Source organism: Triticum aestivum, chromosome 5D (assembly GCF_018294505.1).
Source record: "Triticum aestivum cultivar Chinese Spring chromosome 5D, IWGSC CS RefSeq v2.1, whole genome shotgun sequence".
Classification (NCBI taxonomy): Eukaryota; Viridiplantae; Streptophyta; class Magnoliopsida; order Poales; family Poaceae; genus Triticum; species Triticum aestivum.
In genome coordinates this window covers 88,506,228-88,578,316 of record NC_057808.1, presented here as the reverse complement: position 1 = coordinate 88,578,316, position 72,089 = coordinate 88,506,228, and the positions used below count along the sequence as shown (strand labels likewise).

Genomic DNA, 72,089 nt, shown 5'->3' with positions numbered 1-72,089 from the left:
ATTACAACGGGGAGGACGATGCATCCCGTTGTTTGCGCAAGGGTCCAGACAATTTTCCTGCCTGGCCACCGTCTTAGCTGACCTTTACAAAGGGGAGAAAGAAGACTTCACTCGCTTGAAATGTCGGGAAGGTTTTTCCATGTATAACCCCATCGACTGGGCGAGTTTCTTGATTATTGGCCTCACTCAATCTTTTTCCTGAGTTATGCTAGTCGAATTTAATCCGGCTACTTTTAACAGGAATGGAGAAAGGTCGCCGAGGGGGTCTACAGCCCCGCTCCACAGCCAAAGGACCATGTTCGAGACCTGGATCCCAGATTTGAAGAAGACCCGGATATATTTATAGAACTTAAGGAGGGGGTCTTTTATCAGGCGAGCTACGACGTCACGCAAGTGGCCATTATAGCCGATTACCTCGGTCTTCTCCCCTCCTCCCATGTAAGTACCCAGGAGACGTCTCCTCCAAAAGAGTTTTCCCATTGCGCCTCACCCACCGCACTGTCTCATGCTCCGAAGGGGCGGCGTTCGTCTCGCCGAGCTGTACCAAAGGCGCCCTCTAAGAAGGCGACGCCCGCGCAGGGCGAGTCTTTAAAAAGAAAGACAAACGGTGATGCTACCGGGCCCCCACCTTCACCAAAGAGGTATAGTTTTTAACATGCCCTCGGCGGATAGACCGGATTATGACGTTTTCTGCTGTGCCATATTTCAGGAAGAGCATACATCGGACAATATCCGGGGACCTCGTCGGCCAGGCATCGACCAATCCGGCCCCGGGCCCTACCACGAGGACTAGGGTTGATACGGGCGTAACGCCGGATTGTCATCTCCAGGAGGATTCGGATAATGTATCCGTCACCAATTCCAAAGTGGAGAGCGCAATGAATCATCGGCAGCGGAAAGAGGCCATGCACGACCCAAGTTTCACCGAAGAGGCATTCAACGCCCTCAGCTCTGCGGACGCATATATCCGAGCTGCTCGGGATGGACTTGCCGGAGCCACACACCAGCTTTCAAAGGATACGCGGGTAAAAACTTTGTGCAGATTCAGTAATCATGTGCCAGTAGCCCCTGAGACTTGAAGCAGTTGGTCCAACTGATTTAAGGGTCATTATATCATCAGGTACTCACGGAGAAAAACAACACGTTGTCCAAGGAGCTTGAAGAATATCAGACCAAGCTAACTGATGTCACCACCGAACTAGAAAATTTGAAGAAATCCAGGAAGGCATCTGATGGTAAGCACAACAGTGTTCGAAAATTACGATTCTGCGCCAACAATGATTTTTAAATATGCCTTGTTTTGTTTATAGCGGCAGGATCGGTAGATCAGTTGAAAGAGAGGCCGAAGGTTGCTCAGGCGGACAAACAACATGCCAAAGGGCAAGAAGCCGCTGGTCAATGTGTATTAACACGAACCATTAATGAGAAGAACAAACTACAGGATACAAACATCAAGCAAGCCGAAGAGCTAAAGGACGTAAGAGCCCAACTGTCGGATGCCTTGAAGGATAACAGAAAGCTGAAAGGCGGCATATTCAGTATGTCCTTTAACCTAACTTTCATATGATTCCCCTAATGGAAATTTTTACGAGATTGTTCCTGTAGGTTTGTTGACTGGGCGGCCCGAGGGAGAAGTGTCCGGGTTTCAAGGAGACTTGCTGCAAGAGCTATCCAACGTGCACGAGCGAGCTCGTAAAGCCATGAGGAGCATGGCTAAGGCTTTATGGCCATCTGATTCTCCTCCAGAAATTATGGGGGAGCTCGTGAATTTATTCAAGGGAGCTCGGCGCCGCTTTGAACTATGGAAGACATCAGCATGTCGAGAAGGTGCGCGAGAAGCTTGGGCCATGGTGAAAACGCGGTATACCGGACTCGATTCGAATCATATGGCCCGGATTGGACCACGGGGACCAGACGAACAAGAAATTCCAGTGAGCTTGGTGTACGACCAAGTAAAGACAGCCGCCAAATTTTCACAACAGGACTGTAAACTAGACAGCCTGATGGATGATGTAGATGAGGAGTAGGTGTTTGATTCCATGTTAGCAATGTACTTTATCATCAAACTTATCTCTGTCCGAACTGGAAAAGATTTTTCATGGCAGACCATCCGCTTCAACCTCCAAAACCCAAGGGTTGGAGTGTTTCCGAATACTATACCTGTGGAAAACACCAAGTATGTTCGGAAACCAGGCAATCCAGTCATAGTGCTTGAACAGACAAACTGTATTCGGGGAGTTATGTTATATTACTGTTGAACGTAAGAAACATCTTCCAGAGAGAATAGTTCCGTTAAGGGTTCCTCTCCCTGGGTCAGTATGCAGTATTGATGCATGCCTCAACTGTGATGCTAAAAAATCATAGGGAGTTTATACTGCAACGAAGGCAGTTCGTCGTTTGTCCGCCGACCAATTATTCTCTTAAGAACGCTAGCTTTCGGCTTCACCCGTCTGAGGTACATGTCCGGATGACTTTGTTGTAACAATCGCAGAGATGCTCCCTTTATGCCCTAGCCGAACAAGCGGGAACGTAGGGCATAAGCACAGGAGCTAGGCAACCCAGCTTGGCAAAAACTTAAGTCATAGAGGTGCATATAATGGCGAAGAAAGGACGTATATGAGCAGTCGACACATATATATGGTGAGCTTTATGCTCAAAATAATAATAAGCTTTCATGTAGAGAAGCCCCCAATTATGGTGGGGTATGTACATTTAAGGATGTATGCCCCTCAAGTGTGCGGCTTACCCGAACACACGCTAGAAAACGAATAAAAATGATAAAAAAGAAAAATTGAAAAGGAGAAAAAGCATCGAATCAAAGGTATATGTCCGGACTTAGGCGTAGAATCTTCGGAGCCGAGCAGTGTTCCATGGGTTTGGCTCTAAGCGGTTATCCGATGCATTGCAAAGGTGATAGGCTCCTCCAGTGAGAACTTCATCTATAATGAAGGGACCCTTCCATTTGGGTTTGAGCTTGTCCTTTTTCTTCTCTGGTAGGCGTAGAACGAGTTCACCGACATTATATGTCTTTGCCCGCACTTCTCTGCTCTGGTATCTCCGAGCCTGTTGTTGGTAAAATGCGGAACATGCTTTTGCGATATCGCGCTCCTCCTCTAGGCCGTCTAGATCATCCTGCCGATCGAGCTCGGCTTCTCTCTCTTCATACATGCGCACTCGAGGTGAGTCATGAATAATGTCACAGGGCAAGACAACCTCTGCGCCGTACACCATAAAGAAGGGTGTGTATCTGGTCGTGCGATTGGGCGTGGTCCGCAGCCCCCAGAGTACGAAATCAAGTTTCTCAACCTAGTGCTTATCTGATTCATGTAAGGATCACACTAGTCTAGGTTTGATGCCGCTCATTATCAGGCCGTTAGCCCGTTCGACCTGACCGTTTGTTTGAGGGTGATATACAGAGGCGTAGTGATACGTCTCCAACGTATCTATAATTTTTGATTGTTCCATGCTATTATATATTCTGTTCTGGATGTTTAATGGGCTTTATTATACACTTATATATTATTTTTGGGACTAACCTACTAACCCAAGGCCCAGTGCAAATTGCTGTTTTTTTGCCTATTTCAGTGTTTCGCAGAAAAGGAATATCAAACGGAATCCAAACGGAATGAAACCTTCGGGAGAGTTATTTTTGGAACAAACATGATCCGGAGGACTTGCAGTGGACGTCAAGAAACGAACGAGGAGGCGCCTGCCCCCCTAGGCACGCCCCACCCTCGTGGCTCCCCTGACCTACTTCCTTCGCCTATATATACTCATATACCCCGAAAACATTTGAGAGCACCACGAAACCCTATTTCCACCGCCGCAACTCTCTGTACCCGTGAGATCCCATCTTGGGGCCTTTTCAGGCACTCCGCCGGAGGGGCAATCGATCACGGAGGGCTTCTACATCAACACCATAGCCTCTCCGATGATGTGTGAGTAGTTTACCTCAGACCTTCGGGTCCATAGTTATTAGCTAGATGGCTTCTTCTCTCTCTTTGGATCTCAATACAAAGTTCTCCTCGATCTTCGTGGAGATCTATTCGAAGTAACTCTTTTTGCGGTGTGTTTGTCGAGATCCGATGAATTGTGGGTTTATGATCAAGATTATCTATGAACAATATTTGAATCTCCTCTGAATTCTTTTATGTATGATTTGATATCTTTGCAAGTCTCTTCGAATTATCAGTTTGGTTTGGCCTACTAGATTGATCTTTCTTGCAATGGGAGAAGTGCTTAGCTTTGGGTTCAATCATGTGGTGCTCAATCCCAGTGACAGAAGGGGAAACGACAGATATTGTATTGTTGCCATCGAGGATAAAAAGATGGGGTTTATATCATATTGCTTGAGTTTATCCCTCTACATCATGTCATCTTGTCTAATGCGTTACTCTGTTCTTATGAACTTAATACTCTAGATGCATGCTGGATAGCGGTCGATGTGTGGAGTAATAGTAGTAGATGGAGAATCATTTCGGTCTACTTGTCGCGGACGTGATGCCTATATACATGATCATGCCTAGATATTCTCATAACTATGCACAATTCTATCAATTGCTCGACAGTAATTTGTTCACCCACTGTAATACTTATGCTATCTTGAGAGAAGCCACTAGTGAAACCTATGGCCCCCGAGTCAATTCTCTATCATATAAGTTTCCAATCTATTTTATCTTGCATTCTTTACTTTCAACCATTATCATAAATATACCAAAATTATTATCTTATCATCTCTATCAGATCTCACTTTTGCAAGTGGCCGTGAAGGGATTGACAACCCCTTTACCGCGTTGGTTGCAAGGTTCTTATTTGTTTGTGTAGGTACGAGGGACTTGCTTGTGGCCTCCTACTGGATTGATACCTTGGTTCTCAAAAACTGAGGGAAATACTTACGCTACTTTGCTGCATCACCCTTTCCTCTTCAAGGGAAAACCAACGCTGTGCTCAAGAGGTAGCACGTAGTCGAGCTTAATGCCCAGATTAGCACACCAAGTTTTCACCTCGTCGGCCATAAAGTTAGAGCCGTTGTCAGTAATAATGCTGTGTGGGACACCATAACGGTGTACGACACCGAATATAAAGTCTATCATCGGTCCGGCTTCAGCCGTTTTTACTAGTTTGGCCTCTATCCACTTAGTGAATTTATCCACCATAACCAGCAAATATTTCTTCTTATGGCTTCCCCCTTTAAGGGGTCCGACCATCTCCAGCCCCCAGACCGCGAAAGGCCAAGTAATGGGGATTGTTCGTAGGGTAGTGGGCGGCATATGGCTTTGATTGACAAAAAACTGGCATCCAACACAACACTGAACGAGGTCCTGCGCATCTGCTCGGGCCGTGGGCCAATAGAAACCTGTACGGAAGGCCTTACTTACAAGGGCCCGAGCTGTAGCATGATGGCCGCCGAGACCAGCGTGTATTTCGGCCAAGAGCTGGCCCCTCCTCTTCAGAGATACATCTTTGAAGGACTCCGGTGGTACTTTTCTTATAGAGTTCTCCTGCATGAACTTTGTAGGCTTTCGAACGTCGAACAATACGACGGGCCTCATTCTGGCCATCAGGGAGCTCCCGCCTATTAAGGTAGGCCAGTAAAGTTTCGGTCCACGGAGCGATGACAGCCATGATCTCATGTGCGGAAGGTGTCATTTGGGTGCTTGAGCCCCCGATGATATCGGAATTGTGTTCGGCATCTGGGGGTATGACTGGCTCCGGGATAGTGTTGGCGCTCTCGTCCTGCCATACTACGGATGGCTTGAAGAGTCTTTCCACAAAGGTGTTGGGCGGGACGGGGTCGCGTTTAGTGCCCATTCGAGCAAGGATGTCCACCGCTTGATTACTGTCTCGAGCCGCGTGATGGAACTCAAGCCCTTCAAACCGAGCTGATATCTTGAGTACGGTGTTGCGGTAAGCCGCCATTTTTGGGTCTTTTGCATCGAATTCTCCATTTATTTGGGATATTGCGAGGTTTGAATCCCCATGCACCTTGAGGCGTTGTATTCCCATAGAAACAGCCATTCAGAGACCGTGCAATAGTGCTTCATATTCGGCTGTGTTGTTGGAGTCCGTATACATGATTTGTAACATGTATCGGACTGTGTCCCCCGTAGGGGATGTTAGGATGACGCCGGCCCCTAATCCGGCTAACATTTTAGAGCTGTCGAAGTACATCACCAGTTGGAGTATGTGCTGTACTCTTTAGGGAGCTCGGCTTCTGTCCATTCGGCGATGAAGTCGGCCAACACCTGAGATTTAATAGCTCTGCATGGCTTGTATGTTATTTAAAATGGTAAGAGCTCGATGGCCCATTTGGCAATGCGGCCAGTGGCGTCTCGATTGTTTATGATGTCATTGAGTGGTACTTCGGAAGCCACCGTAATCGAACACTCTTGAAAGTAGTGTCACAGCTTCCGGGATGCCATAAAGACCACATACGCTATCTTTTGATAGTGTGGGTATCGATATTTGCATGGTGTGAGGACCGCCGAGACATAGTACACTGGTTTTTGGAGTGGGAATTTGTGTCCCTCTTCTTCTCGTTCGACGACGAGTACCGCACTCACCACCTGGTGAGTTGCCGATATGTAGAGAAACATGGGTTCACTGACAGTTGGTGTGGCAAGGATTGGGTTGCTTGCTAACAAAGCCTTTATTTCTTCCAATCTGGCTGTTGCCGCATCCGTCCGCTCGAACTGATCGGTGTGTCGGAGCAGGCGATAGAGTGGCAGTGCCTTTTCTCCCAACCTGGAGATAAAACGGCTCAATGCTGCCATGCACCCAACTAGTTTTTGGACCTGCTTTAGGTCTGTTGGCGTTGCCAACTGTGACAAGGCTCGGATTTTGGCTGGGTTTGCTTCGATTCCTCTATTGGAAACAATGAACCCAAGCAGCTTTCCGGTCGGAAAGCCGAAAATGCATTTTTCCGGATTGAGCCATATGTCATATGTTCAGAGGTTGTCGAATGTGAGGCGTAAATCGTCCACCAATGATTCAACGTGTTTAGTCTTAATGACTACATCATCTACATATGCCTCAATCGTCTTGCCAATTTGCTTTTCCAGGCATGTTTGAATCATGCGTTGGTAAGTAGCGCCGGTGTTTTTGAGTCCGAAAGGCATAGTGTTGAAGCAGAAAGGCCCATACGGGGTGATAAATGTCGTTGTGGCCTGGTCGGATTCCTTCATCTTAATTTGATGATATTCGGAGTATGCATCGAGAAAACACAGTGAATCGTGTCCAGCAGTTGCGTCAATGATTTGGTCAATGCGGGGCAACGGGAAGGGGTCTTTAGGGCAGGCCTTATTGAGGTCTTTAAAATCGACACAAATGTGCCAGGATTTGTCCTTCTTCGGCACCATGACCAGGTTTGCTAGCCAGTCCGGGTGTTTGATCTCTCTGATGAATCCGGCTTCGAGTAGTTTAGCCAGCTCCTCCCCCATAGCTTGTCGTTTGGGTTCGGAGAATCGCCGCAACGTTTGCTTGACTAGTTTGAACCCCTTTATTATATTGAGGCTATGTTCGGCCAGTCGTCGTGGGATTCCTGGCATATCCGAAGGATGCCAGGCAAAGATGTCCCAATTCTCCCGCAGGAACTCGCGTCAGACAGAGTGAACCATCAGATCCAGGCTGTCTTGTTGGGATCCATCGGGTGAACTTGAAATTTGATTATTTCGTCTGCTGGCTTGAAAGAGACTTCGGCCTCTTATCGAGGATTACGTCATCTCTGTTCACTGTGGAACGCAGAGTGGTTAGCTCCTCGGCCGCCAGGGCCTCGGATAATGCCTCGAGGGCCAAAGATGCAGTTTTATATTCGGCGCGGAGTGCTATGTCCAGATCACTGGTGATAGTGATAACTCCGTTGGGCCCGGGCATTTTGAGCTTCATGTACCCGTAATGGGGATGGCTTGAAAGTGTGTGAATGCGTCTCGCCCCAACAGGGCGTGATAACCGTTATTGAAAGGTGCCATGTGGAAGATCAACTCTTCGGGCATGTAGTTCTCCCGCGTGCCGAATACCACGTCAAGTTTAATTTCCCCCGAGCATCGCGCTTCTCGACTGGGGATAATGCCTCGGAAGGTTGTACTGCTTTGCTCGATGCGGCTCCTGTCCATTTGCATTTTATTCAGCGTGTCCTCATAGATGAGGTTCAGTCCGCTGCCACCGTCCATGATCACTTTGGTGAGCCGAAAGCTGTCCACAATTGGGTTTAGGACCAAAGCGGCTGGTGCTCGGACTGATCGGGCCCTTGGTTCGTCGTTGGCGTTGAAAGTTATCGCCGTATCGTTCCAAGGATTTATTGCGGCTACTTGGTTGACTTCGGCGAGGTCGCGGAGCGCCCTTTTGCGCCGATTATTTGAAGAAAAGGTCTCGAAGACCGTAAATACGTTGAGATCGTCATCCTCTGAAGAGTACTTCTCTGGGGTATTGTTGGTGAGGATGGCCTCACCGCTCTTAGCCACCTGCCGGAGTATCCAACATGCCCGAAGGCTATGTGTTGGTTCGGTATTCAGTGTTGTGTGTATCTGATAGGGCTTGTCGAGCCATCCCTCAAGGACGGTTCTGTGTCCTGTTAAGGGCTTGATTTTTTTGTCCATGGGGTGATGATCAGGTGCTCCGTGAGGGTGCATCCTTTTTGCCCGTCTGGGGGATGGCTTAAAGGCAGGCAGTTCCCACCGGGCTATCTCGGCTTTCCAGGCGCTTTCCATTGCGCAATACTTCTATACTATGTGTGCCAAATCTGCAAAGTGCAGTATGGGATGGTGGTTGAGGGCATTGAGGATCCCCTCATCCGAACAGTTGTGGCAAAATACTGAGATCGCATCGTCGTTGCAACAATCTTTGATATTGCTTTTAACAAGGAGGAATCTGGCCCAGAAGTGATACACTGTTTCCTGAGGCTGCTGCCGCACATACATTAGGTCACATATGTCCGGAGGACCGGAATTGCTTGGGGAATATTGCTTGTGGTGGGTGGGCGGGTTTAAATCCGAACCCTGACCCGTTGTGGGATCCAGAATTGGAAGAATTTCCGGGGTCACTAGTCCAGAATCCGGAGTGCCCTGGGAGTTTTTAGGTTCAATGCCTGGCTCTATGTTCAGAGGACAGAGTGTCTCTTCCCGAAGATGGGTGTTCGGCTCGCAGGGCTCGGAAATCCGAACATAGCTTGTTCTCAGCGTGGGGGAAGAGGTATTCTTGGTTTGTTACTCCACAATTGCTACCAGATGGGTGATAGGCGGGGACTTGATTTCCCTCTGATCGGGTTTAAGCCCAATCTGACCGTAATCTGTTGCGACCCCCAGGGCGGCGATGCGATCTAGCAGTTCATTCAAAGACGAGACATCCGCCAGATCCATCTTATCGGAGCGTTCAAGGCCGATACGGGGATGATGCTCGGAGATGTGGGGGACCGCCTTTGGCTTAACGGCCGAGCGGGCACCCATGGTAGAGCTGCCGAGCTGGAGGATCTGCCCAGGAACCAGGGCCTTTCCAGAGGTGATTTTGTCATTGATGACAAGGCGAGCCATCTATCCTTCTATTGACGACACAGAGGATCTCTCAATGAAAGCACCAATGTTGGTGTCAGAACCGGCCGATCTCGGGTAGGGGGTCCCGAACTGTGCGTCTGAGGATCGAAGGTAACGTGAGGCAGGGGACACGATGTTTACCCAGGTTCGGGCCCTCTTAATGGAGGTAATACCCTACTTCCTGCTTGATTGACTTTGATGAGTATAGGGGCTACAAGAGTTGATCTACCTCGAGATCGTAATGGATAAACCCTAGATGTCTAGCCTGTATGATTTGTGATGACCTCTACGGACTAAACCCTCCGGTTTATATAGACACTGGAGGGGGCTGGGGTTGTACAAAGTCGGTTTACAGAGGAAGGAAATTATACTTCTGGACGCCAAGCTTGCCACGCAAAGGAGAGTCCCATCCGGACACGGGGGGAAGGCCTTCTATCTTGTATCTTCGCAACCCATCAGTCCGGCCCATGTCACACAGCCCGGCCCTCCGAGGACCCCCTCAGCTATCACTGTAAAGAAAAAATTTCCAATGCCCATCATTGAAGATTTATTGGATGAGATGCATGGAGCAAGAATTTTTTCCAAGCTGGATCTGAGATCAGGGTACCATCAAATTAGAATGGCCCCTGAAGATATACATAAGACAACATTTAGAACTCACATGGGCCATTATGAGTATACATTAGTCCCATTTGGTCTGTCATGTGGCCCAGGGACTTTCCAGAGTCTGATGAACAAATTGACTGAAGAAGTAAACGAAACAGAAAAACCCATGTTTCTGTTAGTTTTGTTTGATGATATGTTGATCTTCAGCAAATCAATGGAAGATCACATCAGACTTGTGGAGAAGACCCTCACAGCTCTAAGGAGACATCAACTATATGCCAAGCTATCTAAATGCACTTTTGCTACTTATCAGGTGGCATCTCTAGGGCACATTATACCAGCTGAAGGAGTAGCAACAGACCCTGGAAAATACAAGCAGTAATGGATTGGGAGGAACCTAAAAATGTGTCCCAGTTAAGAGGATTTTTGGGTTTAACTAGGTACTACAGAAGGTTTGGCAAGAACTATGGCCAAATCTGCAGACCACTTCATGATATGCTGAAAAAGATGCTTTTCACTGGGGCCCTACACAAAGCCAAGCTTTCCAACTGTTGAAACAAACAATGACAAGTTGCCCAGTGTTAGCAATGCCAGATTTTTCTCTACCATTCACCATTGAAGCTGATGCATGTGCAACATGGATTGGAGCAGTCCTCATGCAGAGAGGAAGGCCACTTGCTTTTCTTAGTAAAAGTTTAGGGCCCAAATCTGCTGCACAATCTGTATATGAAAAAGAAGCCATGGCCATTCTAGAAGCTCTGAGAAAGTGGAGGCACTATGTCTGGGGAAATTCCCTCATCATCAAGACATATCAACACTCTCTTAAGTATATGACAACATAGAGGTTGAGAGAAGGAGTTCAACACAAGTTGTTACTCAAATTGCTAGAATATGATTATACCATAGAGTATAAGAAAGGAAAAGAGAATGTAGTAGCTGATGCTCTATCAAGAAAAGGCAACCCTAGCAGCTCTTGTTGCAACAACATGACTGTAGTAGTTCCAACATGGACTGAAGATGTTAAAAAGAGCTATCAAGGAGATCAGGACAGTGCAAACCTATTAAAGAAAGTAGCTGCTGATACATGACCAACTCCCAAATTTGCTGCTCATAATGGCTTGATTAAGTATAACAACAGAATTTATGTGGGAGTTAGCACCAATTTCAGACAACAGTTCCTATAGACATTCAATACTTCTGCATTAGGAGGCCATTATGGAACTAAAGCCACTTATTACAGAATCAAAAGAGTGTTCTATTGGCCCAACATGAGGAAAGATATTGAACAATATGTATCTCACTGTCCTGTGTGTCAACTGAACAAAGTAGATCATATTCATCCACCTGGTCTGCTGCAACCACTTCCTGTACCAGACATGGCTGGGCTCACGTAACTATGGATTTTATCACTGCTCTACCAAAATCACAAGGGAAAGAAGTGATACTAGTGGTGGTCGATAGATTCACCAAGTACTCTCATTTTATTCCTCTAGCCCATCCATTCACAGTCCAGATTGTGTTTGAGGCACTCATGGATAATGTGGTGAAGTTACATGGCCTTCCTATCTGCATCATCTCTGACAGGGACACCATCTTCACCAGCAAGTTATACCAAGAATTGCCAGCTTTTGGAGTGAAAATTAGATTCAGTACAACTTCTCACCCACAAACAGATGGACAAACGGAGTGAGTCAATCAGTGCCTAGAAGCTTACTTAAGAGGAATGGTGTTTCAAGAGCCTAAGAAGTGGATCAAGTGGCTACCTTTAGCTGAGCTATGGTACAACACAAGTTATCACTCTTCACTGAAATGCACTCATTTCCAGGCACTATATGGGTACAAACCACCACAGATTGGTGAGTTTGCAGTGGATGCATCCCTTTCTCCTGAAGCAGGCCTCACAATATCTGAAAGAGAACACATGATCCAGAGGTTGAAGGCAAATTTGGAACATGCTCAAAGCAGAATCAAACATTTTGCTGATCAAAACAGAACTGAAAGATCTTTTCAAGTGGGAGACAATGTCTATCTGAAAATCCAACCTTACAGACAAAATGCTTTTGGACTGAGAGGATCCTTGAAACTCAGATCAAAGTTCTATGGACCATACAAGATAATAGAAAGAATTGGAGAGGTATCTTATAAGCTACTCCTACCTGAAGGAACAAACATACATCCGGTGTTCCACATCAGCCAACTGAAAAAGCACATTGGTCATCAAGCAATACCACTCCCTCATGTACCACTGGTAACTCCGGAAGGCTACATCAAAACAATTCATGTGGCAGTTCTGGACAAGAGAGTTATTCAGAGGAACAAGACTCCAGTGGTGTAACATCCCAAAATTCTAAAATTTGGAATGCTATATTAAATAGATAGCTTTGATTGATTGTTTGATTGCTTGGGTGAAATTGAGTGAAATTCGAAACTTTTTTTGCAAATCGAAACTTGAGTGTATTTGAACTTCTTTTGTTCGTAACTTGAGTTTTACAACTCTGATTTAGTTGATTCTTTTTGCAAATCGAAACTCTTGACCTAAACTCTCTGATAAGGCCAAATTCACATAATTTTGGTACTGTTAGAAATTGTTTTATGTTGCAAGAGTTATTTGCTTGGTTTGAATGTTTTCCGAATTGTCTTCTTCGTTCTTTCCGATCTTTTGAGTGATTGCTTATGTGTGGTTACTATTGCTTGCTTACGATAGATTGACCGGAGTGTGACGAGTAGAACTATCAGGAGTTGTGAGTGCGAATCATCTTCATCAACAGCACAAGGCAAGTTCACACTTTGATCATATCCCTTTCATACCCAGTTTTTATGCATTAGTTTCAACCCTCAAACATTGCATGAGTAGGATTGATAACATGTGGGTATTGGGAAGTAGTTGATGAGGTAGGAACCTATCGTCCTACATTCAAACCTTGGGAGTTACTTCTACGTTATGCTTATACTGCTCTGCTATGCTAGTAGACGTGGATTGGGTTTGAGTGTATCCATGACAGATGTGAGATTATTATTTAATGGATAACTTAAGGTGGTTACTTCAATACACATCTGGGTGGATTGGTTGGGGCACCCTGGAGCACCCAGTGGTTTTCCTGGGCACCTGGAGAACCCAGTGCTTACCCAAGGGGATCCCGGAGGACCCGTGTGATCACCCTATGGAATGCCACCCAGGCTCAAAGGGATCATAAGATTATTCATGCTAGAAACTTCCGTGTGCAGCCACAAGCCATTATGGGCTCTGGCATAGTTGAGTAAGTTGCGTGAGCTCTCGAAGAGGTGGACTAGCAGATGTAGGGGGATTGTAGGTGTACCAGTCCGCCCGGAGTAGAGAGTAAATGCTCCTGAAAGACTGTGTCTCGGTCATCCGTTTCTCAAACACCATGTAGTGCGAGAAATCCAACGGAGGAGATCGAGTCTTGTGGGGAAAAGTGCGCAAACCTCTGCAGAGTGTACAAACTAATCATGGTTAGCCGTGTCCCCAGTTATGGACATCTTGAGTATCTGGATCTTGGATTATCATATGGATCTCATCACTCTAAATTAATTTGTTGGGTTGATAATTACTTTTAATTGGGATTGAGTTGGAGGAACCTTCTCAATGTTGTTCAACTACCATGATAGTTAAATAAAATATATTCTTTTGATGTAGGGAAAAATTGGCTTTTCGCAAAAACATGTTAACCATAGAGCCTCCACTAGCCAAATATGCATGTAGTGATAGCTATTATTCATCATTGCTCTATGGTGTGAATTTGCCAGTACATTCAATGTACTGACCCTTTGTGGCTGCAACGTCTCATGTTGCAGGAATCTTACGACGAGTAAGTGGTACGTTAGGGTTACGATTTCGACACTCAACTTTGCCGTTGGTGTTGATGGGAATCCACAACCTTGTTGTTACTTCCGCTATTTGGATTGTGGTAATAGTATTTACGTTACTTTATACATGTGATTTACCTCTGTTATAAATCCTCGAGTACTGTGTGTGTCAGCATACCGATCCAGGGATGACACTTAAGCACAGAGACTTGACCGTCTAAGGTCGGGTCCCTACAAGATGGTATCAGAGCACATGTTGACTGTAGGACGTGACCCCTAGAAACTGACAAGCCATAGGAAAGATTTTCTCTACAAACTTCATTTTTCAAAAAGATCTTTTACCTTTCTTCTCTTCTGAGATTATTCAAAAAATTCCCTTTTAGTGAGACTATACCCCTTTCCCCTTGACCACACGAAGATTCGGCTGATGAGACCACTTCAAGAAGTACAAGATATCGGACAACTAAGACCACTTCGGAATAAAGAGGATTTTACGGAGCATTATAATAATGGAAACCACCACTGTTGAAGACTCCGAAGACTAGGAGAATTTGAAGGCCCTGTAGAATTACCAGATTTGTATGACCTAGGAAGGCACCCCTTATGGAATTTGTCAGACTATGGAAGCTGTCAATACCGGAGATCAAGGTGTCGGAGAAAGACCAGAACATGGAGCGTTAAAACTTAATGTTTTTGTCAAGAAAACCCCAGGACTGGAGATATCAACTATGGAATGATAGCTCATGGAAATGACAAGAGCAGAAACATGGCTATTCGTGATGTCATCGCCCGCTTATGCTATGGTCATCATGCTGAGTTAAGCGTACATTTCTCCGGAAGGATTGGATGACAAAAGGGCTAATGGAGCACCTATCAGCAAAAGATGAAGATTTAACCTTAGCTGGTGTAACACCAGGATCTGGAGTATTACATCAAGAAGTTTAAGATGGACCTGCAGGAAGCCGTATTTGACAAAGAAGCATTTCGTGAGGAACTCAGGACCCAGAAGCAGAAAGTAGCCAAGCTCGATAAGCAAAACCTCAAGATACCGGAGATTCGTCAGGAACTGAAGGACAGTAGGACCATGGTTCAGGCCAAGGATGCTGAAACCCAAAAGTTTGGAAACGCAACTCCGGAAATATTAAAGGACATCATAAGAGATTTCACGTCAACAGAGATGATCTGGCAAAAGAACTTGAGAAGGACAAGCACGACCGGAAGAAGCCATCGGAGACATGAACAAGACTTGAAGAGTTTGGCGACCTTGAAGATTTATTGACCTTTAGAAGACCAAACCCCTGTTATACACTTATGTTAGATGCGACGTTTGTGAGCTGTCAATTGTTTGTTGTTTTTTCCGACAACCACAAATAAAATCCGTCTTTTCAAAACTTTGTTTGCATTGTGTGTATCCCTCCCTATCTCTCTATTCCACCCCAAACCCATGGACCCAATAGAGGATGAATGAAGATCAACTCACATTTCCGGGACTGATAAGTCAATTGGAGACAGACCGATGGATTCAAAACATGGAAGATCATATGGAGAATAACACTATAGCCGGAAAGGATATGGCCCAGCATGCTCTTCAGTGCTTTGAAAGAGGTGCTGCTACTTGGTGGAGGATGTACCAAACCATCAATGGATGGCAAGGAGTAACCACTTGGAAAGAATTTAAGTTGACCCTGCAAAAGTCTCGGCTTGTGTCCCAGATGTTGAAGCCTTATGGAAAGGATATGAAGAAACCTTGTGCATGCAAGCTCTATGGAGAAGTAGGACACATCCATAAAGAACACAAGGATGAATGCCCTCATTGTGAAGAAAGTCACCCAGCTGAAGAATGCCCAACTAGGCAGATTACTTGTTTCTTGTGTGAAGGGACTACCCACTACCCTGCTCAGTGTCACATTTACCCCATGGTACAAATAACCATCCAACAGAAGAAAGAAGCAACGAAAGGAGCCCATATGGAAATTTTAGAAGAACCTGTGATGGAGGAAGAGGTGGAGGACACACCCTAAGAAGACCCAATTAAACCATGCACTAAGTCATGCTATTCATGTGGAGAAGAAGGACACATCTCCCAAAATTGTCTGAATGGGGATCTAGGAGTCAGGGCACTATTTCAGCAGTTGCCCAAAAAGGAAGCCGTGGACCCAAGGAGGCTATGTAGTCATAAGGAAACCTCGGGACTTGTCAGAAGTAATATGTTTTCGTTGTAATGAAGCAGGGCACTTTGCCAGAGATTGTCCCAAGGAGAAGGAGACTTGTGATAATTAGTTGTGTCTGTGAGAAATATAGTAGTAGTAGTGGGAACAATTCTTTTATATTGAAGTGTTGAGTTGAGGCATGTAATAGAAATGCAGGAGATTGTAATAATTTGAGAATCAATAAAGTTAGCATTGTTGGTACTGATTTGGATTTTATGAAGAAAGATTTTGACCATTTTCGAGGATATGAGAAATATGGTCTATGGAAGATTGGAGCATTTTAAGGGTGGTAGTACCCTGTGAGGACACTTGAACCCTGGAGAAGATAAGGATATTCCACGGAGTGGACTTTGGACAAAATAAGTACGAGTTTTATCTCGATATTTGGGATACCCTAAGATTATGAAGAGATGAAGTACTATTGGATATAAGGGAGATATAATGTTGGTAATATAGAGCAATTGTAACTCTATGATGAGTCTGAGTAATCACGTCTTAAGTTTTGGTACCCTTAGAAGGAAAGGAGATAGTACAATTGGAGGGATTTAAGAATGCTGGGAAGCCGGATGTTGGTGTAATGATCAGTTGCCCCGATGATGATTTCAAGGTTTGCAAGTGATGAGGTGGGCCCATAACCCACAGGTCCCAGGACCTGCCAAGAAGCAAGCACACTCTTGCTGAAGGAAAAACCCTGGATGAAGTTATGATTTTATCGACAGACGAACTTATAGGAGTTTACGCAAAACCTGAGAGTTGTGAAGGAACGATAGATGTTTGTTTGGCTTGCAGAATCAATGGATCTATCTGAACTTGGTTCGTCGAAAAGAGAAATCCTGCAATGCTTGTGAGGATGACCGAGTGTTAGAATGCGAGATTCGCTAAACCATATACAGGGTAATGATTTGGGTGCGGGATGGATTGATCACCATACCGACTTACTCTTATTATTCGCCTTGTTATATGGGATGGTAAATCTGAGTGACTTACCTATAGTAGAGAGACGACGATCAAAACCTTGTTTAAACCTTAGAATGGTATGACAATTTTTTCCCCTGGTACAAGGCAGTTCTTGCCAATCGTAGGATATACGGTGAGATTCAACCCAGACCCATTTCCTGCAGGTGAAACCATAAATTGTTGACCACCATGAGATATCGATAGTTGTTTAGTATTGGCGCCAGACCTGTCAGCTAAGAAGACCCAATCACAGGAGGACCGTACCCAGATGAAAGGACATAAGAATTAAGGAAAAGGATTATGCCACTACCGGGAGAGCCCAGAGAAGGAATTTTCCCGAGGATCTGAGAAGACCGACATTGTCAAGAATAAGGATGGAGTATTGATGGAACCATAACCATGCTTCTAAGGGTGGTAGCACCCCAGACCCCGTGTGATGATCGATGGATTTTGAGAAGACCCCCAAACCTAACCTATTTCTTTCTAGCCTCTCCGAATCTCGAGGACAAGATTCATTTTAAGGGTGGTAGGTTTGTAACATCCCAAAATTCTAAATTTTGGAATGTTATATTAAATAGATAGCTTTGATTGATTGTTTGATTGCTTGGGTGAAATTGAGTGAAATTCGAAACTTTTTGAAAGTTCAATGAGAGGGAATGAAATGACTTTCCCAAACTTTCACCTTTGCTTTATGATCTCCGTGAATTCAAATTCTTTTCAAATACAAAACCCTAGAGAGAAGATGACACGACTTCTTCCATTTAATTAAACGAAAAGCGTATTTGAAAATATTTGCATTTCATTTGGAACTATTTTCAAATTCAGAAACTTTAAGCAACTCAATGATTTTCATGAGAGAAGATAAAATGACTTCTTCAAAACATATGAAATATGAGTTGGAAGTTTCAAAGAATTCAAATTTAAAGTCCCTTTTGAAATTATTTTCAATTTGGAGTTATTTGGGTTTTATTCAAAATATTTTTCTCCAAAAATAAAATATATAGAAATTAGGGTAAAATGATTCCCTACAATAGAAAATTGGAGAGAAATAAATTTGAAATTTTTAAAATGATTTTTATGAGGTTTTATTGCAACAGTAGCACTCTTTGATTTATTTAAAATTTTGTGTATTTTATTTGACGTTAGGAAAATGTTCACGTTGTAGAAAATAATTTTCTGAAAATTGTGATATATTACATGCCTATATAATATTCTTATTTATTTTGTTTTTATTATTTTAGTTCTCTGAAAAATTGGTTTTTTAAGAAATAAATAAAAAAAAATCTTTCTCCCGCCGAACTGGGCTGGCCCAGCTAGCCAGCCAGGCCAAGCCCAGCCCAACGCCGCGTCCCCGAGCTCCAGCCGGACTCCGCTGCTCGCACGCCATCACCGTCGATCCCGTGCCGCCGCCGGACTCCCGCCACCTTGCCTTGCCCCTTCCCCACGCCTCGGAGCCGCCCCTCACTGCCTATATAAATCCGGGCCCGGCCCCGCTTCTCCTCCTCGCATCGCTACCGCAGCCGCCGCCGCCGTAGCCAACCGCCGCCGCCGTCGTTGTTCTGCACCACCACCTCGCCGCGCCTCCACCCCGCGCGCCGCGCAGCCGCCGCGCTTCGCCGCCTGCACCCTATTCGCGCCGCCGCCGTATAGCGCCGCCCTCGCCACCGCGCCGCCTCGCTCTGCCTCGCCGGAGAGCCGCCGCCGCCGATCTCGCCGCCCGATCCACCAACCGTCGCTGCCGCTGGTTTCCAACAAAAACCACCTGAGCCGGTAGGAACCGCCCGGTCCGACCCGGTTTTCTTTTAAGTTCCTGTTTTTTTGGTTAAACCCGGTTTTTCTTATTAACCTAGCTAATTAGTGAACGCTCACTAGTTTAGCCTCTGTAGTGAACAGTTTTGTTCGTTAGGATTTTGTAGCGAACGTTCGTTCGGTAGAGTTTTTCTTTTTCTTTTTAGGGACCCATCCGTGAATATTTTATTTACAAATTAGCCCCTGGTTTTCAAACGACTACAACTTTTTGCTTGCTTATCCAAATCCAGCGAAACCAACGCCCACTTCTTCGTTATGATCTCCTCTATCCAGATAATCAACTTAAACATATTTTTGGAAGTTTTAAAATTTGAATTCAAACAGATTTGTTTTTGAACTTCTTTTGTTCGTAACTTGAGTTTTATAACTCCGATTTAGTTGATTCTTTTTGCAAATCGAAACTCTCGACCTAAACTTTCTGATAAGGCCAAATTCACATAATTTTGGTACTGTTAGAAATTGTTTTATGTTGCAAGAGTTATTTGCTTGGTTTGAATGTTTTCCGAATTGTCTTCTTCGTTCTTTCCGATCTTTTGAGTGATTGCTTATGTGTGGTTACTATTGCTTGCTTACGATAGATTGACCGGAGTGTGACGAGTAGAACTATCAGGAGTTGTGAGTGCGAATCATCTTCATCAACAGTACAAGGCAAGTTCACACTTTGATCATATCCCTTTCATACCCAGTTTTTATGCATTAGTTTCAACCCTCAAACATTACATGTGTAGGATTGATAACATGTGGATATTGGGAAGTAGTTGATGAGGTAGGAACCTATCGTCCTGCATTTAAACCTTGGGAGTTACTTCTACGTTATGCTTATACTGCTCTGCTATGCTAGTAGACGTGGATTGGGTTTCTGACCCTAGCCATTTGTACTGCTAAGACGGGGTCTCTGACCTCCGATCCATACCAATTTGTACCCCAAAACTATTGAGATTTGCTCCTCAATGAGAGTAATTGAGTAGATCGATCGAATTCTGCTGAATTAGCGCTTACATGCACAGAGAAATGCAGAGTATAAGACTGGTATATCCAACAACAAAATTATTGCTGTTCTATTAAACAGTTTTTGGCTTATTGTCTAAAACCCATTCATTGATTTTTTTTTCGAGAGTACGCCTTGGTGTACCATAGCTTTATAGAAGGCAGAATTTGAGTTACAAGAAACTACACTCGCTGCGAACAACGAGCATAGCACAACACCACACCCGAACACAACACCGCAAAGCAAGCTACAACACAAAGGGCTTATCCTAATTGAAACTCAACACCGCGTCTCAACCGACGTCGGACATCTCCGAAGAACACAAACTTCCGCAAAGCTTCACTTGTCGACGCACCATCCACTCTTATCGCCTAAGAGGAAGTGGCAAGTGGGTGGTAGGACTCGATCCGATCTGAGAAAGACGCCGTCTTGGACACACCGGCAACAGACGTACATAGCGCCGCAGAGGATCAAGGAGGACAGCGGCGAACACCGGAGGAGAGCGACGAGGAGCCGGCCATGTCTCCAAACACAATGCTCCCAGCAGAGGAACGACGTCGAAGACGCCGCCATTGTGCCGATCCAACCGAATCGAGGCTTTCGCCCGGAGACAACCACAACTCCAGGCAAGTGAGGGAGGTGACAAGCACGCCACGACGACGCCTCCAAGGAGGGGAATGGCATCCGCGGGTGCCATCGCCGCCGGCCCGACGGAAGCCGTGCAAGATTTTCATCCACGCGTCGCACCTCACCACACCATCTAGAATTGGGCAACACCATCCCAGAAGCTTCACACCGCCGCCACCGCAGCACTTAGCCAACGTAGCCGCCAAGCCGAGGGCCATCGACTGGACGCACAACAAGAAGAACACCAGCCACGCCATCAACGCCCCGCCTGGACAGGAACCGCAGCCTCACTGCACCTCCGGCAAGTCCAGGCCACCCGCAACAGCCATCACGCACTCCAAGGGACAGCCTTGCGACGACTGGACCCGCATCTCGACAAAGCCAGGCTGCACCATCGGAGGAGCATCCCTGCTCATCACGCCGAACAGAAAGTGGTCGGCCGCTCGCTGCTCGCCAAGACTCCATCTTGCCGAGCCTCACAGCGCCGACTCCACCCAACTGGCCACGGACTCGCGCTTCTGCCACCGAACGGCGCCGCAACCGGCCAGCCACACCCTTGCCTCGCTGCCGACTCCTACCAGGCCCGCCGCACCGCCATGTCTCCTGCTGAGCTCCGGCCGCCACCCCCATCTCCGGCCAGCGCAGATCTGACCGGGCCGAACCCGCCATGAAGCGAACGCCGCGCTGCCACCAGCACGCGCACTCCACCGCGACAAGCCTGCACCGGCCAGCAGTAGCGCCGCCACACACCATCGCCTGCCAGTGTGTCCCGCCCGACGCTCCGGCCACCGAGGTCCGCCCACCCACCAGGGGACGACACGGGGCCAGGGCACTAGTCTATCGTTTAGCCGTTTTACACTCGTCAGCAGCGGCGGAGCTTCACCCCCCCCCGCGGCGCGGAGGGACAGAGGTGTGACACGAGGCGTGGGATCATACTACTGATATAAAGCGTTTCCCTAATACTAGCTGAGGATCGCCGGTGGATCTTTGTCATCGCCGCTTGTGCTGCCCAGGTCTGGAAGGTCAGGAATGCAAGAGTCTTTGATGGAATATCTGTCTCTCATGTCGGCTCCTGCCATAGCATTTGTGCAATGCTGAACCTTTGGAGCTGTCGGGCGAAGGATCACAACGTCAAGCTCTTCCTTAGGGCTAAAATGGAGCACTTACAAATCAGTGCATAGTCTCACACGAGATGTGGATTTCCTTGTGTTTTTTACTCTGTTACTCTTTTGCGTTCTGTTGTTTTGGGCTACCCCCTTTGTAACTGAACTATTCTCAGACTTCGGTCTGGTTTGGAATACGTAAGGTCTACCTTTTTATCAAAAAAAAAGTTCATGCATAACTTCATAACTTATCTTCTTCGCCCCCTAAACTCAGATTAGCTCCCTTATCAATCTTCGTCAAGCTCCGCCGCTGATGTTCAGCATCATCGATGGAATCTTGCTGCAAGTATTCACCTCGAGATTCATTGGAAGTTGGCACGATTGCTAAACAAGTTTAATCCAGCTTCTTCTATTTCTTCAGAAACCTGTCTTAAGTCGATCAAATGGAAGCAGAGAGCATACTCTTGACAAACTCTCGAGGCCGGCAGACAGCCGCCAACGGTGTCGCCATTGGCATTGTCAGTCCACCACCTTCAGCCATGTCAATGGTATCACCTTCACCAACATCCCACTCAAAGCACTGCAGGAGTGCTGCGAGTGTCAAGCTTACAACGCGCATCGCCAGCCCCTCACCGGGGCATCGCCTCCTGCCAAGCCCGAACGGCAGCATGGGCATGGTGACCGCGTCTCTGCCCAAGAACCTCTCTGGCCTGAACTCCTCCGGTGCATCCCAGACATTGGCGTCCCGGTGGATCGCCCATGCGTTCACAAGGATCATCGTGCCACGCTCCACATGGAAGCCACCCACGGTGCAGTCCTCCATGGCCTCGTGTGCTGGGATGACCGGGCCAACAGGGCAGAGTCGAAGGGTCTCCTTGACAACGCATTGCAGGTAAGGTAGGTTGGTGATGTCTGACTCCTCAACCAGTCGGCTCATGCCGACATTGGCGTCTATCTCGGCCCTCACCTTTGCCATCACGCCAGGGTGCTTCAGCAGCAGCGCCATCGCCCACTCGGTGGTCAGCGCTGATGTATCGGTGCCGGCGGTGAGCATTACCTGAATGAGCAACCATCTTGTCACAGATCACCAACAAAATGGCACACATGGTGGTGGTGGTGTCACGCATGCAGTCTGCAAAATATGCTACTCCTACTCACCAAGACGATGCCTTTGACGACGGTGTCAGTGTAATAACCAGGATCGGTTTCTTGGTGCTCCAAGAGCACGTCGATTACGCCCTTCTTCTCCACGTCTCCGCCACCGGCGCTGCGCATTTCCCGGCGGTTATTGATGAGGCCAGCAACGAACGCGTCACGCCTTGTCTGCAGGCTTGCAAGCGCCGCCTCGACACCGCGAAGACGGTCGACCCACCGCAGCGCCGGGAAGAAGTCCCCGATGCTCGGTGTGTCGCTCACCACGAATGTCTCCTCCACAATCTCCTGGAATCTGCGCAAGTCGCCGGCGTGCCGGCGCGTGGTGAGCGCGTGCAGCATCACGTTGAGCACCAGCTCGAAGAGACTGTTCCGGAGGGTAATAACCCCACCACTGGCGCTTGCGCTGGTGTCGTGGAGCAGGTTCTGGCCGAGGGACGCGACCTCGGCGCGGCGGTCGGCGGCGAGCGCGGCGAGGCGGGAGGTTGAGAAGAGCTCGACGGCGAGGAACCGGCGCAGGCCGCGCCAGTGGGCGCCGTCGGAGGCCCACGAGATGGTGGTGCGCCCGTACCCCAGGTGCTCCGCGACGAGCAGCTGCGGTCTCCCTGCCAGCGCGGCGTCGTGCGCCGTGAAGCACTCCTCGGCCGCGGCGTGTGTTGACACGACCAGCGCCCGGCGCGCGCCCAGCCGGAGCGACAGGAGCGGCGCCGACCCGGCGAGCGCGGCCAGCGAGCGGTGCAGCGGCTTTTTGAGCAGGTGGAGGTGGCCGAGCAGCGGGAGCGACGGAGGGCTCGGCGCTCTGCTGCTCCCGTGCCCCCACCGTCGCCTCAGCCGAACAAAGACGGCGACAACACCGGCGATGAGGAGTAGCAGGAGAAGGCCGCCGCTGGCCCTTTCCTCCATGTTTGAGTCCATGGGTGGCGTCGGCATTGCCACGGCCTGAAATCTCCGACCCTTGCAAACACGTGGTTCTTGCTACGACACGTAGCAGGTGGATGGATCTCCCGGAGCCCTTGCGGACGAATCCGAAGGCAAAACTCACCGCCACCCCAATGTACCCTCCATCACCGTTCATGTAACGTTACCTTGTTGAAAGCGTCGTTGTTAGGTAACCTTCTCGTTGTCAGGTGTTGTCAACATCGGTGGTAGGAGTTATATTTTGCAGTGTGTCTCCGGCAACATCTCTAGAGGCACATGGTAAAGAGTAAGCATCTAACAGAAGTTTTACAACGTGGAAAGATGGCCCAACCAAATGTTAATGATTCTTTTATCTCGGCTAACTTGCTGGAACTGAAGCCACTTGATCGTTATAGAAGTCTATCATTTGGCTAACAAGATCCCTGCGTGCATTGTCTTCGTTACTCAAATAGAAAGCAATTCCTATACCAGCATTGGTGTTAAAAAAAACCATGGCAGTGAAGTTCGTGCTAAATGACCGAAGGAAGGTATCAACTTGCGAGTCCGAACAAACAGTTGCCATTCGTCTCACCAAATCAGGTTCTTTTGTGAGGCCCTGAATCAGGGTAAATCCGGTCTCCCGTTTCCCCTTCGATCTATACCCTTTCGAGGGAACTACCAGATTCTACTCTGACAAAAGCTCTTCATCTTGGCGTGCAAACAAAGGACTCCTTACCCATCGGGGCTCTAAGTCGAGGCTAGGCTAGGAAAACCTAGACCTCGGCCCCCTTTATAAGGCGGGGCTAGGGGGTATTTCAAGATCCACTGACACATTTTTATTATCTCGGTATCAATCATCACCTCATACTGGTAACCCCCTCACACGAGGCGTTTCCCACCATTAATCAATGAAAGAACGATTAGAGTATTACCTCGACCATGAGGGCCCGAACTTGAGTAAATTCCTCGTGTGCGATCCCTTCTGGAACATCCGGTCGCAGTTAGATTTCATTAGAAAAAAACATCACAAAAACATTAATCTCGGTGAAACCTATCCTCCCGGGTTGTGCCCTCGGGCGAATCCGAAGGCCAACCCCACCGCCACTCCAATGTACCCTCCATCACCGTTCATGTATCGTTACCTTGCTGAAAGCGTCGCTGTTCTCATTGTCAACACCAGTGGTAGGAGTTGATGTTTTGTAGAACGTCTCCGGCAGCAGCTCTAGAGCCACAGGGCAAAGAGTAAGCATCTAACAGAAGTTTTACAACTTGCAAGGATGGCCCAACCAATGTCAATGATTCTTTTATCTGGGATAACTTGCTAGGAATTCACTAGAGCTCCTGAAGCCACTTGATCCTTATTGAGGTCTATCATTCGAAAATGCTCAATGGAGCTCAGCCTCCATGTAGGCTGAATTTGAAATGATAAAATTCAAATTTGCAAATTTCAGAAAAATAAATGCACATATACTTAGAGACATAATGCACAAGTGTGTAAATTTTTAGAACTAAATACGTTAAAATGAGTGCTACACAAGAAAAAATCTGAGGCTTTTTAGTAGATGCACTATTCACCCTCAAAGTCCATGAGGTTTTTTTTTCACATGTCACATTTCAAGGTATTTCATACTGAAATTTTACACACATACAATCACATCCTTTTTTGCTTGTAGATTTTTTTTGGATTTTTTTGAAACTGTGAAATTTCGGCCTCCATGGAGGCGGAGCTCCAAAACGCCCATCCCTGGGTGCATTGCCATCGTTATCCAAATAGAAAGCATTATGCGAACCAACCCGTGGTTGGATGATTAGAGGGGCAGTGGTATCCCCAGCCCACCAGGGTTCAAGTCCTGGTGCTCGCATTATTTCTGGATTTATTTCAGGATTTCCGGCGATGCGCTTTTAGTGGAAGGAGACGTTCCTGTCGATGACGAGACGCCTACGGTGACTTCGTAAATTTCAAGATGATATACCGGCTCAGTATCTCGGAGGTGCTCATAGGAATAGGGTGTGTGTGTGCGTTCATAGGGGTGAGTATATGCGCATATGTATGAGCGCTTGCGTCTGTACTGTGTTAAAGAAATAGAAAGCATTCCTATATCGGCAATCAAGTTCGTGTTGTTCAAACAGTTGCTGTTCGCCTCGCCTTGTCCCTTGTGGAATTTTCTTTTTCATATTGGTTGTGTACATTAGGTATACTTGATGTGTTTGCATCCAGAAATCACTAGTCAATAAAGAGCGTTAATCGCTGAATCAAAGCACTCATGTTAACCATCGGAGCTTTTCTCAATCTCTGATTCAAAAGATTTTTCAGTTTAGCTACGTATCAGTCAACAGATTTTCGACTTCGGGGTTAGTCGATTCTTAAATGGAGGAAGGAGATGGAAGAAGGGAGGACCTCGCCGGAGAGAAGGAAGGAGCTCGCCGTCATCACCCTAGTATCCATTTTAGGGTTTAGGGGTGGGGGGCGGTGGCGCACTTCGCCGGAAAAAAAAAATCAATCACGGGAGGGGCTAGAGGGATGGCCGGGGGCGGCGGCTAGACTGACAGTAGGGGGCGGTTTCGGGGAGGGCAGAGCGGCGAGGCGGTCGTGGGAGCGCCGCCGGCCGCCGGTGGCGTGGCCGATGGTTCAGTCGGCGGCACGTTTGACAGTGTGGGAGGAGAGGAAGAAGGTTCAGACGCCACACAATCATCATCCTACGTTTCACTGAAAAAGTCAGTCGACTAGTGTGTTGCCTCTCCAAAGATTTTTCTGCTGCTAGAAACTCAAGTTCTGTATGACCGTGACCATTTCTTAACTTGCATGATGTTGTAGGGCTACCGCTTTTGTAAAATTTGATTGTTAATTTTGCTAGCGCTTTCATGGGCAATGCTTCATTCGTTCCTTTTTTATACACGGAAATGCAAAGTATAAACTTACTGCATTACTTGTCATATCGAACTGGTTTTAGCCTTTTGCGCGTCACTGATTCACTGAAAAATAAATGGGTTGTAATGTTCAATATCATCCAATGGACTTGTAATGTTCGGATATCATCTAAAGGAATCACTGGCAACAGTGCACCATTGCTAAACAATTTTAGCTTCTTCTATTTCTTCAGACCGCAATCCATCAAGTGGAAGCAGAGAGCACGCTCTTGACAAACTCCCGGGGCCGGCAGGCAGTCGCCAACGGCGTCGCCATTGGCATTGTCAGCCCGCCACCTTCGGCCATGTCGATGGTGTCGCCTTCACCAACATCCCATTCAAAGCACTGCACGAGTGCTGCCACAGTCAAGCTGACAAGGCGCATCGCCAGCGCCTCCCCGGGGCATCGCCTCCGGCCAAGCCCGAACGGCAGCATGGGCGTGGTGACCGTGTCTCTGTCCAAGAACCGCTCCGGCCTGAACTCCTCTGGCGCATCCCAGATTTTGACGTCCCGGTGGATCGCCCATGCGTTCACGAGGATCATCGTGCCGCGCTGGATATGAAAGCCACCCACCTTGCAGTCCTCCATGGCCTCGTGCGCAGGAATGATTGGGCCGACGGGGCACAGCCGAAGAGTCTCCTTGACAACGCACTGCAGGTAAGGTAGGTTGGTGATGTCCGACTCCTCAACCAGTCGGCCGATGCCGACTTTGGCGTCTATCTCAGCCCTCGCCTTCCGCATCACCTCTGGGTGCTTCACAAGCAGCGCCAGCGCCCACTCCGTGGTCAGCGCCGATGTGTCGGTGCCGGCGGTGAGCAGTACCTGAATGTCAGCATAGGCATAGCAACCATGTTGTCACAGTCTCACTCTCACAGATCGCGAAAATGGCACACATCGTGGTGCTAATGCTAGTACTCACCAAGACGATGCCTTTGACGACGGTGTCAGTGTAATACACAGGATCGGCTGCTTGGTGCTCCATGAGTACGTCGATTACGCCCTTCTTCTCCACGTCTCGGCCACCGGCATTGCTCGTTCGCCGATGGTCATCGATGAGGGCACCGACGAACGCGTCACGCCTTGTCTGCAGGCTTACAAGCGCCGCCTCGACGCCACGGAGACGGTCGACCCAGCGAAGCGCCGGGAAGAAGTCCCCGATGCTGGGCGTGCCGCTCACCGCAAACGTCTCCTCGACAATCTCTTGGATCTTACGCACGTCGCCGGCAAGCCGGCGCGCGGTGAGCGCGCGCAGCATCACGTTAAGCACCAGCTCGAAGAGCCTGGGCCGGAGGGTAACAATCCCAGCCCCAGCGCTGGCGTCGTGGAGCAGGTTCTGGACGAGTGACGCGACCTCGGCGCGGCGGTCACCGGCGAGCGCGGCGAGGCGGGAGGTCGAGAAGAGCTCGACGGCGAGGAACCGGCGCAGGCCGCGCCAGTGGCCCCCGTGGGAGGCCCAGACGACGGTGGTGCGCCCGTACCCTAGGTGCTCCGCGGCGAGCATCCGCGGCCGGCCCGCCAGCGCGGCGTCGTGCGCCGTGAAGCACTCCTCGGCTGCCGCGTATGTGGACACGACCAGCGCCCGGCGCGCGCCCAGCCGCAGCGACAGGAGCGGCGCCGCCCCGGCGAGCGCGGCCAGCGAGCGGTGCAGCGGCTTCTTGAGCAGGTGCAGGTGGCCGAGCAGCGGGAGCGACGGCGGGCTCGGCGCGCTGCTGCTCCCGTCCCCTCGCCGTCGCCTCATCCGAAAAAAGACGGCGACGACACCGGCGACGAGGAGGAGTAGGAGCAGGAAGACGCCGCCGCTGGCCATTCCCTCCGTGGTGGCGTCCCTACTACGGCACGTAGTAGTGCTAGGCAGTCGGAGACACAGCGAGTGTTATGGTAGACTTGTAGTAGTAGCCCTGAAGTGGTCAAGTGGAGGATCACGGCACGTAGTTCATGGATTGGGAAGGATCCCATGCCTGCGGGAAGGGAATCCTCTGCACATGCGTGGACAAACCAGCTGCTGTTTTACTTTCATGGCTCGGTAATGCGCCAGGATTACTAGTCTGGTTGGCTGTAGAATCACTTTTCTTCTCTTTGGAGATGCCGCAGAGCAAAACGTCTTGGACTCATCTTCTTTTGAGGGGTACGTGTTGGACTCATCTGATTGGATTGACCGCTAGAGTTAACCTGCGTCGGGCTAACTAGCTAGGCGGAGCAGATTGTCGTCGCAGCGTATATATCTGATGGCAACGATGCTAGTCTGTGAAGGGTGAGACTATCCAATCGCCCGATCCTGATCGTACGAGTGTTTCTATCAAAGTACCGGCCACAAACTTTATAAGAGCAACGACTCCCAGTCAACCAGTTCGAAAGCATGATCACATGTGGTAGAGACCGCCTTAGGGTTTAGTTAAGATCAATGTGGACGCCGCATTTCATCATGACACGCAATCAGGTGCTTACACGAGCTGTCGCGTGTGATGATAAGGGAAATTTTCTGACTGCAGCTAATTGGTTTTTACCACATGTTAACAATGTCGATTGTGCAGAACTGACGCTATTCGTAACGGGCTCTATCTACCAACAAATGTTGGAGGTAAGAGTGATTGTTGAATCAGATAATACATTTACGGTACAAACCTTGAACCAGCATGAGGACTACTTCGGCCCTGAAATTGTGATGGTAAGGGAATGCCATAACCTTGCTAATGAGTCTGAGAAAGTTTCGTATGATCATTGCTTCCGTGAAGCAGATGAGATAGCAGATTATTTAGCAAAGCTTTGCTTTAGTTCTAGAGCTTCTTCACTTTGGGATTTCAACGCTCCTGACTCTATTTCTCATATGCTTGCAAATGACCTATCTATTATTTGGGAAATAAAGTTGTATTATTGTCAAATGAGAAAAAAACTAGCTAGGGGCCATCTCAAAGAGCAAAAAACTAGCTAGGGGCCAATCCTATATGACGCCCACGTGCGCCATATAGGCGTGGCTTTGCTGACACGAACACCAGCATGGGCCGGTCCATACGATGGTCGCGCGTTGTATTCTGGCTACGTTTGTTCGTTTCGCTTTTTTGTGTATGTGTTTTTAGTTAGTTTTCTGTCTTGGTTTTTTTCTTTGCTTTTCCTATTTTCCTTTTATTTTTACATATTTGGATTTCCATTTTATTATTTTAGGTTTTATTTATTTTATAGTTACACCCTAAGTGAACATTTTTACTCAAATGCACGCTGACTTTTTTTTAATATATGTTGAACATTTTTAAAAATACTCACTGAATTTTTTTTGATATACAATGAACATTTTTTATATACATTTAATATTCTTCATATATGATGATCTTTTTAATTATATGAAGCACATTTTTGTTTGTACTCGTTTGTACACACAGAATATTTTTAATATGTGGTGCTACTTTTTTTACAATGATTTCTTTATATATGAAAAATACTGAACAACTTTCTATTTTTTTATTAGTAGGTATATAAATATCTAGCTACTAAAAACAACAACCTTTTTTTGTAAAAAACGGACGAAAACTTATAAAAAAACTAATCATGGGGCAGATTGGAAAACCCAATTGTCTTGGCTTCAGCGAAACCACCTGTACCCGACGCGCTCGTGGGTTGCGACAAGGAGCTCTCCTAACTAGGTTAGGTTGTTGATTCCTATTCAGGGTTTATAGCGCCACTTCTAGTTATATCTGTGGAGGGCACACACCCCTTCGATCGTATTGCGCCAACCCATACGGCACGCCGTTGCGGGGAGCTCTCCCAGTTATGGGAAGCTTCCCATCCCACCCCTCAAAAAAAGTTATGGGAAGCTTTCCAACCAGGTTTTTGGGAAGCTTCTAGCGTGGTTTCTTTCTTCTTATTTCTGAGTTTTCTGGACCTAGTTTTGCTCAGTTTTTTTATTTCATCAATTTTATTAAATTCTTGAAACTTTTACGAATTTTGTTAAAATTTTAAATTCGTAATTTTTTATTATAATTTGTCAGCCCTTTGAAAATTTATGAACATTTTTAAAATGTGTGAAATTTCTTTAAATTCATGAGCCTTTACGAAACCCGTGAACTATTTTTTAATCCACGATTTTTTCAAAATCTGCAAACTGTTCTCAAATTCACAAACTTTGTTTTAAACTCTAAGATTCAAATCCGCATTTCTTTTCAAAATACATGATTTTTTCAATATTTGAAAACTGTCTTAAAATTTATGAATTTTTTCCAAGTCCATGATTTTGATTAAATTTTGTGTTTTTAACGAATTTTTCTAGGTTTGTTTTTCTCAAAAGTTAATGGTTGACTGGTCAACCATCGAGCGAGTGACCGAAGGAGACCTATGACCGAGCAACCTGTTTCTGTTACCTTGTTGGGCCAGGCCCAGGCGAGAGAGTGCGTTACGCCAGGTGGAGAATCGGTGTTAACGGCGCCGTATATGAGCTCTCGGCTAGGTTGGTGCAAGAAGGATTACCGGCACAACAATGTTTTGGGAAAGATGATATGTATAAAGCCTAGTAACAGACCCCCCACGGTTGTTTTTAGTAAGATGCCACTTGTGGCCAATCCTATTTGCCGCCCGTAGGTGGCAACTAGTCGAGGCGTTCCCCCCTTGCCCAACTAGTCGAGGTTGTTATTTTGGCTTATAGTATCAGGAAGTGTATGAATGAATTCAGGTACATATGAACCTACTTTAGAAAACACATTTTGAAATGCCAAAAAATTCTGGAAAAAGGTGCACGAGTACATCTCCATATTCTATGTGCGTGCAAAAAGTTTCATGTAAAAACAACTCTTTTTGTGGCTTGTGCAACAAAGAACAAACATTGTGTTGCGGAACGCTATTTAGAAGCAAAATAAAAATACTTTTTCACAAAAACTTTGTGCTGCGGACATATTTTTGCAAACATGTATGCACGAAATTTTGTTTTGAATTTTTTGACATTACAAATCGCGTTTGGAATACATTTTTAAAAAGCGGGTTCGTATGTACCCGGGTTCAGGACGTGCTGACTCTTATAGCACCACTTCTAAATATATCGATGCAAGGTGCACACCTCTTCGATCGTATTTGGCGAACCTGTAAGGCACGACTTCGCGGGAAGCACTCCTAATTATGGGAATCTTGCCAACCCAGTTTTGGGAAAATTTTAGTGTGGTTTGTTCTTCTTTTGACTTTTCTGGACCGGGTTTTGTTCAATTTTTTTTTTCATTTTTCTTCTTTTGTTTTATTTTCTTAAATCAATATGTTTCCAAATACGTGAAACTTTTTAAAATTTTGTGAACTTTTTTCCAAATTCATGTTTTCAATATTTTTCTAATTCGTAGTTTGTATTTTTTTCTAATTTGTGAACTCTTTGAAAAAATTATGAACATTTAAAAAATGTGCGAAATTTCTACAAATTAGTGAACCTTTTTTCCAAACCGGCAAACTTTTTCAAATCCGTGAGCTTTTTGAATACATGAAATTTTTTCAAAATCCACAAACTTTTCTTAAATTCACAAACTTTGTTTTTAAGATGTATGAACTTTTTTCAAATCCGCATTTCTTTTCAAAATCCATACGTTTTTTTTTCAAACTTTCTATATTCGTGAGCTCTTTTGAAATTTATGAACTTTTGGCTCAAATGCTCACTTTCACTTTCATGAAGAGATAAGGCGGAAAAGGTAGAAAGCGATGTGTGAGCCTCAGAAGGCGCGTGCGTCGTGGGAGGCGACCGGCGCAAGGCTTGGCCGGTCGGGAGTATAGAATCGTTTACCTTAAGTTTTAGACAATTTTAAGAAGTGTAACTATCCACCCGCAAAGAAAAATAAATAACTGTAACTATCCAATTTCTTTGGATAGGCTGAAGTTGTGGAGTGGAGTAGTCCCAACACACTCCAATAAAAATAAGAGTTTCCCATGAAAACGAAGCATCAATCATGGGTGGTCCATGGTTACATAAGCCTTCAGGAAAACCAAGACATTGTTGAGCTCCTCCATGCTAAGCACAAAGGTACTTTACCAATGGAGATTTCGCTCACGCATGCCTTCCTTGTAGCTTCTCTTCTCCTCCTCTTGTATTTCCTTTCCTCTCCTCGCAAGGACCTTAATGGACATGGCCATCTCAAGAGTATCCCAAGCCCGCCCGCCCTCCCCGTCATCGGCCACCTCCACCTCCTCAAGAAGCCGCTGCACCGCTCCCTCTCCGCGCTCGCTGCCCGCTACGGCGGTGGCCGCGACGGCGTCGGTCTCCTGAGCCTTCGGTTCGGCGCCCGGCCGGTCCTCCTCGTCTCCTCCGCGGCCATCGCCGAGGAGTGCTTCACCGTCCACGACGTCGCGCTGGCGGATCGCCCCGGGCTCGCGTCACGGCGGCTCCTCACGGACGAGTGCCCCAGCATCGCCTTGTCTAACTACGGCCCTCTCTGGCGCAACCTCCGCCTCATCGTCACCGTGCACGCGCTCTCCGCGCACCGCCTCTCACTGACGTCTGCCGTGCGTGCGACCGAGGTACGCGCCATGGTAAAGCGGCTCTACGGGCGCGCCGGCGCCACGCCGGTTAGCGTGAGGGAGACGGCTTACGAGTTCGTGGTCAACGTGATCATGGCCATGGTCTCCGGGAGGCGCATGGCGGAGGAGGACGTGCGCTGGTTCATGGCGTTGACGGAGGCTGGCTTAGCGGCGGCCGGATCGGCCAACCGCCAGGACTTCCTGCCGGTGCTGCGGTTGCTGGATTTCGGGAGGACGAGGAGAAGTCTTGCCGGCATCGCCAAGGAGCGCCGTGACTTCGGCCAGCGGCTCATCGACGAGTACAGGCGCCTCAACCCCCGTGGCGATGAGACGTCGTCGGCGCCCAGGACGTTGCTCGGCGACGTGCTCCGGCAGCAGGAGCGGTCGCCGGAGTCGTACCCCGACGTGGTCATCCGCACCCTCTGCATGGTGAGTTGCTACGCCAAAGTCGCATGCGTCAGGTAGTTGTTACACTGACTAGATGATTTTTGTCTTTCGAACACGACACGGCCGGCTGTGTGGTGTACGTGAGCGTACCTGCTACCAGCCGCTGACTCGGGTTCGGACGGTGCGAAGTGTTTACCTGATGCATGCATCTCACGGCTGGTGGGCTGGAGGGGACCTACTAACTACTCCCTCGTAAACTAATATAAAAATGTTTAGATTACTAATATAAAAATGTTTAGATTACTAAAATAATAATCAAAACATTTTTATATTAGTTTACAGAGGAATTAATGTGCATTAGCAAATTATTAGTAACTGGTGACAGTGATCCAGTATGTTTGTTTAAGCACGGTGAAACCAATCACTACAAGTTTTAAAAAGTGGGTGTGGGTGCAGTGCTAGTTGACAGAGTGTGCCACTTGTAATAATTTGTTAATGAGAACAAGTAATTAATCTGACGTGTACGGTGTATAACATTCCATTTGCTTGGCTAACGTCGAACGACAATAAGTTAGTGTATGCTGTAGCGAGCAAGAAACTAATGTCGATAGCTATGATCCACTCATCTAGAAACTTCTCTAATTACCTAGTATAGCACAACCATTGTTAACATATAAATTGCTAATTGATCTAGTTGAGTTGACATATGCAACTAATTGCTTGGTTAGATATTTTTTCTGGTTTTGTAAAATTTGTGAAATTACTAATCTTATTTCAACTTTGGTGCACAGAGCATGCTACAAGCAGGAGCGGACACATCATCTAGCGCGATCGAGTGGGCGATGGCACTTCTGCTCAATAACCCAGACGTGTTGGCCAAGGCGAAGGCTGAGATCGACGCCGTCGTGGGCACGTCTCGCCTGATCCAGGAGTGTGACCTGGAAGTGCTTCCTTACCTCCGATGCATCATCACCGAGACCCTCCGGCTATACCCTCTCGCACCCAACCTCGTACCACATGAGGCGTCGCGCGACTGCACCATCACTAGTGGGCAATACATCATTGCACGTGGAACCATGGTCTTAGTCGACGTGTACTCCATACAACGGGACCCTGCGTCGTGGGATGATCCAGACATGTTCATGCCAGAGAGATTCGTGGGTGGCAATGTTTGTGGACAAGGTGGAAAGCGAATGATGATGCCGTTTGGGATGGGCCGGCGAAAGTGCCCCGGCGAGGGACTCGCTTGGAGGACGGTGGGAGTAGCATTGGCGGGGATGTTGCAATGCTTCGAGTGGGGACGGGTGGGAGAGAAGGTGGTGGACATGAGCGAGGGTTCTGGGCTCACCATGCACATGTATGTGCCGCTAGTTGCAGTGTGTCGACCTCGTCAAGATATGGATGTCATGCTCAAGAGCCTTTAGAAGTGTGCTCCTTAAGTGTTGTGAGTTGATACGCTTGCAAGGGTAGCGAAGCAACATCCCTCACTACTTTGTACTCTCTCCATTTGACAAATAAGTGACCTTTTGAACATTGACACATTCTTCAAGATGTAACTTTACCACTAATTTCTACTACCAGTCCCTGGCATAGTGCGAGTCCTGGGGCGCCGCCTCCTCATAGAATCGATCCAAAGCCATAAAGTTTTGTGATCCGAGTTACAGTTAATTAGTTATAGCATGTGCAAGTTTTTTAGTTTTTTTTTCTAAAATTAAATATACATAAACCAGTCGATTCTATATAGTAGCCCAACTAAACGCACCCAGGCGAAGCATTGCTAAAATTAACATTACAACATATAACCATCTCATACATAAACTCATTATTAGGAAGAAGGCTATACCACATCATATGCAACCCTGCAAAACCAAGTTAGATGTGCTCTGATCAGTTTGGCAAATTTTAATTACGTGGCCTCTAGGGTTTCGGCTAACATTAGCTACCTACGCACAACATTAAGGCGATAATTCTTGTTGCTAGATTAACTTTCGGGTGTGTGTTAAAGAATAGTTATTTAAAAATCTCGTCCCCCACACTAAACTTCGTCAAATACGCGTGACACCCTAGAAGATCGTTCATCTTCATTGCCCTCTTGCGTATGCGACGGTACACTATTCTTGACTATGATGAAGCCCAAGGAACTGTTAGCAGATCGTCGACAGCCACAACCGATCGATTGTCGGAACCTTGTAAAAACGACATCATGCCGTTAATGAACTGAACCGGAGCAACACTCGAGAGAAGCATAACAAGAACATCAAACCCTCACATCTACATGTTTTCTAGTTCGAAACCTACCTCTACTCATAGAACCACTCATGATGCCACTGTTGGGAAACGTAGTAGGGAAAAAATCGCCCTACGTTCAACGAGGAAAAATATGAAGATGCATATAGGGTTTGGATCAACGATCGTTACGGACTCTGGAGTGCAGCGGAAGTAGACAAGTCGGTGTAGATCGTACTTGGAGTCCCTCGAACCATTGATGACGATCCCACAAACAGCCCTCAAATGATCCCTTGAACGGAAGACCAAAAGCATGGCATCTCTACTTGGTTGCAAGCGTACGGTCTTCACAATCCGACAGCGCTTCGCCGTCCAAAACCTACCGTCGACGAAGAATTAGAGGGAGGATATTAGAAACACACTGGACTTATAATTATGAGTATTAGGGGAACTAGGTCTATCTCTAATTAGTCAACTAGGACAAACTAGAACTAGAACTAGAACTAGATAAACTAGAGGAGGCTCCAAAACTTGTGTGTCCCAAAGGGCAAAATCCTCTAGTATATATAGGTTAGAGGGGCAGGAGGGGCAACCACCAAGGAGGGAAAGGCCCTTCTTGGGGTGCCAACCAAGGGGGAAGAGTTGGACTCCTCCCCACTCTAATTCGGTCCCCACAAGGAAAGGGGGGTGCTACTTCCTTTTGGCCAAGGTGGCCCAATATTTCTTCCACCACTAGGCCTTTTAATGCTCGTTGATACTAAATTAAATATAAAAGCCTTCTAACAATTATTGGAGAATTATATATATAATTTAACGTCTCTGGAAACATTTTACACCTATATATTATTTATCGGTAATACCCGGTATAGCCCGATAAACTCCGAAACCCTTCCGGTGACCCCAAAACGCTCACGGTTCCTCTCGAAACTATCCCGAATATTAATGAAACAATTCCACAAATAAATCCTCGATACTCCCGTCCTACTAACACTTAGCAGATCGTGATTATATACCTTAAGTTTGTGACCCCTTAGGTTCGGTAAATCATAGACATGAACGAAACCCCTTCGCTCAACGACCGCTAGCGGAACCATGGACGTCCATTCAATCCCTATGATTACACGAATGACATTCGGGTGAACCTTTGGTTACCATGTGATGTTCCCTTTGCTTCGCGATACTTTAGGAAGCCCGAGGTGTGGAGATGGGCTACTCCGAACCTAGCCGCCACTCCTTGCGCCTCTCTCTCACACAAACATGGCGACCATGGTAGCCGCTGGAGCATCTTCTGCCTAGACATTTCCGCTGTTGGTCCACCGCCTCTCTCCTGCCATAGATTGTTGATGACCCACAAGTATCACTACAGGAATCAGCTACTTTGCCGTCTGCCACGGCAGACGGCAAAGGCCTTTGCCGTCTGCCGCGGACGGCAAAAGGCTCCGGCAAAGTAGGCTATGGTAAAGAGCTTCTTTGCCGTCTGCTTTCTGAAGCGGACGGCAAAGGGGCCTTTGCCATCAGCGGCTGACGGCAAAGAAAGCCGACGGCAATAAATGTGCTGTTAGTCCGTTAGGCGGCTAACGGCAGCCTTTGCCGTCCGCCGCTGACGGCAAAGAGCATCCGGCCTTTGCCGTCTGCCACTATAGGCAAAGTGCTCAAACATGCCAGTCCCAGGAAGCACAGGTAGCTGCCACGTGGCATGTTTGCCGTCAGCTAGCTGACGGCAAAGAGCCTGTACAGCCCTGTTTTTAATTTAATTCATTCAATTTGACAACAATTCATAGATATACAGAGATATACACAGCAATTCACATATATACACAACAAGCATATCCAACACACAAGTTTCATCATATATACATACATAACCAACACATATATAGTTCCATCCTTACATATTACAAAAGTTTCACATTGTTCATCCTACACCGTTATCCATCCATCCATATAACAAGTTCCAACCATGCAAGTTCATTGATACAAAATAAAAGCACAAATGGAAAAGAAGCACTCCATCCATGCAAGCTTCCGTGAATTAAATCAAATCTGCAAAATGATAAACAAGATGTTAGAAAAAGAAGAAGAAAATGAAGAAGAAGAAGAAGACTATAAGAAATAAGCATACTTAAGTAAAATGGAGCTAACCTAGAAGAAGATGAAGAAGACTAGAATAATAATAATAATAATAATAATAAGACTATAATTAAGCTTATTATGTAAACTTGGTCATTCTGTGCTAACATAAGTAATTTTGGAGTTAACCTATAAGAAACTAAGCATATTAGAGATAACTTAGCATATTAGAGCCAACTTAGGTAAAATGGAGCCAACCTAGCTAATTATGCCATCTTTGAGTAAACTAAGCATATTAGAGCTAAGTTATAGCTAACTTATGTCATTTTGGAAGAAGAAGAAGACTATAAGCTTATTATGTAAACTTGGTCATTTTGTGCTAACATAAGTAATTTTGGAGCTAACCTATAGGAAACTAAGCATAGTAGAGATAACTTAGCATATTAGAGCTAACATAGGTAACTAAGCATATTAGAGCTAACTATATATAGATCATTTTGGAGATCTGACATACCTGACATAGTTCAGTTCTCATTGTTCTTCTCCTTCTCCTTCCTCAGCCTGATGCGCCAAGAGCGGCGAGGCGGTGGAGGAAGTGGGATGTAGTCTTCTACCACAATTGGCGTGGTCATGTCGCCCAGCTGTGGGATCGCCGGCGCCACCACCGGCGCGAGCTCATTGTCAGGCACCACCACCATCGCGAGGCCATCTTCAGGCAGGACAGGCATGACCATCGCTAGGTCATCCTCAGCCACCACCATCTCTTGCCCATGGTGCGCCACCACCATCTCCTGCCCTTGGTCGACCACCACCATCGCTAGGTCATCCTCAGCCTGATGCCCACTCTGCTCCTCTTCTTCCCCACTCCAGTCCGGATCATCCTCCTTGCTGTCTTTGCTGCAGCCAGAATCGCTGTTGCTTTTGCTACAGCCAGAATCGCTGCTGCTTTGGCTGTAGCCAGTGTCGCTGCTGCTGCTGCTCCCATTGCCTGTCCAAATGCAACAATTAATGACCGTTAACAATCGATGCGAGACAAAGCCAAATTTAGAGGAATAAGAAGAGGTGTAACGTACCGGCATCATCGTCGTCAGCGTAGCGCATGCGACACATAGTCGCGTTGAACACCTTCACGATGAGCATGGTGGCGTTGTCGTCGTACCTGTAGAGAAGGAAGTACCCCAGCCGCAGGTCATAGGCACGGTAGAACTTCTCCCAGCCATGACACAGGTACATGTGGCCCTCCTTGATCACCAACTCCACGTCCCACAGCCTGCAAAACCCGCTGCCGGCCTGTCGCAGCTTCACATTATTTGGCGGATCTTCACCCAGCATGTTCATAAAAGTGTCAGGCAGCCTCTGCAGTTTGGGACAAGGAGTGATGTAGCAAACAACAGAGTTATCATAATGAGATGGGTGAAGGGGAGATCTCTCCTTCTATATACCTGCCTCTTGGAGGAAGTCCCAAGTATGATACTAAACAACTCGAAAGCATCCAACTCGTACTTCGGTGTGGCAGAGCGGAGCCTGCGGTGACGGCCTCCCCCCATCTTTAATAAGCAGCAGAAGAGACCAATTAGTATCTAGCTAGAAGCATATCTATAAACATAGAGCCAAGTTTCTAGACATGAAAGAAAACTGAGAAAAAAAGCAATGCACTTGTGCTCAACAACATCAACAACACTTAGTTAATTTGGTAGGTTAGTTGGCAATGGCAATTGGCACCCTTCAAAACTAGGGATTTCTTTAGACGTGAAAGAAAACTGAAAATGTTGAAAAAAGAGCATAGTAATCTAAAAATAGGGGGAAAATACACTTCTTCGTTCTCCTCTTTATCTTCTTCTTTTCTTTTCATCTTTCTTCTTTCTTCTTAACCAAAACTAAACCTAAAGTTCCTTTTGGTGTGATCACATTGGAATACTTGTGGCAACAAATCATAGTTGCACCATATTTTAGGTGGCTCTAGGTGCCACACACCAAGCAAACAAACAAACCTCAAATCATAAACTAAGGGTGTAGTGTCGTAAAATCAATTTACTTTGTATGCAAATCAGAATGTATAGTTTGCCTTTCCGCAAAAAAGAAAAGGAAAAGACGGGTATAGTTTGCCTCTTATGACAGATTCCATAAGCAATATGCATGCCTTGTTGTTTTCTCAAATTAAACTAATTCGAGTGTTGCTGATTGATGAATTTGAATATATGCAAAGGAATTTGAGGAAAGCTTTTGCTCTTCTCACTATTAGTTTCATAATCTTTTATACAACCCCTTCAAGGAGTCTGTGGATAACTTTCGTTTACAGTTCACTAGATATGTGTATTACATTTTCTATTGGAAATGCATTTGAATTCATTTTTCTATTGGAAATGCATTTGAATTCATCTATCACAAATACTAATTCTAAAGTTTAACTCTGATGATACGGTTGCCACGTACCTACCAAGACATGCCAATTTTTTTTCTTGTATATAAAAGAACTCATGCACTAATATTTACTTCACTGAAAGATTTTTCACTTTGAAGGGAAATAGTTTTTGTTCCATCATCTATTAATAATATAACAATAATAATTCATTATATGCCAATGAGTTGAGAAATCTGGCACTACATTATTTAAATGACACATAAAAAGCATAATGTACTAACTAATAAGACTACTAGTGAGAATTGAGATTATACACAATTATAGTAGAGAAGATGCTATCTATGCTCTAAACCTAAACTAAAGTAAACCTAAACTAAACCAAACCTAAACTAAACTTAAAATACAGAAACAAAAATAGAAAAAACAAGAGGTCTCACCGGGTGGAGGAGGGGGCACCAGAGGGGTGGGGCGGCTGGGTGGAGGAGGGGGCGCCGGAGTGGCGGGGAGGCCGCGGTGGTGGAGCAGAGGGGCGCCGGGGCCGCCGGGTGGAGGAGGGAGCGCCGGAGCGGCGGGGCGGCTGCCGGGTGGAGGAGAGGGGCGTCGGGGCCGCCGGGATGGAGGAGGGGGTGCCGCGGCAACGTGGGTGGCGTGGGCGGCGGCGGCGGCTCGGGCACGGGCGGCGTGGCGCCACGACGGGGATGGCGCGGGGCGGGGAAGGGGGTCACCGGGGCTGCTGGGGCGGCGCGGCGACGGGGGTGGCGCGGGGCGGCGGCGGCACGGGGGCGGGATGGTGCGGGACGGCGGCGGCTCGGGTGCGGGCGGAGAGAGAGAGAGGGACATATGTGGGGCGCGGGCGGGCGTAGATATGGATTTTAGTTAGGGCACGGTTCTTTGCCGTCCGCTAGCAGACGGCAAAGATCCTAGCTAACGGGCGTTAGCTTGGCCACTTTCTTTGCCGTCTGCTAGCAGACGGCAAAGAGGGGGGCCGTTAGGTTTTTTTCTAAACAGCTCGTTAGTGGGGCCCACCTCTCTCTTTGCCGTCCGCTAGCAGACGGCAAAGAATTGGCTGATGGCAAAGACATTCTTTGCCATCAGCCAGTTCTTTGCCGTCCGTTTTTTGCAAGCTGACGGCAAAGACCTTCTTTGCCATCCGCCAGCAGACGGCAAAGAATAGGTAGACGGCAAATAAGCAAATTCCAGTAGTGTATAGGGGATCTATCGTAGTCCTATCGATAAGTAAGATTGTCGAACCCAATGAGGAGCAGAAGGAAATGACAAGAGGTTTTCAGCAAGGTATTCTCTGCAAGCACTGAAATTATCTGTAACAGATAGTTGTGTGATAAGATAATTCGTAACGAGTAGCAAGTAACAAAAGTAACTAAGGTGCAGCAAGGTGGCCCAGTCCTTTTTGTAGCAAAGGACAAGCCTGGAAAAACTCTTATATAAACCAAAGCGCTCCCGAGGACACATGGGAATTGTTGTCAAGTAAGTTTTCATCATGCTCATATGATTCACGTTCGTTACTTTGATAATTTGATATGTGGGTGGACCGGTGCTTGGGTGCTATCCTTACTTGGACAAGCCTCCCACTTAACCCCTCTTGCAAGCATCCGCAACTACGAAAGAAGAATTAAGATAAATCTAACCATAGCATGAAACATATGGATCCAAATCAGCCCCTTACGACGCAACGCATAAAGTAGGGTTTAAGCTTCTGTCACTCTAGCAACCCATCATCTACTTATTGCTTCCCAATGCCTTCCCCTAGGCCCAAATCATGGTGAAGTGTCATGTAGTCGACGTTCACATAACACCACTAGAGGAGAGACAAGATACATCTCATCAAAATATCGAACGAATACCAAATTCACATGATTACTTATAACAAGACTTCTCCCATGTCCTCAGGAACAAACGTAACTACTCACAAAGCATATTCATGTTCATAATCATAGGAGTAATAATTATCATTAAGGATTTGAACATATGATCTTCCACCGAATAAACCAACTAGCATCAACTACAAGGATTAATCAACACTACTAGCAACCCACAGGTACTAATCTGAGGTTTTGAGACAAAGACCGGATACAAGAGATGAACTAGGGTTCGAGAGGAGATGGTGCTGGTGAAGATGTTGATGGAGATTGACCCCCTCTCGATGAGAGGATCGTTGGTGATGACGATGGCTTTGATTTCCCCCTCCCGGAGGGAAGTTTCCCCGACAGAACAGCTCCACCAGAGCCCTCGATTGGTTCTGCCCAAGTTCTGCCTCGAGACGGTGGCGCTTCGTCCCGAAAGCTTTTTCTTGATTTTTTTAGGTCAAAAACATCATATAGCAGAAGATGGGCACCGGAGGCCTGCCAGGGGGCCCACAAGGCAGAGGGCGCATCCAGGGGCTAGGGCGCGCCCCCACCCTTGTGGATGCCTGGTGGGTCCCCTCTGGTGCTTTCTTCACCCAATATTTTTTATGTATTCCAAAATAATTCTCCGTGAAGTTTTAGGACTTTTGGAGTTGTGCAGAGTAGGTCTCTCAGATTTGCTCCTTTTCTAGTCCAGAATTCCAGCTGCTGGCATTCCCCCTCTTCATGTAAATCTTATAAAATAAGAGAGAAAAGGCATAAGTATTGTGCCATAGTGTGTAATAACAACCCATACTGCAATAAATATCAATATAAAAGCATGATGCAAAATGGACGTATCAACTCCCCCAAGCTTAGACCTCGCTTGTCCTCAAGCGACAGCCGATATCAAAAATATGTCCACAAGTTTAGAGATAGAGGTGTCGATAAAATAAAATACGGACATGAGGGCATCATGATCATCTTTAGAACAACAACATATATTGTCATATAATTTCTGATGCTAAAGTAACAATTCATTCACAAGGTAAAGTATGAATCAGAAACTTCATTGAAACTAGCAAACTATGATCTCAGTCACCGAAGCGATTGCGATTTATCATAACATTGTTGGGGATCGTAGCAGAAATTTAAAATTTTCTACGTATCACCAAGATCAATCTATGGAGTCATCTAGCAATGAGAGAGAGGTGAGTGCATCTACATACCCTTGTAGATCGCGCGCGGAAGCGTTCAAGAGAAAGGGGTTGATGGAGTCGTACTTGTCGTGATCCAAATCACCGATGATCCTAGCGCCGAACGGACGACACCTCCGCGTTCAACACACGTACGGAGCGGGGACGTCTCCTCCTTCTTGATCCAGCAAGGGGGGAGGAGAAGTTGATGGAGATCCAGCAGCAGGAAGGCGTGGTGGTGGAAGTAGCGAGATCCCGGTAGGGCTTTGCCAAGCGCAAGCGGGGAGGAATAGGTGTCACGGGAGGGAGGGAGGCGCCAGGGCTTGGGGTCCTGCTCCCATGCGCCTCCCCACTATATATAGGGGTGAAGGGGGCTGGTTTCTTGCCCTCCAAGTCCATTGGGGCGTTGGCAAAGGTGGGGGAAAGAAATCCCATCATTTCCCTTCCCCACCAATTGTTATCCCCCTTTTTTAGGGATCTTGATCTTATCCCTTCGGGATATGATCTTATTCCTTCTAAGGTGGGATCTTGGTGCGCCTTGACCAGGGCTGTGGGCCTTGCCCCCACTACCCACGTTCATGTGGGTCCCCCATGCAGGTGGGCCCCACTTAGGAACCTTCTAGAACCTTCCCGGTACAATACCGAAAAATCCCGAACATTTTCCGGTGGCCAAAATAGGACTTCCCATATATAAATCTTTACCTCCGGACCATTCCGGAACTCCTCGTGACGTCCCGGATCTCATCCGGGAATCCAAACAACTTTCGGTTAACCGCATACTAATATCTCTACAACTCTAGCGTCACCGAACCTTAAGTGTGTAGACCCTACGGGTTCGGGAGACATGCAGACATGACCGAGACGACTCTCCGGTCAATAACCAACAGCGGGATCTGGATACCCATGTTGGCTCCCACATGTTCCACGATGATCTCATCGGATGAACCACGATGTCGAGGATTCAATCAATCCCGTATACAATTCCCTTTGTCAATCGGTACGTTACTTGCCCGAGATTCGATCGTCGGTATCCCAATACCTTGTTCAATCTCGTTACCGGCAAGTCACATTACTCGTACCGTAATGTATGATCCCGTCACCAAACACTTGGTCACATTGAGCTCATTATGATGATGCATTACCGAGTGGGCCCAGAGATACCTCTCCGTCATACGGAGTGACAAATCCCAGTCTCGATTCGCGCCAACCCAACAAACACTTTCGGAGATACCCGTAGTGCACCTTTATAGCCACCCAGTTACGTTGTGACGTTTGGCACACCCAAAGCACTCCTATGGTATCCGGGAGTTGCACAATCTCATGGTCTAAGGAAATGATACTTGACATTTGGAAAAGCTCTAGCAAACGAACTACACGATCTTGTGCTATGCTTAGGATTGGGTCTTGTCCATCACATCATTCTCCTAATGATGTGATCCCGTTATCAATGACATCCAATGTCCATAGTCAGGAAACCATGACTATCTGTTGATCAACGAGCTAGTCAACTAGAGGCTCACTAGGGACATGTTGTGGTCTATGTATTCACACATGTATTACGATTTCCGGATAACATAATTATAGCATGAACAATAGACAATTATCATGAACAAGGAAATATAATAATAACCATTTTATTATTGCCTCTAGGGCATATTTCCAACAGTCTCCCACTTGCACTAGAGTCAGTAATCTAGTTACATTGTGATGAATCAAACACCCATAGAGTTCTGGTGTTGATCATGTTTTGCTCTAGGGAGAGGTTTAGTCAACGGATCTACTACATTCAGGTCCGTATGTACTTTACAAATATCTATGTCTCCATTTTGAACATTTTCATGAATGAAGTTGAAGCGACGCTTGATATGCCTGGTCTTCCTGTGAAACCTGGGCTCCTTGGCAAGGGCAATAGCTCCAGTGTTGTCACAGAAGAGAGTCATCGGGCCCGATGCATTGGGAATAACTCCTAGGTCGGTAATGAACTGCTTCACCCAGATTGCTTCTTGTGCTGCCCTGAGGCCGCCATGTATTTCGCTTCACATGTAGATCCCGCCACAACGCTTTGCTTGCAACTGCACCAGCTTACTGCCCCACGATTCAAAATATACACGTATCCGGTTTGTGACTTAGAGTCATCCAGATCTGTGTCGAAGCTAGCATCGACGTAACCCTTTACGACGAGCTCTTCGTCACCTCCATAAACGAGAAACATATCCTTAGTCCTCTTCAGGTACTTCAGGATATTCTTGACCGCTGTCTAGTGTTCCATGCCGGGATTACTTTGGTACCGTCCTACAAAACTTACGGCAAGGTTTACATCAGGTCTGTACACAGCATGGCATACATAATAGACCCTATGGCCGAGGCATAGGGGACGACACTCATCTTTTCTCTATCTTCTGCCGTGGTCGGGCATTGAGCCGTGCTCAATTGCACACCTTGCAATACAGGCAAGAACCCCTTCTTGGACTGATCCATATTGAACTTCTTCAATATCTTGTCAAGGTACGTACTTTGTGAAAGACCAATGAGGCGTCTTGATCTATCTCTATAGATCTTGATGCCTAATATATAAGCAGCTTCTCCAAGGTCCTTCATTGAAAAACACTTGTTCAAGTAGGCCTTTATGCTTCCCAAGAATTCTATATCATTTCCCATCAACAGTATGTCATCCACATATAATATGAGAAATGCTACAGAGCTCCCACTCACTTTCTTGTAAACACAGCCTTCTCCATAAGTCTGTGTAAACCCAAACGCTTTGATCATCTCATCAAATCGAATGTTCCAACTCCGAGATGCTTGCACCAGCCCATAGATGGAGCGCTGGAGCTTGCATACCTTGTTAGTATTCTTAGGATTGACAAAACCTTCCGGCTGCATCATATACAATTCTTCCTTAAGAAAGCCGTTAAGGAATGCCGTTTTGACGTCCATTTGCCATATCTCATAATCATAGTATGCGGCAATTGCTAACATGATTCGGACGGACTTCAGCTTCGCTACGGGTGAGAAAGTCTCATCGTAGTCAACCCCTTGAACTTGTCGGTAACCCTTAGCGACAAGTCGAGCTTTATAGATGGTAACATTACCATCCGCATCCGTCTTCTTCTTAAAGATCCGTTTGTTTTCTATCCCTCGCCGATCATCGGGCAAGTCTGTCAAAGTCTACACTTTGTTTTCATACATGGATCCTATCTCGGATTGCATGGCTTCAAGCCATTTGTTGGAATCTGGGCCCGCCATTGCTTCTTCATAGTTCGAAGGTTCACCGTTGTCTAACAACATGATTTCCAGGACAGGGTTGCCATACCACTCTGGTGTGGAATGTGTCCTCGTGGACCTACGAAGTTCAGTAGTAACTTGATCCGAAATACCTTGATCATCATCATTCGCTTCCTCTCTAGTCAGTGTAGGCACCACAGGAACATCTTCCTGAGCTGCGCTACTTTCCGGTTCAAGAGGTAGTACTTCATCAAGTTCCACTTTGCTCCCACTTACTTCTTTCGAGAGAAACTCTTTCTCCAGAAAGGACCCGTTCTTGGCAGCAAAGATCTTGCCTTCGGATCTGAGGTAGAAGGTATACCCAATGGTTTCCTTAGGGTATCCTATGAAGACGCATTTTTCCGACTTGGGTTCGAGCTTTTCAGGTTGAAGTTTCTTGACATAAGCATCGCATCCCCAAACTTTTAGAAACGACAGCTTAGGTTTCTTCCCAAACCATAATTCATACGATGTCGTCTCAACGGATTTCGACGGAGCCCTATTTAAAGTGAATGCGGCAGTCTCTAAAGCATAGCCCCAAAATGAGAGCGGTAGATCGGTAAGAGACATCATAGATCACACCATATCCAATAGAGTGCGATTACGACGTTCGGACACACCATTTCGCTGAGGTGTTCCAGGCGGCGTGAGTTGTGAAACTATTCCACATTTCCTTAAGTGTGTGCCAAATTCGTGACTCAAATATTCCCCTCCACGATCTGATCGTAAGAACTTTATTTTCCTGTCACGTTGATTCTCAACCTCACTCTGAAATTCCTTGAACTTTTCAAAGGTCTCAGACTTGTGTTTCATTAGGTAGACATACCCATATCTACTCAAGTCATCAGTGAGAGTGAGAACATAACGATAGCCACCGCGAGCCTCAACACTCATTGGACCGCACACATCAGTATGTATGATTTCCAATAAGTTGGTTGCTCGCTCCATTGTTCCGGAGAACGGAGTCTTGGTCATCTTACCCATGAGGCATGGTTCGCACGTGTCAAATGATTCGTAATCAAGAGACTCCAAAAGTCCATATGCATGGAGCTTCTTCATGCGTTTGACACCAATGTGACCAAGACGGCAGTGCCACAAGTATGTGGGACTATCATTATCAACCTTACATCTTTTGGTATTCACACTATGAATATGTGTAACACTACGTTCGAGATTTATAAAGAATAAACCATTAACCAGCGGGGCATGACCATGAAACATATCTCTCATATAAATAGAACAAGCATTATTCTCGGATTTAAATGAGTAGCCATCTCGAATTAAACGAGATCCTGATACAATGTTCATGCTCAAAGCTGGCACTAAATAACAATTATTGAGGTTTAAAACTAATCCCGTAGGTAAATGTAGAGGTAGCGTGCCGACGGCGATCACATCGACCTTGGAACCATTCCCGACGCGCATCGTCACCTCGTCCTTCGCCAGTCTCCGCTTATTCCGCAGCTCCTGCTTTGAGTTACAAATATGAGCAACCGCACCGGTGTCAAATACCCAGGAGCTACTACGAGCGCTGTTTAGGTACACATCAATAACATGTATATCACATATACCTTTGGTATTGCCGGCCTTCTTATCCGCTAAGTACTTGGGGCAGTTCCGCTTCCAGTGACCGTTCCCCTTGCAATAAAAGCACTCAGTCTCAGGCTTGGGTCCATTCTTTGTCTTCTTCCCGGCAGCTTGCTTACCGGGCGCGGCAACTCCCTTGCCGTCTTTCTTGAAGTTCTTCTTACCCTTGCCTTTCTTGAACTTAGTGGTTTTATTCACCATCAACACTTGATGTTCCTTTTTGATCTCCACCTCCGCTGATTTCAGCATTGAATATACCTCAGGAATGGTCTTTTCCATCCCCTGCATATTGAAGTTCATCACAAAGCTCTTGTAGCTCGGTGGAAGCGACTGAAGGATTTTGTCAATGACCGCGTCATCCAGGAGATTAACTCCCAGCTGAGTCAAGCGGTTGTGTAACCCAGACATTTTGAGTATGTGCTCACTGACAGAACTATTTTCCTCCATCTTACAACTGAAGAACTTGTCGGAGACTTCATATCTCTCGACCCGGGCATGAGCTTGGAAAACCATTTTTAGCTCTTCGAACATCTCATATGCTCCGTGTTGCTCAAAACGCTTTTGGAGCCCCGGTTCTAAGCTGTAAAGCATGCCGCACTGAACGAGGGAGTAATCATCAGCACGCTGCTGCCAAGCATTCATAACGTCTTGGTTCTCTGGGATGGGTGCGTCACCTAGCGGTGCTTCTAGGACATAATCTTTCTTGGCAGCTATGAGGATGATCCTCAGGTTCCGGACCCAGTCCGTATAGTTGCTGCCATCATCTTTCAGCTTGGTTTTCTCTAGGAACGCGTTGAAGTTGAGGGCAACATTAGCGTGGGACATTTGATCTACAAGACATATTGTAAAGATTTTAGACTAAGTTCATGATAATTAAGTTCATCTAATCAAATTATTCAATGAACTCCCACTCAGATAGACATCCCTCTAGTCATCTAAGTGAAACATGATCCGAGTCAACTAGGCCGTGTCCGATCATCACGTGAGACGGACTAGTCAACATCGGTGAACATCTTCATGTTGATCGTATCTTCTATACGACTCATGCTCGAACTTTCGGTCTTCCATGTTCCGAGGCCATGTCTGTACATGCTAGGCTCGTCAAGTCAACCTAAGTATATTGCGTGTGTAAATTTGGCTTACACCCGTTGTATTCGAACGTTAGAATCTATCACACCCGATCATCACGTGGTGCTTCGAAACAACGAACCTTCGCAACGGTGCACAGTTAGGGGGAAGTGTTCTTGAAATTATTGCGAGGGATCATCTTATTTAAGCTACCGTCATTCTAAGCAAATAAGATGTAAAACATGATAAACATCACATGCAATCAAATAGTGACATGATATGGCCAGTATCATATTGCTCCTTTGATCTCCATCTTCGGGGCGCCATGATCATCTTCTTCACCGGCATGACACCATGATCTCCATCATCGTGTCTTCATGAAGTTGTCACGCCAACGATTACTTCTACTTCTATGGCTAACGTGTTTAGCAATAAAGTAAAGTAATATACATGGCGTTATTCAATGACACGCAGGTCATACAAAAAATAAAGACAACTCCTATGGCTCCTACCGGTTGTCATACTCATCGACATGCAAGTCGTGATTCCTATTACAAGAACATGATCAATCTCATACATCACATATATTTCATTCATCACATCCTTTGGGCCATATCACATCACAAGGCATATACTGCAAAAACAAGTTAGACGTCCTCTAATTGTTGTTGCATGTTTTTACGTGGCTTCTATAGGTTTCTAGCAAGAACGTTTCTTACCTACGTAAAACCACAACGTGATATGCCAACTTCTATTTACCCTTCATAAGGACCCTTTTCATCGAATCCGATTCGACTAAAGTGGGAGAGACAGACACCCGCTAGCCACCTTATGCAACTAGTGCATGTCAGTCGGTGGAACCTGTCTCACGTAAGCATACGTGTAAGGTCGGTCCGGGCCGCTTCATCCCACGATGCCGCCGAAACAAGATAAGACTAGTAGTGGCAAGAAAATTGACAACATCTACGCCCACAACAAGTTTGTGTTCTACTCGTGCATAGAAACTACGCATAGACCTAGCTCATGATGCCACTGTTGGGGATCGTAGCAGAAATTTAAAATTTTCTACGTGTCACCAAGATCAATCTATGGAGTCATCTAGCAACAAGAGAGAGGCGAGTGCATCTACATACCCTTGTAGATCGCGCGCGGAAGCGTTCAAGAGAACAGGGTTGATGGAGTCGTACTCATCGTGATCCAAATCACCGATGATCCTAGCGCCGAACGGACGGCACCTCCGCGTTCAACACACATACGGAGCGGGGACGTCTCCTCCTTCTTGATCCACCAAGTGGGGAGGAGAACTTGATGGAGATCCAGCAGCACGACGGCATGGTGGTGGAAGTAGCGGGATCCCGGCAGGGCTTTGCCAAGCGCAAGCGGGGAGGAAGAGGTGTCACGGGAGGGAGGGAGGCGCCAGGGCTTGGGGTCCTGCTCCCATGCGCCTCCCCACTATATATAGGGGTGGAGGGGGCTGGTTTCTTGCCCTCCAAGTCCATTGGGGCGTTGGCAAAGGTGGGGGAAAGAAATCCCATCATTTCCCTTCCCCACCGATTGTTATCCCCCTTTTTTAGGGATCTTGATCTTATCCCTTCGGGATATGATCTTATTCCTTCTAAGGTGGGATCTTGGTGCGCCTTGACCAGGGGTGTGGGGCCTTGCCCCCACTACCCACGTTCATGTGGGTCCCCCCATGCAGGTGGGCCCCACTTCGGAACCTTCTAGAACCTTCCCGGTACAATACCGAAAAATCCCGAACATTTTCCGGTGGCCAAAATAGGACTTCCCATATATAAATCTTTACCTCCGGACCATTCCGGAACTCCTCGTGACGTCCCGGATCTCATCCGGGAATCCAAACAACTTTCGGTTAACCGCATACTAATATCTCTACAACTCTAGCGTCACCGAACCTTAAGTGTGTAGACCCTACGGGTTCGGGAGACATGCAGACATGACCGAGACGACTCTCCGGTCAATAACCAACAGCGGGATCTGGATACCCATGTTGGCTCCCACATGTTCCACGATGATCTCATCGGATGAACCATGATGTCGAGGATTCAATCAATCCCGTATACAATTCCCTTTGTCAATCGGTATGTTACTTGCCTGAGATTCGATCGTCGGTATCCCAATACCTTGTTCAATCTCGTTACCTGCAAGTCACTTTACTCGTACCGTAATGTATGATCCCGTGACCAAACACTTGGTCACATTGAGCTCATTATGATGATGCATTACCGAGTGGGCCCAGAGATACCTCTCCGTCATACGGAGTGACAAATCCCAGTCTCGATTCGCGCCAACCCAACAGACACTTTCGGAGATACCCGTAGTGCACCTTTATAGCCACCCAATTACGTTGTGACGTTTGGCACACCCAAAGCACTCCTATGGTATCCGGGAGTTGCACAATCTCATGGTCTAAGGAAATGATACTTGACATTTGGAAAAGCTCTAGCAAACGAACTACACGATCTTGTGCTATGCTTAGGATTGGGTCTTGTCCATCACATCATTCTCCTAATGATGTGATCCCGTTATCAATGACATCCAATGTCCATAGTCAGGAAACCATAACTATTTGTTGATCAATGAGCTAGTCAACTAGAGGCTCACTAGGGACATGTTGTGGTCTATGTATTCACACATGTATTACGATTTTCAGATAACACAATTATAGCATGAACAATAGACAATTATCATGAACAAGGAAATATAATAATAACCATTTTGTTATTGCCTCTAGGGCATATTTCCAACAAACATGGGAAAGAGTCAATTCAAGAGCTTTTCAGCGAGTCCACATACTCAACTATCATTTAGTCTTTCACAATTGCTAACACTCACGCGATACTTATGGGTTCAAAGCCTCAGTCGGACACAGAGAAATATATGGGCCTATAGTTTCACCTCCCAACCTTTTACCTCAAGGGTAATGTCAACAGTAATACTCTATGATAACCTACATCCGAGTGGATATATATATTTGGATCTTTCTCCAACACATAGTGCTTGCTGCTACCTCTTGAGCGTGCGTTGGTTTTTCCCTTGAAGAGGAAAGGGTGATGCAGCAAAGTAGCGTAAGTATTTCCCTCAGTTTTTGAGAACCAAGGTATCAATCCAGTAGGAGGTCACACGCAAGTCCCTCGTACCTACACAAACAAATAAAAACCTTGCAACCAACGCGATAAAGGGGTTGTCAATCCCTTCACGGCCACTTGCAAAAGTGAGATCTGATAGAGATGATAAGATAATATTTTTGGTATTTTTATGATAAAGACTAAAAGTAAAGAAAGCAAAATAAATGGTGATAGAAATAGCTTGTTGGCGGGAGATTAATATGATGGAAAATAGACCCGGGGGCCATAGGTTTCACTGGTGGCTTCCCTCAAGATAGCATAAGTATTACGGTGGGTGAACAAATTACTGTCGAGCAATTGATAGGAAAGTGCATAATTATGAGAATATCTAGGCATGATCATGTATATAGGCATCACATCTGCGACAAGTAGACCGACTCCTGCCTGCATCTACTACTATTACTCCACACATCGACCGCTATCCAGCATGCATCTAGAGTATTAAGTTCATAAGAACAGTAACGCATTAGGTAAGATGACATGATGTAGAGGGATAAACTCAAGCAATATGATATAAACCTCATCTTTTTATCCTCGATGGCAACAATACAATACGTGTCGTTTCCCCTACTGTCACTGGGATCGAGCACCGCATGATTGAACCCAAAGCTAAGCACTTCTCCCATTGCAAGAAAGATCAATCTAGTAGGCCAAACCAAACTGATAATTCAAAGAGACTTGCAAAGATAACCAATCATACATAAAAGAATTTAGAGAAGATTCAAATATTGTTCATAGATAATCTTGATTATAAACCCACAATTCATCGGATCTCGACAAACACACCGCAAAAAAGAGTTACATCGAATAGATCTCCAAGAAGATCGAGGAGAACTTTGTATTGAGATCCAAAGAGAGAGAAGAAGCCATCTAGCTAATAACTATGGACCCGAAGGTCTGTGGTAAACTACTCACACATCATCGGAGAGGCTATGGTGTTGATGTAGAAGCCCTCCGTGATCGATTCCCCCTCCGGCGGAGCGCCGGAAAAGGTCCCAAGATGGGATCTCACGGGTACAGAAGGTTGCGGCGGTGGAATTAGGTTTTCGTGGTGCTCCTCGATGGTTTCGGGGTATGTAGGTATATATAGGAGGAAGAAGTAGGTCGCTGGAGCCATGAGGGGCCCATGAGGGTGGAGGGCGCGCCCGGGGGGGGGTAGGCGCACCCCCTGCCTTGTGGCCTCCTCGTATTTTTCTTGACGTCCACTCCAAGTCCTCTGGATCACGTTTGTTCCAAAAATCACGCTCCCGAAGGTTTCATTCTGTTTGGACTCCGTTTGATATTCCTTTTCTGCGAAACACTGAAATAGGCCAAAAAAACAGCAATTTGCACTGGGCCTTGGGTTAATAGGTTAGTCCCAAAAATAATATAAAACTGTATAATAAAGCCCATTAAACATCCAAAACAGAATATAATAGCATGGAGCAATCAAAAATTATAGATACGTTGGAGACGTATCAAGCATCCCCAAGCTTAATTCCTGCTCGTCCTCGAGTAGGTAAATGATAAAAACAGAATTTTTGATGTGGAATGCTACTTAGCATATTCTTCAATGTAATTTTCTTTATTGTGGCATGAATGTTCAGATCCGAAAGATTCAAGATAAAAGTTTAATGTTGACATAAAAATAATAATACTTCAAGCATACTAACCAAGCAATTATGTCTTCTCAAAATAACATAGCCAAAGAAAGCTCATCCCTACAAAATCATATAGTTTGGCCATGCTTCATTTTCGTCACACAAGAATGCTCTCATCTTGCACAACCCCGATGACAAGCCAAGCAATTGTTTCATACTTTAGTAATCTCAAACTTTTTTCAACTTTCACGCAATACATGAGCGTGAGCCATGGATATAGCACTATGGGTGGAATAGAATATAATGATGGGGGTTGTGTGGAGAAGACAAAAAAGGAGAAAGTCTCACATTGACGCGGCTAATCAACGGGCTAGGGAGATGCCCATCAATTGATGTCAATGCAAGGAGTAGGGATTGCCATGCAACGGATGCACTAGAGCTATAAATGTATGAAAGCTCAACAAAATAAACTAAGTGGGTGTGCATCCAACTTGCTTGCTCACGAAGACCTAGGGCATTTGAGGAAGCCCATGTTTGGAATATACAAGCCAAGTTCTATAATGAAAAATTCCCACTAGTATATGAAAGTGACAAAACAAGAGACTCTCTATCATAAAGATCATGGTGCTACTTTGAAGCACAAGTGTGGAAATAGGATAGTAGCATTGTCCCTTTTTATTTCTCTTTTTTTGGGCCTTTCTTTTTTTGGCCTTTCTTTTTTTTATTTGGGACAATGCTCTATTAATGATGATCATCACACTTCTATTTATTTACAACTCAATGATTACAACTCGATACTAGAACAAAGTATGACTCTATATGAATGCCTCCGGCGGTGTACCGGGAAGGGCAATGAATCAAGAGTGCATGTATGAATAATATGCATGGTGGCTTTGCCACAAATACAATGTCAACTACATGATCATGCAAGGCAATATGACAATGATAAAGCGTGTCATAATAAACGGAACGGTGGAAAGTTGCATGGTAATATATCTCGGAATGGCTATGGAAATGCCATAATAGGTAGGTATGGTGGCTATTTTGAGGAAGATATAAGGAGGTTTATGTGTGATAGAGCGTATCGTATCACGGGGTTTGGATGCACCGGCGAAGTTTGCACCAACTCTCAAAGTGAGAAAGGGCAATGCACGGTACCGAAGAAGCTAGCAATGATGGAAGGTTGAGAGTGCGTATAATCCATGGACTCAACATTAGTCATAAAGAACTCACATACTTATTGCAAAAATCTACAAGTCATCAAAAACCAAGCACTACGCACATGCTCCTAGGGGGATAGATTGGTAGGAAAAGACCATCGCTCGTCCCCGACCGCCACTCATAAGGATGACAACCAAAGAACACCTCATGTTTCAAATTTGTTACATAACGTTTACCATACGTGCATGCTACGGGACTTGAAAACTTCAAAACAAGTATTTCTCAAATTCACAACTACTCAACTAGCACAACTTTAATATTACCACCTTTATATCTCAAAACAACTATCAAGTATCAAACTTCTCTTGGTATTCAATGCACTTAAAAAGTTTTTATCTTGGATGCCTATCATATTAGGACTAACTTTATAACCAAAGAAAATTACCATGCTGTTCTAAAGGACTCTCAAAATAATATAAGTGAAGCATGATAGATCAATTATTTCTATAAAATATAACCACCACCGTGCTCTAAAAGATATAAGTGAAGCACATAGAGCAAAATTGTCTAACTCAAAAGATATAAGTGAAGCACATTGAGTATTCTAATAAATTCCGAATAATGTGTGTGTCTCTCAAAAGGTGTGTACAGCAAGTATGATTGTGGGGAACTAACAAGCAAATACTCAAATCATACAAGACGCTCCAGGCAAAACACATATCATGTGGTGAATAAAAATATAGCTCCAAGTAAAGTTACCGATGGACGAAGACAAAAGAGGAGATGCCTTCCGGGGCATCCCCAAGCTTAGGCTTTTGGGTTGTCCTTAGATTTTACCTTGGGGTGCCTTGGGCATCCCCAAGCTTAGGCTCTTGCCACTCCTTGTTCCATAATCCATCAAATCTTTACCCAAAACTTGAAAACTTCACAACACAAAACTTAACAGAAAATCTAGTGAGCTCCGTTAGCGAAAGAAAACAAAACACCACTTTAAGGTACTGTAATGAACTCATTCTTTATTTATATTGGTGTTAAACCTACTGCATTCCAACTTTTCTATGGTTCATAAACACCATTACTAGCCATAGATTCATCAAAATAAGCAAACAACACACGAAAAACAGAATCTGTCAAAAACAGAACAGTCTGTAGTAATCTGTAACTAACGTAAACTTCTGTAACTCCAAAAATTCTAAAATAAATTGCTGGACGTGAGGAATTTATCTATTAATAATCTTCAAAAAAACTAAATAGCACTCTCCACTAAAAAGTTGTAGCTAATCTCGTGAGCGCTAAAGTTTCTATTTTTTACAGTAAGATCACAAAGACTTTCCCCAAGTCTTCCCAAAGGTTCCACTTGGCACAAACACTAATTAAAACACAAAACCACATCTAAACAGAAGCTAGATGGATTATTTATTCCTAAACAGAACCAAAAAGCAAAAAACTAAAATAAAATTGGGTTGCCTCCCAACAATCGCTATCGTTTAACGCCCCTAGCTAGGCATAAAGGCAAGGATAGATCTAGGTATTGCCATAATGATAGTAGGGTAAATCACGAAAACTCATCTCATATTCCCTATGTTCAGCAGCAAGTTTTATTTGTGGCAAGCAGAAGTAATCAAAAGGGCTAGTTAATAGGGCAAAAGTCCCCAAGGTCAAGCTCGGGAGGTATGGGTTCCTCCTTTGGCCCCTTATATTGCACAACCAAATCATCATTATACGCATTCTTTTGGCAATAAGTCATGAGCCTTTGTTCAAGAGAAAAACCCAACCCATTGTTCTGAATAGCAAAGTCATGATTAAGTTCGGAAATTCTATCAACTAGAACATCGGTAGGAACCTTTTTCTAAGGTTTTCATTGTAAGCAACATGATCTACGGATCGTAAGCGCATTAAATCTTCTTGATTAAAAATGATAGCCTCTATGGGAGGACGACCAGCGTCCACCCAATAATGCGCAAATATTTCATTGGCCTCTTTCATTATAAATCTGAACTCATGTGCCAAAAAGATAGTAGCAGCTCGCTTAACAGAAGAATGCTCTATATTGGAGAACTCTAGAAAGATCCTTTGCATGCAAGGATGCAAATGAATAAATTGTCTTTCAAGTTCAATTATGAGCAAGGATATAGCCTCCGCAAGACTACTAGTTCTATGAAGAATAGACCCACCCATAGAGGGTAAGGTACCGGCACAAGTAAAGAAATCTTGAAGAACTCCTTTCCCAATAATATTACCGCTACCAATCCGAAACTTTTTAGTGTGTAAAATAGTAGAATCTTCAAGAGGATCGAAAAAAACATCAAAGTTTTCCATACTATTATCCTTATCAACGATAACCTCCCTAGTTTCAGACATGACGGTAATACAGAGAACGAACACACAGGAAGCAAGTGAAAAAGAGGCGAACGGAAAGAGAGGGTGAATAAAACGGCAAGGGTGAAGTGGGGGAGAGGAAAACGAGAGGCAAATGGCAAATAATGTAATGCGAGGGATAAGAGTTTGTGATGGGTACTTGGTATGTATTGACTTGTGTGTAGACTCCCCGGCAACGGCGCCAGAAATCCTTCTTGCTACCTATTGAGCATGCGTTGGTTTTTCCCTTGAAGAGGAAAGGGTGATGCAGAAAAGTAGCGTAAGTATTTCCCTCGGTTTTTGAGAACCAAGGTATCAATCCAGTAGGAGGTCACACGCAAGTCCCTCGTACCTACACAAACAAATAAGAACCTTGCAACCAACGCGATAAAGGGGTTGTCAATCCCTTCACGGCCACTTGCAAAAGTGAGATCTGATAGAGATGATAAGATAATATTTTTGGTATTTTTATGATAAAGACTAAAAGTAAATAAAGCAAAATAAACGGTGATAGAAATAGCTTGTTGATGGGAGATTAATATGATGGAAAATAGACCCGGGGGCCATAGGATTCACTAGTGGCTTCTCTCAAGATAGCATAAGTAGTACGGTGGGTGAACAAATTACTGTCAAGCAATTGATAGAAAAGTGCCTAATTATGAGAATATCTAGGCATGATCGTGTATATAGGCATCACGTCCGTGACAAGTAGACCGACTCCTGCCTGCATCTACTACTATTACTCCACACATCGACCGCTATCCAGCATGCATCTAGAGTATTAAGTTCATAAGAACAGAGTAACGCATTAGGTAAGATGACATGATGTAGAGGGATAAACTCAAGCAATATGATATAAACCCCATCTTTTTATCCTCGATGGCAACAATACAATACGTGTCGTTTCCCCTACTATCATTGGGATCGAGCACCGCATGATTGAACCCAAAGCTAAGCACTTCTCCCATTGCAAGAAAGATCAATCTAGTAGGCCAAACCAAACTGATAATTCGAAGAGACTTGCAAAGATAACCAATCATACATAAAAGAATTCAGAGAAGATTCAAATATTGTTCATAGATAATCTTGATCATAAACCCACAATTCATCGGATCTCGACAAACACACCGCAAAAAGAGTTATATCGAATAGATCTCCAAGAAGATCGAGGAGAACTTTGTATTGAGATCCAAAGAGAGAGAAGAAGCCATCTAGCTAATAACTATGGACCCGAAGGTCTGTGGTAAACTACTCACACATCATCGGAGAGGCTATGGTGGTGATGTAGAAGCCCTCCGTGATCGATTCCCCCTCCGGCGGAGCACCGGAAAAGGCCCCAAGATGGGATCTCATGGGTACAGAAGGTTGCGGCGGTGGAATTAAGTTTTCGTGGTGCTCCTCGATGGTTTCGGGGTATGTAGGTATATATAGGAGGAAGAAGTAGGTCGGTGGAGCCACGAGGGGCCCACGAGGGTGGAGGGCGTGCCCGGGGGTAGGCGCGCCCCCTGCCTCGTGGCCTCCTCGTATGTTTCTTGACGTCCACTCCAAGTCCTCTGGATCATGTTTGTTCCAAAAATCACGCTCCCGAAGGTTTCATTCCGTTTGGACTCCGTTTGATATTCCTTTTCTGCGAAACACTGAAATAGGCAAAAAAACAGCAATTTGCACTGGGCCTTGGGTTAATAGGTTAGTCCCAAAAATAATATAAAAGTGTATAATAAAGCCCATTAACCATCCAAAACAGAATATATAATAGCATGGAGCAATCAAAAATTATAGATACGTTGGAGACGTATCACTTTTCAAAAAGAAAAAGTATAAAAAGGAAAGGTGAAGATCACCATGACTATTGTATAAGGGTAGAAAATAAATGTAACAGATAGGCCCTTCGCAGAGGGAAGCAAAGATTGTCATGCGCTTTTATGGTTGGATGCACAAAATCTTAATGTAAATTAACGTCACTTTATATTGCCGCTTGTGATAAAGAACTTTATTATGCATTCTGTCGCTTTTATTTCTTCCATATCATAAGTTCATATAAAGCCTATTTTCTTCACACTAATAGATGATACATATTTAGAGAGCAATTTTTATTGCTTGCACCGATGACAACTGACTTGAAGGATCTTACTCAATCCATAGGTAGGTATGGTGGACTCTCATGGCAAAACTTGTTTAAGGGAAGTTTGGAAGCACAAGTAGTATCTCTACTTGGTGCAAATGATTTGGCTAGCATAAGAGAGAAAGGCACGCTCAATATGTTCGAGGATCCATGACAATATAACTTCTATTCGGATAAAAGAAAACACAACCCATTATGTTGTCTTCCTTGTCCAACATCAACCTTTTGGCAAGTCATATTTTAATGAGTGCTCACAATTACAAAAGATGCTCAAGATAGTATATTTATATGTGAGGCCTATCTTTCTTTATTACTTCCTATTGATTGCAGCAATGACCAAAACTATGTTTGTCAACCCTCAACAAATTTTATTCATCATACTCATTATATGTGAAGTTATTACTCTCCATAAGATCATTATATGATCTTTTTATTTCTTTTTGTTCTCTCTTTTATTTCATTCCCTCAAGATCATAGCAAGAAAGCAAAACCCTCAACTCAAGACTACTATTTATTATATATAACTCACGGACTCGATTACATAGATAGACCTCAAAACAAAACTCAAAGTTAGATCATACTAAAGACTTTATTCTACTACATCAAGATAAAGGATCGAACTAAGAAAAATGATAAAGGTAAAGGTGTGATGGTGATACGACCAGGGCACCCCCCAAGCTTGGCAGTTACCAAGGGGAGAGCCCATACCCATTTCCACCTCCTCATAGACCTTGGGGTTAGCGATGAAATCAACAACGTAGCTTTCTCCCTCCGAATCTTGAGACGACATATTTTCAGACCAGCTAGGAAAACAACACGAAACAAGAACAGAGGATTTTGCCGTGGTATGTGGTTAAAACCTTCGGGAGATTATATAATGAATTTTTACCGACCAAAAGAAGTGTTGCGCAAGAAAACAGAGTCCGGAGGGCACACGAGGTGGCGGCAAGGTAAAGGGGCGCGCCCCTGCCTTGCCGCCTCCTCGTGCAATCTTCAGACTACTTTTAATTTTCCTTTTTTTAAATATTCCAAAACAGAGAAAAATTGCCATTGGAAACGTTTTGGAGTTGGTTTACTTACCGTACCACATACCTATTCCTTTCGGAGTCTGAACCGTTTTGGAAAGTGCCCCTTATGTACTCCTCCGGTGTTATGGTATTAATTATATTGGTCTCAACATTTATGGGAGTACCTAAGATATAATGTTTGATTCTTTGACCGTTTACCACCTTCGGGTTTGTGCCTTGGGTGTTGTTGATTTTTATGGCACCGGAACGATGGAGCTCTGCGATAATGTAATGATGCGGAGCATCCTATGGACATCACCATGTCAAGAGTCCGTTATCGAGTGACACATGCGACATCTACTTCACATACACAAACATGAATCATCTCCTTTACACGTGCTCACTTGACCCCTTCGAGGATGGTATACTACTTGACACTTCTCATGTGTGCATGCATAGGTATTGTCGGAGCTTCACGGATGTTGAGGAGGAGTGCAAGCGCCAAGGAACAACTACACCATCCGCGAGGGAAGCATGGAAGCGACGACGGAAGAAGACGGGGTTGTTGAAGCTACAACGGCCAGACATCCGGCGCCTGTGCAGCCGCCCAGGAGCTGCACCAACAGACGGCCAAGAGCTTCAGTGGCTGGACATCCGGCGGCCACCCCCGGAAATCCGGGGACGACTATCCAGAGAAGACTGGAATGGCCTGTTCCATGCCGGACATCCGGCCTGTGCCCCTGACATTTGGCATCCCGCGAACAGCCGGACATCCGGCGCCTGCCTACGTGCAGAGTCGGGCCAGAGGCCCATGTATCCCCTTTCCCACTTACCCCTTTGTGGCTTAGACTATAAATACTCCTTCCCCTACCTCTAGTTAGGGTTAGCATTGGTTTAGCTCATACTTGAGATAGAGCTTTGCTCATCCATACGGATCTGCTCCACTGAGAGAGACCGCGGCCTCTACGGAGAAGATCCACCTTGGATTCAAGACCCCTTTCTCGGATGACCCCTCAAGGCCTCCTCACGGAGATGAACTAGTTACCTCTTGTATCGTCCTTTGTTGGATTTGGATCATGTATCTCTTTGTGTTCCGACGATCTAGCATATGTGTGACCGAATCTTGTTGGTTTGAGTGATTCTCTCGTGTTTCCCCTCGTGTTCTTCGTGTTCCTCGTTGGGATCCGCTCCTTTCGTGAAAGATCGAGCAACTAGGGTTCTACCATACATCATCTTTGATCAGAGCAAAGTTGATCACGAATTTGGAGCCCCTACCCCTCTTTTTCTAGCCTTCTTTTGCTTGATTTCGTCCTAAATTCGAAAATCCCCACCAAAAATAGCCCTAATTTTTTTGTGATTTGTTGGTTTGATGAAGTTTTGTTAATTTTGATCCATGGATTTGCTTGGTTTCAAGCGGATCTAGCTTCTCCCCAAGTTTCCCCACTTTCCAGCCACGAAATCTCTCCAACTTTGACTTTAGAATCATCAATTTCCGCCCCCAATTCGAAAATTTCCGCCCCGAACGAGATCTGGAATCGTCGGGCCGGACATCCGGGCTATAGGCCGAACATCCGGGCCATCGGGCCGGACATCCGGGTCCCTGGCCAGACATCTAGCCCCTGTAGCGCAAAATCGCGTTTTCTCTGGACAGAGGGTCCCAGAAATCCAGCCTTGGCCACAGACATCCGGCCCCTGTAACTTCAGCCTTTCCCATTTCACCGTTTTGTCCATAACTAATTCATCCGGAGTCCAATTTTGACGTTCTTTATCTCGTTTTGAAGCTCTTGACATCCCCCATCACATAAAAATACTACCATCACCAATTCACTCCATCAAGTGTTTGCAACTTTGGCATCTTTGCCTAGGGCTTTCACCATATCTTCCGCAACCTAACCAATTTTTGTTCCCCATAGCCTTAGTGGTTGCTTGAGTAGCGATTCGAGTCTTCTAAGGTGTTTCGGCTACTTAGGGACGGTTGCTTCTTCATCAACCACCACCATAATTTCCGCATAGGCTTGCCCACCATGCACTTCCGCCACCCCAACTTAACCCAATTTTGTTTGAGTTGTGGCTTGTGTCTCCTAAGGTGTTTCGGCTACTTAAGGATCATGACTTCAACTCCGATAACGTGTATAACCCCACCATACCCTTCCACCACCATAACCCATTTTGACCAGGTTTCCACCAATACTTCCGCAACCACCACCGCATTCCCGCTATCATCTTTTGACATTTTTTTTCGAGAGTACGCCAATGGCGTACCATATTTTTATAGAAGGTAGAAAGAGTATTTACAAGAAGTGTCACCCAATTGCGCACAATCGGGTGAGACACAAACCCCAACTCCTACACCTACAAAATACACTCTAGGCTACTCTCTCACGAAACGTTGTAGTCCTCCAACTCCGCCAGCCGCTTGCTTCCATTTTGCCAGTTCCGCAAGGATCATCGTGGCCACCTCCCTTGGCCTCCTTTGCTGCTCTGTCCTGTTGTACACCCTCGCATTTCTTTGCTTCCAAAGGGCCCAAATTGTCGTGATGAATAGAGTATCAAAGACTCTCTTCTCCGTTCTATGGTACTTTTCCCTCTCTTTGAGTCACCATTGCAACATTGTGTCATTCAAAGATGGGTCATTTCCATCTATGTGTAGTATCCCAAATGGTACACCAGACCTCCTTCGCATAAGTGAAGTGGGACAGAATGTGATCGGCATCATCTTGGTCTTGCAAGGACGTGTAGCAAGGGGAGGGTTCGTCCTGCAAACCATGCCGTGCGCGCCGGTCCGACGTCCAGATCATGTATTGCATTGCCAGCCATGCATAGATCTTGCACTTAAGTGGTGCCCAGCTCCTCCAGATGCACTTTGCCATCGGTGATCTCGGCAAGGTTGAGCAAGGCTTTTGTACACCAAGCGGGCAGAGTATTGGCTTGACGCCGAGCAAGTCCAGCTGAATTTGCCCGGCTCCTGTGTGTTCCTCCACACCGTGCCTATGGCCTGGCACAAGTGCATGCACTACAACTGGGCAATGAATGAAACTTCCGGCTGGCAGTCAGCCTCCCATCTATTTTCCTGTAGCGTTTGCTGCACTGTGCGCGTGTTGACAATTCTTGTTTGCACCATAGCAAGAACCAGCGGCGCAATATCCGCCATAGCTAGTCCGCTGATCCACCGATCACGCCAGAACAGGACGCTGTCTCCCTTGCCCACCTCTATCCGCATGAGTCTGTTGAATGATACGTCTCCAACGTATCTACTTTTTCTCACGCTTTTCCTCTAGTTTTGGACTCTAATTTGCATGATTTGAATAAAACTAACCCCGGACTGACGCTGTTTTCAGCAGACCTACCATGGTGTTGTTTTTGTGCAGAAATAAAAGTTCTCGGAATGGAACGAAACTTCATGAGGAATTTTTATCTAATAAATAAGAATTTCTAGAGCCAAGACCTACCGGAGAGGGGCCCCTGGGTGGGCACAACCCACCAGGGTGCGCCCCCTCTCCTGGCGCGCCCAGGTGGGTTGTACCCACCTGGTGGCCCCGCTGACCCTGAAACTGACGCTATAAATTCCTATTTTTGGAGAAAAAAATCAGGGAGAAAGAATTACCGCGATCCACGAGATGGAGCCGCCTCCAAGCCCTGTTCTTCCTCGGGAGGGCAGATCTGGAGTCCGTTTGGGGCTCCGGAGAGGGGGATCTTCGTTCTTCGTCATCACCAACTCATCTCCATCGCCAATTCCATGATGCTTCCCACCGGGAGTGAGTAATTCCTTCATAGGCTCGCTGGTTGGTGAGGAGTTGGATGAGATTCATCATGTAATCTAGTTAGTTTTGTTAGGGCCTGATTCCTAGTATCCACTATGTTCTTAGATTGATGTTGCTATGACTTTGCTATGCTTAATGCTTGTCACTTTGGGCCCGGGTGCCATGAACTCAGATCTGAACCATTTATGAATTCATTATTATATCCATGTTTTAGATCCGATCTTGCAAGTTATAGTCACCTACTACGTATTATGATCCGACAACCCCGGAGTGACAACAACCGGGCCGACTCTCGGTGATGACCGTAGTTTGAGGAGTTCATGTATTCACTATGTGTTAATGCTTTGTTCCGGTTCTCTATTCAAAGGAGGCATTAATATCCCTTAGTTTCCAATATGGACCCCGCTGCCACGGGAGGGTAGGACAAAAGATGTCATGCAAGTTCTTTTAATAAAGCACGTATGACTATTTACGGAATACATGCCTACATTATATCGATGAACTGGAGCTAGTGCAGTATCGCCCTAGGTTATAACTTTCACATGATGAATATCATCCAACAAGTCACCGATCCATGCCTACGAATTTATTTATATTGATCTTGCTGCGTTACTACTGCTATCATCACTGTTACACTTGCTACAAAATTATTGCTATCACTGTTACTATTACTATTGCTGCTGTCACTACTATCAAACTACTGTGCTACTGATTACTTGCTGCAGATAATTAATCTCTAGGTGTGGTTGAATTGACAACTCACATGCTAATACCTTCAAATATTCTTTGGCTCCCCTTATGTCGAATCTATAAATTTGGGTTGAATACTCTACCCTCGAAAATTGTTGCAATCCCCTATACTTGTGGGTTATCAAGACCTTTTTTTGGCGCCGTTGCCGGGGAGCATAGCTATATTTGTTGAGTCACTTGGGATTATTATCATATTATCACTATGAAGAATCTGAAGGGTCATAAGACTAAGATTTATCCCTCAAAGACGAGGGGAGGTAAGGAACTTCCATCTAGTTCTGCTTTAGATTCACCTTCTTTTTGAGTAAACTTGCAACAAAACCCCATGCTATTAATTCTGATATGTTGCAAGTTATTGATGATGCTACTTCTACTATGAATGATGCTTTGATGATGCTAGTACCTTGCTTGCTAATGATGATGTGCCACTTGGTGAATTTCTTGATGAACAAATTGCTAGAGTAATACAACATGATGTTATTGAATCTGATGATGAGCTTGAAACTGAATCTCCTGAAACACCTGCTAGAACTAGCCTTCCTAGATATGAATTGCCTAAGGTACCGGAAGGTTATGTTATCAGTGAAGAAATAACTAGAGATATTCTTGCTTGCAATGGTAGAGATGATCTAGACAAATTACTACACAAGTATAAAGAAAAATCTCTGAATGCTAGAATGAAATGTGATCCTAAGTTTGCTACTTCACCTATCTTTATTGATGATAAGGATTATGAATTCTCTGTCGACCCAGAGTTAATTACTTTGGTTGAATCTGATCCTTTCCATGGTTATGAAACTGAAACTGTTATGGCACATCTTACTAAGTTGAATGATATAGCCACCCTTTTTACTCATGATGAGAAAACTCGCTAGTATTTTATTCTCAAATTATTTCCTTTCTCATTAAAGGGTGATGCTAAAGCTTGGTACAATACTCTTGCTCCTGGTTGTGTGCGTAGTCCCCAGGATATGATTTATTACTTCTCTGGAAAATATTTTCCTGCTCATAAGGAACAAGCTGCCTTACAGGAAATATTTAACTTTGTTCAAACTAAAGAAGAGAGTCTCCCACAAGCTTGGGGGAGGCTTTGCTAGTTACTTAATGCTTTGCCTAATCATCCTCTTAAGAAAAATGAAATACTTGATATCTTCTATAATGGACTAACCGATGCTTCTAGGGACTTCCTAGATAGTTGTGTTGGTTGTGTTTTCAGGGAATGAACTGTTGGACAAGCTGAAGAATTATTGAATAACATATTGAAAAATTATGATGATTGGACTATTCCTGAACCACCGCCTGAACCCACTCCGAAGAAGAGGGGTATATATATCTCAGTCCTGAAGATAAGCAAGAGGCAAATAAATCTATGAAGGAAAAAGGTATTAAAGCCGAGGATGTTAAAAATTTACCTCCTATTGAAGAAATACATGGGCTTAATACACCATCACTTCCTAAGGTGGTAGAGGTAAATTCTCTTATGAAGTTCAATGATAATGATAATCCTCACAATATGCATCCTAGTCAATGCCTTTATGAGTTTGAAAACTACATTACAAAACAAGCTCACTTCAATGCAAATGTTATGAAACAATTGAAATATAATTCTAATATGATTGCTCGCTTGAGTGACTTGTTATTTAGAATATCAAATGATGTTTGAGGTGTTGGAAAACATGCTTCTATGGTTCAGACTCAACTAGAACAAGTTGCTAAGTCACAAAGAGAATTACTTGATGAAATTAATCATAATATGCATGACTTTGCTGTTAGAGTTGCAACTAGAGGAGGTAAAATGACTCAGGAACCACTTTATCCTGAGGGACACCCAGAAAGAATTGAACAAGATTCACAAATAAATAACTGTAGTGCACCTAGTCCTTCTAGAAAGAAAAATAAAAAAGATAGGACTTTGCACACTTCTAGTGAACCTAAAATAGAAAAACCTCCTGATAATGATAATGAAACTTCTATCTCTGATGCTGAAACACAGTCTGGTAATGAACACTAACCTAGTGATAACGAAAAAGATAACGATGAGGTTCATGCAGACTCTCAACCAAATGAAAAAGAACCAGATAATGATGTTGAGATAGAACCACCTGTTGATCTTGATAACCCACAACCTAAGAATAAAAGATATGATAAAAGAGACTTTTTGGCTAGGAAACACGGTAAAGAAAGAGAACCGTGGGATCAGAAACCTATGGCTTTTCCACCCAAGTCAACTAAAAAGAATGATGATGAAGAATTTGAACGCTTTGCTGAAATGTTGAGGCCAGTCTTTTTGCGTACTCGCTTGACTGATATCTTGAAAATGCCTCCTTATGCAAAGTACATGAAAGACATCATCACTAATAAGAGAAAAATACCGGAAGCTGATATCTCCACTATGCTTGCTAATTACACTTTTAAAGATGGAGTACCTAAAAAACTTGGAGATCCGGGAATACCAACTATACCTTGCTCTATCAAAAAGAATTATGTGAAAACTGCTTTGTGTGATTTAGGAGCTGGTGTTAGTGTTATGCATTTATCTTTATATAAAAGACTTGACTTCAATAAACTCACACCTACTGAAATATCTTTGCAAATGGCTGACAAGTCAACTGCCATACCTATCGGTATCTGTGAGGATGTGCCCGTCGTCGTTGCTAACGTTACTATTTTGACAGACTTTGTTATACTTGAGATGCCCGAGGACGACAACATGTCGATTATCCTTGGAAGACCCTTCTTGAATACTGCAGGGGCTGTTATTGATTGCAATAAAAGCAAGGTCACTTTTCATATCAATGGTAATGAGCATACGGTGCACTTTCCAAAGAAACAATTCCAAGTGAATGGTATTAATGTTATTGAAAAATCTCCGACAATCACTGTTGGAAGTTTTCAAATACCTCTACCTACTGTCAAAAAGAAATATGAAATACTTATTGTTGGGGAAATGCATATCCCCATTGAGGTAACTTAGTGACTTTACGAAAGTTCTTCGGTTTCATGCTAATCAAAAGTGGTTGTTAATAAGACTTGATTAACCTTATTAATGGATCATTTTTGAACGGTATGAAGTTGATGAATTTAGTAAGCACTACCTTCTGTCCTTACCTTTTGTTTTCTAGTTTTATTAGTTAAATAAAATAAAATGCCATGTTTTGTCTGTTTTCTGAATTTTTCGTGCAATAAAAAATGACCCAAAAATAAAAGTTCTCAGAATGCCCTGAAAATTTTACACGATTTTTTTCTGAATATTTCTGAATTTCTGGTGCAAATAATACCAGAGGGAGGTGCACCAGGTGGGCACAACCCACCTGGGTGCGCCAGGACCCCCAGGCGCGCCCTGGTGGGTTGTGGTCCCCACGTGGCCCCCCTCACTTACCTCTTCACCCCACATCATCATTACCTCCAAAAAAATCTCCATTGCTCTCTCTCCCATGTTCTTGAGCTCAAACCCGCGGATTTCGATCTCTTTGCTCGAAGCTCCGTTTCCGAAACTGTTTCGGGGGATTGTTGCTTGGTATGTGACTCCACCGTTTCTCCAATTAGTTTTGCTTTAGTGGTTTATATTTTGAATAATTAGCTACTCTTGGTGCTGCTGTAGATGTGCTTGCATGTTGAATTCTTAGTGTTCTAAGTAGTTTGAATGCTTGCTATGGCTTCTATGCATCCGTATGAGTAGTTGCTATCGATTTTATAAAGTTTTGTTGACAAATTTTTGTCACCCCAAAATTTTTATTTTCAGAAAACTGTACGTGGACATGAATATCTTTAGGAAGTTTGGCTCTAAGAAGAACTCCAAGGGTGTTATTGGGGAGTCTTCTGACAGTGATCTCCACCCTCGGAGGTTGGCGGAGGTACGGCCGTGCGAATGGCCGCACACCTTGTTCCTGCAAGAGGTTGGAATTCATGAGGAGTTCATGAAATATATTGCCGGCCTCACCGACTTCATCGCAGTTGAGTGTGACCAGCACCAAATCCTCACAAACATCTTTGTTCAGAGCTTTACTTTCTTGCCTAGAAATAATCCTCCTGAAGTGAGGTTTGATTTATATGCTGAAAACCATCAGATACCACTTACTGAGTTTTGTGACATATGCATGATCCCTTCCGATGGGAGTCTGGCTGAGCCTAGGCCAGCTGGGTTTGAGGCTTTTTATCACACTCTTACAGTGGGAGATGAGAGAGGAGTGTCAGCCACCACGGCTGCTAGCTTATACTTTCCCGTTGTACATTATTTTGCTTTATTTGTTGCTAAGTGCCTGCTTGCTAGGAAGAAAGTAGGTGCGCTCAGCGCATCAGAATTTGTTGTTTTACGCCGAACACTAGAGGGTGACAACACTTATAGCTTGGGAGCTATTGTGGCTCGTCACCTCCATCTTAATAAATCACAGGGTGAAATACATGGTGGGATTTTTGCTACTCGTTTGGCGACTCACTTCGAGGTTGAGATACGCCCTCATGATTATCCTCTGACCAAGGTTTACCTAGACCGAGTAGCCATGGATCACCACCATTTCACTCATAATAACTCTCCTGGCATTCCCATTCCTTATAACCTGGTATTTAGCGTTAAAACTCGTGATATTATTCCGTTGCCTGCACCTGCTTTGTTTGATTCTGCTACCAGGGGAGGATATAGGATTATGCCTACAGATATCATCGCCTACCGAAACACTCAAGCTGCTGCGGCGGCGGCACAGCAGGAGCCCCAGCAGTGGGACGAGTGGATGCCTGCTCCTCAGGATCCCTACTACCCTCTAGGCTACCGATCGATCATCAACTTTGGCCAAAAGCCTAAGCTTGGGAGAGTACGTGTTCTCACCGACATCATGTTGGGGATCATAGCAGAATTGTAAAATTTCCTACGCATCACCAAGATCCATCTATGGAGTACACTAGCAACGAGGGGAAAGGAGTGCATCTACATACCCTTGTAGATCGCAAGTGGAAGCATTCCAATGAACGGGGTTGATGGAGTCGTACTCGCCGTGATCCAAATCACCGATGACCGAGTGCCGAACGGACGGCACCTCCGCGTTCAACACACGTACGGAGCAGCAACGTCTCCTCCTTCTTGATCCAGCAAGGGGGAAGGAGAGGTTGATGGAGATCCAGCAGCACGACGGCGTGGTGGTGGATGTAGCGGGGATCTCGGCAGGGCTTCGCCAAGCTTCTGCGAGAGGGAGAGGTGTTGCAGGGGGAGAGGGAGGCACCAGGGGCTGTGGTCCTACTGCCCTCCCTCCCCCCCACTATTTATAGGCCCCCTGGAGGGGGGGGGCCGGCCCTGGAACCCATCTACATGGGGGGGGGCGGCGGCCAAAGGGGAAGGGGGGTGGCTTCCCCCCCAAGCCAAGTGGGGCGCCCCCCACCCCTAGGGTTTCCAATATATAATTCTTCACCTCCGGACCATTCCAGAACTCCTCGTGACGTCCGGGATCTCATCCGGGACTCTGAACAACTTTTGGGTTTCCGCATACTACTATCTCTACAACCCTAGCGTCACCGAACCTTAAGTGTGTAGACCCTACGGGTTCGGGAGACACGCAGACATGACCGAGACGCCTCTCCGGTCAATAACCAACAGCGGGATCTGGATACCCATGTTGGCTCCCACATGTTCCACGATGATCTCATCGGATGAACCACGATGTCGAGGATTTAATCAATCCCGTATACAATTCCCTTTGTCAATCGGTATGTTACTTGCCCGAGATTCGATCGTCGGTATCCCAATACCTTGTTCGATCTCGTTACCGGCAAGTCTCTTTACTCGTACCGTAATGCATGATCTCGTGGCTAACTCCTTAGTCACATTGAGCTCATTATGATCATGCATTACCGAGTGGGCCCAGAGATACCTCTCCGTCATACGGAGTGACAAATCCCAGTCTCGATCCGTGTCAACCCAACAGACACTTTCAGAGATACCCGTAGTGTACCTTTATAGTCACCCAGTTACGTTGTGACGTTGGGTACACCCAAAGCACTCCTACGGTATCCGGGAGTTACACGATCTCATGGTCTAAGGAAAAGATACTTGACATTGGAAAAGCTCTAGCAAACGAACTACACGATCTTTTATGCTACGCTTAGGATTGGGTCTTGTCCATCACATCATTCTCCTAATGATGTGATCCCGTTATCAATGACATCCAATGTCCATAGTCAGGAAACCATGACTATCTGTTGATCAACGAGCTAGTCAACTAGAGGCTTACTAGGGACACGTTGTGGTCTATGTATTCACACATGTATCACGATTTCCGGATGACACAATTATAGCATGAACAACAGACAATTATCATGAACAAAGAAATATAATAATAACCATTTATTATTGCTTCTAGGGCATATTTCCAACAGTCTCCCACTTGCACTAGAGTCAATAATCTAGTTACATTGTGATGAATCGAACACCCATAGCGTCCTGGTGTTGATCATGTTTTGCTCTAGGGAGAGGTTTAGTCAACGGATCTGCTACATTCAGGTCCGTATGTACTTTACAAATATCTATGTCTCCATTTTGAACACTTTCACGAATGGAGTTGAAGCGACGCTTGATATGCCTGGTCTTCCTGTGAAACCTGGGCTCCTTCGCAAGGGCAATAGCTCCAGTGTTGTTACAGAAGAGAGTCATCGGGCCCGACGCATTGGGAATCACCCCTAGGTCGGTAATGAACTCCTTCATCCAGATTGCTTCTTGCGCTGCCTTCGAGGCAGCAATGTACTCCGCTTCACATGTAGATCCCGCCACGACGGTTTGCTTGCAACTGCACCAGCTTACTGCTCCTCCATTCAAAATATACACATATCCGGTTTGCGACTTCGAGTCATCCAGATCTGTGTCGAAGCTAGCGTCGATGTAACCCTTTACGACGAGCTCTTCGTCACCTCCATAAACGAGAAACATATCCTTAGTCCTCTTCAGGTACTTCAGGATATTCTTGACCGCTGTCCAGTGTTCCATGCCGGGATTACTCTGGTACCTTCCCACCAAACTTACGGCAAGGTTTATATCAGGTCTGGTACACAGCATGGCATACATAATAGACCCTATGGCCGAAGCATAGGGGATGACACTCATCTTTTCTCTATCTTCTGCCGTGGTCGGGCATTGAGCCGTGCT

At 45.6% G+C, this 72,089-nt stretch overlaps 3 protein-coding genes across 3 annotated transcripts; 1 reads left to right on the top strand and 2 right to left on the bottom strand.

Annotated features, from left to right (window-relative positions):
* Positions 1-21,586: 21,586 nt before the first annotated feature.
* Positions 21,587-23,854, bottom strand: LOC123119619 (cytochrome P450 81Q32). Its single transcript, XM_044539478.1, has 2 exons — positions 22,808-23,854; positions 21,587-22,706 (listed from the first exon to the last, which is right to left on the bottom strand). Exons 1-2 carry the CDS (start codon positions 23,729-23,731, stop codon positions 22,089-22,091), a joined length of 1,542 nt encoding a protein of 513 aa, XP_044395413.1. The 5' UTR covers positions 23,732-23,854; the 3' UTR covers positions 21,587-22,088.
* Positions 23,855-26,667: 2,813 nt separating this feature from the next.
* Positions 26,668-28,617, bottom strand: LOC123119618 (cytochrome P450 81Q32). The gene is made up of 2 exons (XM_044539477.1): positions 27,526-28,617; positions 26,668-27,428 (listed from the first exon to the last, which is right to left on the bottom strand). The coding sequence occupies exons 1-2, from the start codon at positions 28,411-28,413 to the stop codon at positions 26,811-26,813; spliced, it is 1,506 nt and encodes a 501-aa protein (XP_044395412.1). The 5' UTR covers positions 28,414-28,617; the 3' UTR covers positions 26,668-26,810.
* A 3,859-nt stretch (positions 28,618-32,476) lies between these two features.
* LOC123119617 (cytochrome P450 81Q32) lies at positions 32,477-34,997 on the top strand. The gene is made up of 2 exons (XM_044539476.1): positions 32,477-33,506; positions 34,256-34,997. Exons 1-2 carry the CDS (start codon positions 32,490-32,492, stop codon positions 34,886-34,888), a joined length of 1,650 nt encoding a protein of 549 aa, XP_044395411.1. The 5' UTR covers positions 32,477-32,489; the 3' UTR covers positions 34,889-34,997.
* The last annotated feature ends 37,092 nt before the right edge of the window (positions 34,998-72,089 follow it).

Bases quoted from the DNA above. Each gene is read 5' to 3' on its own strand.
- LOC123119618 (XM_044539477.1), bottom strand. From the start codon at position 28,413: ATGGCCAGCGGCGGCGTCTTCCTGCTCCTACTCCTCCTCGTCGCCGGT. The intron at 27,429-27,525 runs GTGAGTACTAGC...GCTGACATTCAG, and splicing joins TCGTCAAAGGCATCGTCTTG to GTACTGCTCACCGCCGGCAC.
- LOC123119617 (XM_044539476.1), top strand. From the start codon at position 32,490: ATGAAAACGAAGCATCAATCATGGGTGGTCCATGGTTACATAAGCCTT. The intron at 33,507-34,255 runs GTGAGTTGCTAC...TTTGGTGCACAG, and splicing joins TCATCCGCACCCTCTGCATG to AGCATGCTACAAGCAGGAGC.
- LOC123119619 (XM_044539478.1), bottom strand. From the start codon at position 23,731: ATGCCGACGCCACCCATGGACTCAAACATGGAGGAAAGGGCCAGCGGC. The intron at 22,707-22,807 runs GTGAGTAGGAGT...TTGCTCATTCAG, and splicing joins TCGTCAAAGGCATCGTCTTG to GTAATGCTCACCGCCGGCAC.